At 35.9% G+C, this 72,089-nt stretch overlaps 1 non-coding gene across 1 annotated transcript; it reads left to right on the top strand.

Moving 5' to 3' along the window:
* Nucleotides 1–52,272: 52,272 nt before the first annotated feature.
* LOC143678587 (U2 spliceosomal RNA) lies at nt 52,273–52,463 on the top strand. Its single transcript, XR_013173367.1, has one exon. It is a non-coding gene; the product is annotated as a U2 spliceosomal RNA (small nuclear RNA).
* Nucleotides 52,464–72,089: the final 19,626 nt, after the last annotated feature.

Genomic DNA, 72,089 nt, shown 5'->3' with positions numbered 1-72,089 from the left:
CACACCCTGACTTACCTGGGCTACAAATGCGGGTCCATTATCTGACCCTATTACCTTTGGTAGACCGAACTGGGGAAAAATTTCTTCCATAATCTTCTTGACTATGACCTGGGCCATTTCTCTCTTAGTTGGGTAGGCTTCAACCCAAAGGTGTCTATAAAAACTAGTAAGTATTTAAGTCCATATTTTGCAGGTTTAATTTCAGTAAAGTCGACTTCCCAGAACTGCCCAGGTCGAGTTCCCCTTAGTCTTTTTCCATTAGGAGCTTTGGTGCGGTAGGCGCTCACAATTTGACACGCCTGACATTCTCTAGCTACGCAATCTGCCAGTTCTCTTCTTTTTGAGGCTGCCAGAGGGTACAATTCCCTCTGGTCTTGCAGGAGCTGCTGTAGTTTCCCTGTCCCTAGGTGAATGAGCTGGTGGACCTGCTGTATGTAAGCTAGGGCTTCCGATTCTCCTTGGGGTGTAACCTCAGATAGTGTTTCAGGGGGTTGCTGGTTTTCTTTGGTTATTAGGACCAAGTTTACAGGGTCCCTTAATGCTGCCGCTTTTGCTTCTTCATCTGCTCGCTTATTACCCATGGTTATTGGGTCCGAGCCTCTTTGGTGGCTAGCACAGTGGACAATGGCTAGTTCTTTGGGAAACATGACTGCTGCCAGGAGTTTAAGAATTTCCTCTTTGTGTTTGATTTCTTTATCAGCTGAGGTTAATAGCCCTCTTTGTTGGTAAATTGCCCCATGTACATGGGCAGTAGCAAAGGCATAACGGCTATCTGTATAGATAGTCGCTCGTTTTTCTTTTGCTAATTTTAGAGCTTTTGTGAGGGCAATTAGTTCAGCTTTTGGGGCAGATGTTCCCTCCGGGAGGCTAGAAGACCAAATAACTTTTGTCCCACTGACTACCGCTGCTCCCGCTCGCCTTTTACTGTGTTGGAGAAAACTGCTTCCGTCCGAAAACCAGGTTACCTACGAGTTAGGTAATAGTTGGTCTTTTAAGTCTCTGCGGATTCTGGTCTCTTCAGCTAATATCTCTTGGCAAGTGTGCAGCACAGGTCCTGCAGTCTCGTCCGGGAGCAGGATAGCCGGGTTTAAAGCTGACATGGCCCCGAAAGTCACCCTGTCTTTGTCTAGGAGGTTGCTCTGATAGTGGGTAATTCTGGCATTTGACATCCATCTATCTGGAGGCTGGCAGATTATGCTCTCCAGGGCGTGAGGGGCTATTATGGTCAGCTTCTGTCCTAGAGTGAGTTTGTCTGCGTCTTTTGCCAGGAGGGCAGCTGCCGCGATGGCCTCAAGACAGCGTGGCCATCCGCTGGCAACTGAATCTAAGCGCTTAGACAGATAGGCCACCGGTCTCCTCCAGGGGCCTAAAGCCTGTGTTAGGACCCCTCTAGCCATGCCTCTCCTTTCTTCTATGTAGAGCGTGAAAGGTTTATTCACGTCTGGGAGGGTTAAAGCTGGAGCTGACAGGAGCGATTTCTTAATGCTGTCGAAGGCTTCCTGCTGTTCTATTCCCCACTGGAAATCAGCGCTCCCTTTGAGCAAGGGGAATAATGGGGCAGCAAGGGCTGCAAACCCTGGGATCCACAACCGGCAGAATCCCACTGTCCCTAAGAACTCTCATAGCTGCTTTCGGGTCGTGGGCGGGGGTATCTGTGTTACAGTTTTCTTTCTAGCCTCAGTGAGCCATCGCTTTCCATTCTTAAGAGTATATCCCAGGAAAATTACTTCCCTTTTACAGATTTGGGCCTTTTTGGCTGAGGCTCGGTACCCCAGTGCGGCTAGCTCACTTAACAGTTTTCGGGTTCCATACTCACAGTCCTCCTTAGTGTCTGCTGCCAACAGTAAGTCGTCCACATATTGTAGCAAGGTGACTCTGGGATGCTGAATTCTGAAGGAGCTTAAGTCTTTATGAAGAGCTTCGTCAAAAATGGTGGGGGAGTTTTTGAACCCCTGGGGCAAGCGTGTCCAAGTCAGTTGGTTTGAGGATCCCGTCTCTGGATCGATCCACTTGAAAGCGAACAAGGGTTGACTGTCCTTATGCAAGGGCAGGCAGAAGAAAGCATCTTTTAGATCAAGCACAGTATACCAAGTCTTTTCAGGATGGAGAGTGCTGAGCAGGTTATAGGGATTTGGCACCGTAGGATGTATATCCTGCACTCTGCTATTTACTTCCCGTAAGTCTTGCACCGGTCTATAGTCTCTAGTCCCTGGCTTTTTGACCGGCAATAAGGGAGTGTTCCAGGCTGACTGACAGGGCTTAAGTACTCCCAAGCCAAGGAATTTCTCTATATGGGGCTTGATTCCTTCCCGGGCTTCCTTGCTTAAGTAGTATTGTTTTACCTGAATTGGAGAGGCAGTGGGTTTTAGGGTCACTACTACTGGGGGCTGATTGACTGCCAACCCTAACCCGGCAACTTCTGCCCAGGAATTAGGGAATTCTTCAAGCCCGGCCTGAGGAATAGAACTGTGGAGCTGTTCTGGTTTTATGTACAGCTGATATTCTTCTTCAACTGGCAAGGTGAGGCCAGTTATTGCAGGTTGGCTTACTAGCGGGTTTAAAAATTCCACCTTTGGCCCCTTAGGATTGAAGGTGATTCTCGCCCTTAGTTTAGTTAACAAGTCTCTTCCCATAAGCGAGGCAGGGCACTCAGGGATAACTAGGAAGGAGTGTTGAGCCTTCCCCTTCCCCAGGTCCATGGTTCTTTTGGTAGTCCAGGCGCGGTAGCGACTGCCATTTGCTCCCCGCACCAAGGACCTTTTTGTAGAGAGCAGGCCTATAGGTTCTTGGAGGGCCGACACTACTGCTCCTGTGTCGACTTCAAAATTAATTGGTACCCCCTCCACATTAAATTTTACCCTGAGCTCGGGGAGGGGTGCTGAGCCCTGACTCCCCTAGTCTTCACTTTCTAGAGCCAACATGGCCGGTTGTTGCCAATTTGGGGGTCTAGTACCCCTCCGTTTTTTCGGACAGTTTTTGGCCCAGTGCCCAGTTTCTTTGCAGTAGGCGCATTGGTCTGGACTAAGAGGGGTACGATAACGCCGACCTGAGGGATTTTCTCCAGCTCGTCCTCTACCTTCAGTGTTTCTTTCAACTACTGTGGCCAGGATCTTTTTAATTCTTTCATTCTCCTTTTCTCTCTTACCAACTCTTTTTCCTCTCTCTTTCTCTCTCTCCTTTGTTCTTTTTCCTCCTCTGTTTTTCTCTTATAAAACACTTTTTCAGCTTCTTTGACTAAATCTCGCAAGGCTAGGTCCTGCAACCCGTCTAAGCGCTGCAGCTTGCGTCTAATGTCTGGAGCTGATTGGCCGATAAAGGCCATGGCCACTGAGGCTCTTTGATCCTCTGATTTAGGGTCAAAGGGAGTATACCTATGGTATGCTTCCATTAGTTTTTCTAGAAAGACTGAGGGCGATTCGTCCGCTCCCTGAATAACCCCTCTGACCTTGGCCAAATTGGTGGGCCGGCGTGCGGCTGCTCGGAGACCCGCTATTAGAGTCTGGTGATAGATGGACAGATGCTCCCTACCTTCAGAGGTGTTCGGGTCCCAATTAGGGTGGCGCAGTGGGAACCGATCATCGATGACATGCTGGAGTTGGGTGGGTTTCCCGTCTTGTCTGGGAACTTGCTTCCTGGCTTCCAGTAGGATCCGATCTTGCTCCTCCGTGGTGAAGAGAGTCCCCAGGAGTTGTTGACAATCATCCCAAGTGGGTTGGTGAGAGAACATAAGGGACTCCACCAATCCAGTCAGCCTAGTGGGAGCCTCGGAAAAAGGAGGGTTATTATTTTTCCAGTTATATAAGTCAGAGGAGGAAAAGGGCCAGTATTGTAGAGCGGGCATTTCTCCCCCATGTCCATCATCCACTGGAGGCCCGTACGGTCTGAGGGGGAGAGTGACCGCCACATCAGATGGGCTTAGTGCTCGTCTGCTTCGTGTACTATGTGCCGGTCCTGGTTCATCTGGGATCGTCTCTTGGTGAACCTGCAGAGAGGAAATGGAAGAGGGCGGGGAGAGAGAACTAGAGGAGGGAGAAGGTGAGCTAAGCGAAGGGGGGTCCTGTACCGGAGCTGAAGGGTAGGGAGGAAGGGAAGAAGGACCTGCATCGAAGAGGAGTAGATCGGATTGGGATTCTGGTAAGACTGCAGGAGGCAAAGAAGGATAGAGTTTCGGAGCTTGAGAAGGACCCGGCACCTTGATTGGGAGTACAGAGGGAGAGTCATGTTGACCAAGAGGAGTAAGAAACGGCTTTACCCATGGAGGTGGGTTTTTACACAGGTCCTGCCAAACCATGATGTACGGCTGCTGGTCCGGGTGGCCATACGGGTCAGGGCGGAAGATGACTGACTTGATGGCCTGAATCAAGGGTAGATGAAAAGCTCCTTCACGAGGCCATTCCACGTTAAAGGAGGGCCACTCAGCCGAGCAGAAGGTCTGCCATTTGCCTTTCTTTACAATAAAAGATAGATTCTGACCTCTTTCCCTGACCTCCAACCAGTGTCTTAAGGTCAGAGAAAGTGGAGTCGACATTCCCTGACCCATCTTTGGTAAAACAAAAACAATTCCCAACACACAAATACAGATAGACACACACAGAGCCGGCACACCACGTTTACACAGTTTCAGAGACACAGCTCAGACTGGCCTGATGACTGTGATCGAGTCTCCCCCGTCAGAAGGGAAACAGAATCAGAGTCGGCCCTGTAGGAAGCCTCCAGGCATCCCCGGAGGTCCCCCAACCCCGAGGCGTCCCTCGGGAGAGTGACCTGCAACCCCTGGACACATCTGTCGGTTGCGGTCGGGGAGTGCTCACACGACTCTTCGACAGTCACTGCCAGTCTGACAGACTAAGCGATCGCACCTAAGAGAAAAAGGCCTCACTTACCCCAAAAGAGAAGGCTGTTGGAGCCTCCCCTTACGAAGAGCCGATCTCGGTGGGACCTCCAAATGTAAGAATTCGAGAGTTTTTCCACACAAAGGAGGACTCCAAGAGACGTTCTCTCATGCAACACACAAGGGGTTTATTTACCACACATGCGTGGGGCTCACTGAACACGCAGGAACAGAGAGCCCCTAGGCTGGGTTTGGGGAACCTTTTTAAGGGGGAGGAGGAGGGGGGTGGGAGTCGAGCATGGGTCACAGGTGTTGCTTCATGCAAGAAGCAGGTAACGATCATTTTCACAACAAGCATTTCTGGTGCAAGGAGTCATGGGGGTTGGGAGAGGCAGATAACCACCCCGGAAGGTCCCGAGTTGTTTTTCTTAGCCTGATGGGGCCCATAACTCTTTCCTTTACAATCCTTAACTCACACCAAATGCATAGTAGTGAATATAAAATGACACAAATCCTTTTGCTAGATATTTCTATCATTCAGAAGCTAAAATACATGTAAATAGCTAAATTAGGCAAGAAAAGTTAGCTACTGCTAAGTTTTATAAAATCCTTCTTTACATAAGAAAAGTTAGCTACTGTTAAGTTTTATAAAATCCTTCTTTACCTAAGAAAAGTTAGCTACTGTTAAGCTTTATAAAATCCTTCTTTACAGTCTTTTTCTACTGTTCTTCCTCCTCCCCCCTCATTTGTGTAATTGAATAATTTAATATTAAATTTTAATTTCTTTTCAGTCTTCTTAGTAACCATCTTTACACTTTTATCTTTGCGTGTGCTCTAAAGATATTATGATATCATACTTTAAGTACACTTAAAGTTAGTTTTGAGGATACTTTATGTAACATGAAATATCCTTGAAACTGTAACTACTACTTTCTTCAACCTTTTGAGCTTTTATTGTCACAAATTTTTCCTCTAAATATGCAATAAACACCCCAAAATTGTTATTTTTTTTTATGAATTCAGGTGTCTTTCAATGAAATTAAGAGAAGAAAAAAGATCCTAATATTTATTTCTACCTGCTTATGTACTATTTTCAGTGCCTTTAATTGCTTCTTTGGGTCTTAATTTCCATGTGGCATTGTAAAAGCCAAGAGTTTAAAGCAAGACCTACAGAATTTGTTGCAAGCTGCTGGCCTAGGGATGGCAGTGGTAAACTGTGGCGATTGTTATGTAGAACAGTCTGGGAGGAAGAGGATGTTTACCCAAAACAGTTATGTTAAGTATTGAACACTGTGAGATAAGAATCTTGCTTCCTCATGAAATGCCTGCATATCTATTGACATCCTGTGGTATATAACTAAGATCTGGTTGAGAATAAAGTTGTCTGATGTCTGATATAGATTTAAGCTTCAGACCCCCTGAACCCATTTGTGTCTGTCTTTCTTTTCTTCCTTTCTCTCTCTCTCCTTCTCATCATTCCTTAATATCCTTCGAGCTCTGTTTCTACAGAAAGCAACATGGCATCATTTCTTTTATTGTGAAGAAATTTCTTTAGCAAATGTTATACTATAGCTGTGATGGCAATGAGTTATATCAAGTTTACTTTTTAATCTGAAAAAGTCTTTATTTCCTCTAATTTTGAAGATAATTTCACTGGATAAACAATATATTTTTTAGAGTGTTTTTTTCTTTCAGCACTCTAAATATGTCTCTTGGCATCCAATGTTCTTTAAGAGACATCATCCATTATGTGAGGCATTTTTCTTATTATGTAATGTGTGATTACATTTAGCTATTTATAAGATTCTTTATCTTTTGTTTTCAATACTAAGCAAAACATTCTCAAAGTGTTGAGAATGATATGCGTAGTTTTTTTTTCCTTTCTGGATTTATACTGCTTAGAATTAGTTAATCTCAGTTTTGTATATTAACTTTTTAAGTCTAATTTATATATATCCACCTATTATTCAACTTTTTCTGACATTCTCCTTCTTCTTCCCTCTGGATCTCTAATTATACATGTTGAAGTTTTTGTCCCGAAGGTTTTGAGGCTTTGTGTTTTTCCTCAAACATTTTTTCCTCTGGTCTGCATATTGGATTAACTGTATTCATCTGCATCCAAATTCACTAACAATTTATTCAGCAAGAGCCATATGCTGTTGAAGTCATCCTTTGAACTTTCCATTTTATATACTGTATGTGTAATTCTAGAATTACTATTTGGTTCCTTTCTACAGTTTTCATTTATATGCTGTGAGTGTCCATTATCATGAAAAGAGAAGACATTTGTAAAGTAAGTTGATGGAAAAGGCCTATAAATTTGCTTCATTTTCTGCAGAGCAAAAGCATTATATATTTCCCCAGTGGCACTGTCCAAAAACATAGTGTGATTAATTATGGATATTTATCTATAAATAATTAGAATTAGTAAAATGCAATATTAATATGGCCTGAACCTAGTATTCCTTATTGAAGTCTAGTTGTGAGTTTTCCAACTTTAAGCCATTTTAAAAGCATTCATATAAATTACATCTACTAGAGTCTTTACATTTTCTTCCATATCTTCACTTAAAATATATGTTCACATCTTTTAAATCCTACAAGATATCCCCTCTGTGGTAGTATTTTATGCACAATTCAATCATTTATTTCTAATTTTTGCTCCTCATCCTATATTTTATTCTTCCCTCTACACTTGAGGTGTCAGTTGGAATAAGGGAGCATTCAAAAAAAGAATTCATTCTCATTTACACAATCATGTTTTATAAAAGTGAAAATAATAAAGCACAAAGGGAAGAGGTTTTTTACATCTGCATTAAAAAATATGAATTACAATATCAATGATATTTCAAGAAAAATGTATAGTCACATGCCCCTCATTGATTTCAATGATTACAGAGGACATCAATTGCCAAATAGCCTTCTGTTATAATCACTTGTTTTGCAAGTCTTGCACCAGCAATTTATCTTTGGAATTTATATACTTCTGGACTGAAACTTACTGTTCCATAATTATTAACTTGTCATGTTTCCTTACTATAGAGTAAATGCTTCCAGAATAGTAAATTGTATTAGTAATCTTTTAATTTCCAAAATAGTACAAAGCTTATAACATGATAAATGTACCCTAAATTTTGTTAAATGAATGAACCCCATATGGAATTAATTGGGAAAGACTATAGAAAATTTACCTTGTATAAATTTTCATCAGTTTAATTTCAAAGAGAAGGTGATCATTTAAATACTTTTAGAAATTCATTTTCACTATAAAAGTATTACATATTTTGTGGAAAATTAATACAGAGAAAATTGAAAAATACTAAAGGGTTTAAAAACATGAAACAGAAATTATAAACAGTCATAACAAATATAATCTAAAAAGTTAACAGGGACTATTCACAATCAACTTTATTTTCTATGCCTTGATTATATTTATCTATATGTTTTTAATTTTGATATGTGCTCAAAGGAAAAATAAGTTCTAATTTTTTTCAAGAAAATATGATTTTCTGTACCAATTACTGAGTAAACCATACTTAATAAATTAGTTCATAAGGATTCCTTTGCCATTTACTAAATCTTTGTATATCCCAGCATTGATTTTAGATATGTCTGTGCAGTAATTTACCTATAAAATTATGCCCCAGGAATATGCATTTCTTATATTCCTTCCTCATGGTATTTTTTATTTTGGAAACAATTTTATACTTAAAAATAATGCTAAAATCATGTAAAATTTCATGACACTTATCCAAATGTTAATATCTCACAGAAACTTAGTAAAATAGCAAAACCATGTAAAATCATGTGTTCAGTTACATTAACAAATCTACATACGTTATACAAATCATGCTCATTGGAACAATGGTTCAGTTTTTGACTTCCATAACTTTCTCTTTTGAAAAGTACGGAAAATATTTTGTAGAATGTCCTGCATCTTGAGTCTGTATGATGCTTCTTAATGATTATTTTTTAATTATGCGTTTTTGCAACACCACAGAAGTGGTTTGTGCCTTTCTTGGTACTTCATATCAAGAAACACATGATGTTGATATGTCTCATTTCTGATTCTTACTTTGATTACTTGGTCAAGCTAGATTCTGCACAATTTTCCCACTGGAAAGTTATCATTTGTTTTTTCTAATTATAGGTATTCTGTGAGAAGATACATTATAATCATGAAAATTTCTTCTTTGTCATCATATTTTCCCCCATTAACTTTAGCAGTCTTCAGTATTTTTGTCTACACAATTATTACTGTGGTGTTTGCAAAAAAAAAAAAATCTTACCATTTCTTATGTTTCATACACTTATTCTTTCAAGCATTAAAAAAAGTCATTATTTTTGTGAGCTTACTATGTAACTGACAGTGCAGTAAGCAATAGAGATAATGAGTGAGACTAAATTATAGTCCCCGTCCTCAGAAAATTGATGGGCTAGTTGTGTGTTTATTCTTCTAGTTATACTTGAGAATTATATTGTCAAGTTTCCAAAACAATCATATTGAAATTTGAGTTGTTTTGTATTGTGGCGATCCATTGATTTGAAAGTAAGATATAATGTAGTGCTCCTTTTGAAACTTGGTCATGTTCTTTGAGGGTGCGCTGTATTTTCTACTTACTTGGACTTTTTATGTTTGTCTTTTTTTTTTTTTTTTTTGGCATGGGCAGTCACCAGGAATTGAACCCGGTTCTCTGACATGGCAGGTGAGATTTTCTGCCACCGAGCCACTGTGCATTGCCCTATTTTTTGTGTAATTGCCACACCTTCTCATTTAAAGTATTTCTTCATTTTTATTTAATCATTTATTTGCTTTTTCACAAGCCTCTTCTCTCTTTCCAGTTTTAAATGGTAATTGTTCAACTACAAAAGTGTTTTTTACTTTTTTGTGTGTTTTGTGTTTAGCAAAATAACTGAAATTGTTAATAACTCTAAGAGGTTTTCCATCTATTTCTATAGTGTACTTCAATTTATTAATCAGATTTTCTGAAAATAATTATAATTTCTTCTCACTTTTGTCATAAAAATATCCATTTTTCTGCTTTTTGACATATCACACAGGTAATACTTCTGGAACAAAGTTAAATGATAAGATATATTTTTATTGTTCATTATTTAAAAAAATTTCTAAGTATTTCAGTATCAAGTATGAACTTGACTGCTAAGCCATATCAACTCTTAAAAATCATGTTTAGGCAGCATATTTCTATAGATGGCATGACATTTGATGACTATTCAACTTCCAACCCATGTCTTTTCGGTTTGGGGGTGCCTCAGTTTGTGAGTCATAGTGGGAGGGAGAGCCCCACTTCCCATCATGGAGAATAAGCAGAGATGTCCCCCTCACTTGCTGCCAGGGAACAGGACCCATGAACTAGGCTTGATACTGAATCTTGGATGAGTGGTGCCAAGGTGAAGGGCAGAGAGCCAAAGTTCCTGGTGGTGACCATCCAACAGCAGTGGTCCATTGGTGTCAGAAGATTTCAGAAGCAGGTGGAATATGGAGATGATATTGGGACATGAGGAAAACAAATCATTGCACCACTAGTTGTCACACAAGGCAGTAAGTTATCCACGGCACAAAAAGTTACTACAGTAGCTAAGCTTAGAGAATTAATCATTAATTCCAGTGGAATACGTGAAAGAAAACTTCACAGAGGAAGTGGCACTTAAACTGAGCGCTAGAGAAAGAAAATAATTTTCATGGAGAAGAGAGAAAAACATTTGCATAAGCTATTTCTTTAACATATCTTCCTTTTTTTTCCTGTTAAGAAAAGTTGTTTGGACAGTACAATTAGCACAGCTGGCTGACTATGAAATTTGATCATTTAAATATATAAACTGTTAATACAGAAAACTAAACATCATATCTCCATATTTCTTAACATATTCATTAAAGATCTTCTATAATAGTCTCCCCATTATTAACAGAGGAAACAAAATGTAAATACCATGATCACAGATAGTTCTTCAGAAGATCATTTTCTATTAATTTCAGAGACTTCAACGCCATATTAAACACATTCATTTGTTTTGCCCACCAGTTTTGTTTTCTGTAAATGTGTGACTGTTTCATTGGATTATCATTTTCTAATGGCACATATGCTTTATTCATTCTTGTTTCTCCCCTCGAATCATTATTGCACCTCTCCCAGAGTAAGTACCAATAAGCATAGTGATGACACGTGGGCTATGAAACCTGTCTCCCACTGGAGGGAATCAGATAAGGGCATAAATTCCAAAATACCATTGATTCTCCCAGTTCCTAACTATTTAAACTATGCTCAGAGAACTAAGAGAAACTGCTGCTCTTGAATTTTAATCATGGTCCTTTGTTTTAGATATTAGGTTCTTGTTGTTAACAGCAACTGCTGAGTCATATCATCTGTTTATTTTGTATTGAGGTAGTGATCCTGATTTAAAATGTACTGTTTCCAAGTTCTTTATGCATTGCTACAAGCCATCCATCCAAAATAATTTATCAAAATCACTATTATTTATCACTTATTACCAAGTATTTCATCACTCACTATACTGAAGAGCTATTCCAGATGAATAATTCAAACTATATAACCCACATTTTCCATAGCTTAAAACTGACTACAGTTTTATTTGCTCTTGTATAGCATTCATCTTGGTGCTGGCATGTTCACCCTCGGACATCTGTAATATCAGAGAGGTCCCAAGAATACGATTTTCTGTGAGAAACCACAAAGTCTGTTAGGATTGATGAAGAATTGAACATTAGAGCTGAGAGTTCTTCCGAGGATATCAAATAGGAAAGGGAGTCACTAAAGATGCTCTAGCATCCAATGACCATACACACCAATCCACACATTTACAGATACTGTGTTATATTTTATTATATTGCACCTTTATAGTGCAGAGAGCCAGAAGGCAGAGGGGAGCGGAAGATTAATCAGAGGAGTCAGAGCAAATGAGCAAGGCGAGGAGGGAGGGAGGGAAGAAGGGAGGAAGAAAGGAAGACACAAGAAGGATAAGACGGGTAAGGAAGGAACCCAATGGAAGCAGTAAACCAGAATATGGCACCAAGACTTCCCAGGGAATATTTCATATTCTTTAGAACTGACAAGAATTTCAGTATTTCAGGGTTAACTTCTAATAACCATTCCCAATGTCATGTTCAGGAAGAAAACAGGGTGGATTTGGTTGTTTCGATGATAGTGAATCAGGACAGGAAGGTGATCAGTAAGTATGAAATATCTTAATTCTACCCTGATTCCCAGAAATATCAAATTTTAGTCCAATATTTCTTATAATGCCTGTGCAATTTTTATTAAATAATGAAAATAAGATCTATCTTATCCTAAGTCTTATCATCACAAATCACCTAACAATTTAATAAAACTCAAGGAAGTCACAATCAATGATGAATTAACTATGCATTTTAACATTACTAATGAATCATCCCTGCCCACCTTGACAGGTAAGTATTTGTCTTCATATTTTGCTTAACATCTCCATTCACCACAATAGTTGAGATTTAGCTTTGTTTGCCTGTACCTATATTCAGAAACAATTACCCTCCTCTTGTAAAAACTACATCTCCTCCAATCAAACCTGGTGGTTGCATCAGCAAAGGAGACCATATTCACACAGGGTCTCAAAGCCTAGGGTGTGATGGAATGGTCTAGAAACCAGCATCTGAACCTCCCATGCACTGTCAGAGTATTTCTCCAAGATTTTCCTAACTGGAACCAAGGAAGAAAGTCAATTGCCCTCCAGGGGTGGAAGCCATGAGATAAGAGCTTCAGAAACTTCCAGGGTGCCTGCTGAATGCCTTGTGCAAAAAAACTGTTATTATTTTTGTCTTTGTGGGCAACAGTGAAGTTGATAGGCAAAGAGAAGGACAGATGAGAAAGGAAGGAACACTGATGGTAATCCTATTCTTGCTTCCAGCCCTACCAGAGGTCCTTCTGTAACTTTTCACTTGCCTATGGTTTAGTTGATCAATGGTTTTCTGTTTTTGTTTTTGGATTGTGAGTAAATAAATTCTTCTTTCCCTAAGTCTCTGTCTCCTGTAAACAATAGCCTTAGTACAGACATTCTTCAACACCTCTCACCTTAACCAGCACTATTAATTTAGGCCCATAGCACTTCTCTCCTAGGCAATGACAAGAGCCTTGTAACTCATGCCACTGCCTCCAGTAAACCCCCACCTCCAATTCATTATCTATAATACAGGTAGTGAGAATTATCAAAATGTAAATTATATCATTTTTATATGCATACATATATATATATACACACATGTGTGCTTTTAGTGGCTTCCAGATAAGACATTTGTCATCACTTTCCCTTTCATCAGAACCTTTCTCTTTGGGAAAAATCTCCCAATATGCAGGACTCCTAAAGACAAAAGACACAACCTTTCTCTAAGGAAGACAAAGGGGAGCAGAAGCAGACACTTTTTTTCCCTAGGCCCCCTGGTAGCCAAGGCATGGTTTAACTGATTGAATATCAGACCCAGGAATATCAAATACGTGACTCACGATGGGGTGGATAATTAGAATGCATCAGTACCAGGTTCATCGGCTGTGCTAACAAACAGAAGTAGTAACGCTGGTAGAGGCATTCTAACCAGGCCATTCCTGTGGCTTCCCTTTGCTATGGTCTGACTGCTATTCTTCCCTTGGTATCTAATCACGTACTGTAGCTGGTTCTCCAGCACTTCCCATCACTTATGTGAGCTACCTGAGCAAGCTGACATTTCTTCTTCCGCTGGTACTACACAATTGCACGCAGTTTAATTCAGTCATTCATTGTGACCTGGAAATTTCATTTCTCATCCACATTGGCAGAGCAAAGGAAATGAAGAGGCACTGTGAAAACTCACATCTGATCACATCTTCTTCTGCAAGGTAGGAATCTATAAAAAGTCCAGAAGAACATACTTTGAAAATCACAATGTTTTACTTAAATATCACCCATCTAATTGCATAAAAAGGAGTGAATTATTTGTGAAACGAGAAAATAGAGTGTTAAAGTTCTTATAGGCCAAGTCTCCCTTTCTTTTCAAAATCCCATTGATAGGAATAAGACCAAAAGTTATTTCTCTTGTACCATTATCTAAAACATCCCTGCCAGACTTTGCTCTATTGCCTAACAGCTTAATTCCTCCACTGAATTTTTAACTCTTCCAAAATGTTAAAGCTTTCATAAATTTGTCTCGTCTCCTAAATTTGTCTTATCTCCTAACCTGGTACTTTTTCCGCCTTTCTCCATCAATAGAAATTCATTGTTAAGAATCTTTATATATTTTTCAGTTGCATAAATCAATAAAAAGTTGAGCCTTTTTTCCAGAAGTATTGATTCTATATATCCACTTTTATCCTTAATAACTTGTTTCCTCTAAAACTCACCTAAGAAATCAAGACATTTCACTCTTGTTTTGTCATTCCTTACTTATACACTTATAATTAGCAGTGAAAATGTATTATATGTTCCATCACTTTAAAAAATTAAGATAGGGTTATCACAGAAATATATTTTATTGCACATCCATTATTTTTACACTGTTTAAATTGGAAAATCTTTCTGTTAATATCCATAAAAGGAAAGTAAGCAACATTTCATATGAAAATGTGTTAAACTAAAAACCAGTTAATGTAAGGATTGTTAAAAACAAAAGGATTAGTATTGGTATTAAATGTATTATTTCTATCAAGGCATATTAATGAAATACGTTTTAAGGATACTTTGATATGTAAATATTATTAAAAATCTAGATAGGAGACAAATTAGAGAATATCATTTAAATATATCCAGTGGTCCAACAACTCTTCCTATGCTTTATTGACAGATAACCTTACACTAAGATAAGACGCCACATCCCATCTCTCCCACTTCCTCTCTCTCTCTTCTTTTTCTTTCAGGTGGCCAATGTTTCCTTAAAAATTCTATATCTCCCATGGATTTCTCTAGCAGATTCTGATTGGGTGCTCTTCTCACAATTCAAAAGTACTTGTTTTCTAGGAATTTGGTTCTAGGAAGCACCCCCTTGAAGCTTCCTGTATCTAAGTAGAACAAAACATCAGGCAGACTTCTCATTCCTTGGCAATGGATAATACTTTTACTATTTCGGTCTTTGAAACATCCAACACATAGTACTGCCTACCAGATTTCTGAGTGGGTCATCTTTTCCCCAGGCTTGCTGATAAGAAATCCCCTTTGTATATAGTCCTCTCTTCAGTCTCCGTGTAGCGTTACATGTTTAGGAATTGTTGCAATCAAACCTCTCATATTTACCTCAGAGGACAACCTGTCCCATTAAAGAAAACTAGAGCCAGTGTCATAGCATTTTCTTTTTAAACCATAGGGCTACAGAAAACCTAAAATAGAATCAGTATTATTTTCACTTATCCTAAAACATCTTCAAATACTTTGTAGTTCTCATCTTTTCCTCGAGGTCTCTCCATAGTACTCCAGAATTTATTTATTCTTGTGCTAAATGTAGCATCTAGTGCCTTCTTCTAAAAGTAGCTTTGGTTAATTCATCAGTTCTTATCACAAGCTGAATTGCATTGTTTAGTTATTTCCATATGTTCTAGTTTGCTAGCTGCCAGAATGGAATATACCAGAAACGGAGTGACTTTTAAAAACGGGAATTTAATGAGTTGCTAGTTTACAGTTCTAAAGCCAAGAAAAATGTCCCAATTAAAACAAGGCTATAGAAATGTCCAATCAAAGGCATCCATCCAGGAAAAGATACCTTGGTACAAGAAGGCCGATGAAGTTCAGGGTTTCTCTCTCAAGTAAGAAGGTGCATGGCAAACACATTCAGGACTTCTCTCTCAGCTGGAAGGGCACATGGCAAACACAGTGTCATCTGCTAGCTCTCTCTCCTGGCTTCCTGTTTCATGAAGCAACACTGGAGGCATTTTCTTTTTTCATCTCCAAAGGTCTCTGGCTCGTGGACTCTCTGCTTCATAGTGCTGCAGCATTCTCTGTTCTCTCCGAATATCCTTCATTCTCCAAAATGTTTCCTCTTTTATAGGATGCCAGAAACTTATCAAAACCTGCCCAAATGGGTGGAGACATACCTACAACTAATCCAGTTAACAACCACTCTTGATTAAATCACATCTCCAAGGAGATGATCTAATTACAATTTCAGGCATACAATACTGAATAGGGACTAGAAGAAACGGCTGCCTTTACAAAATGGGATTAGGATTAAAACATGGCTTTTCTAGGGTACACACAACATTTCAAACCAACACACCATACGTGTGTTCACTAACTGAAACATCCCTGGGGAAGTTTGTGTAGAACTTTGTCCAGCATCTAATCCCAAAATAAGCTTTTATTAAATACCTACTAATTGAATATTATTTTTACTACTTTGCATATTGAAGAAGGCAGATTTTTCAGAGATTATGGAGAGACATGTTGCATTAAAATGTAGCAGATGAAATATTACTTATAATAAAAGGCAGCTGTTTTCATAAAAAAAAATACTAGGAAGTTAATATTAGCCATGACTACATCCCTAAAATCATTGTAAATAACAAAAAATCCTACCTTCTGGGAAAATGTCATATGGTATATTTACATAGAAATATCCTTTTGATATTGGGATTCAGAGTCCATTTCTTCTCTAGTAAAGCCAAATTTCTTGTTCTGCCAAGAAAATGCCAGTGGACTTTTCCATAGTTCCATCAGTTAGAGAACTTGCCTATTATTATACAATTAAAAGAGGGTGCTCCTGAAACTAGGAAACATAACAAAATATCTAAAAACTTTACCCAAAATTCACAAAACAAGATCAGTAAATTTTAAAATATTGAATTCATATAAGGTATCTTGTCTCACCACAATGGAATGAAATGGGAAATAATAATAGAGGGAAAATTAGAAAATTTTTAAAAATATGGAAATTAGAGAATATTCTTTTAAACAACCAATAAATCAAATAATAAATTACAAGCAAAAATAGATAATGTCTTCAGACAAATAAAAATGAAAACACAATATACTGAAAGTCATGTGATGTAGAAAAGGTAGGGCTCAGAGGGACATATACAGCTGTAAACACTTCCATTAAAAAAAGAAGATCTGAAATTAGTAACCTAACTTCACACCTGGAGGATCTAGAAGAAGATCAAACTAACTGCAAACTGAGAAGAAAGGAAATAATAAAGATTAGAATGGACATAAATAAAATAGATAATAGAATGAAACCAAAACTCAGTTCTCTGAAAAGATCAATAAAATCAACAATTTTTTTACTACACTGTCAAAAAAAAAAAAAAAAAGAAAGGATGCAAATAAATAAAATCAGAAATGAAAGAAGGACATTACTACCAACCTTAGAAAAATATAAAGAGGACTATACAAAGATATTATGGACAATTGTATGTCAATAAATTATATAACCTAGATAAAATGGGCAAATTCCTAGAAACACACAAATCACCTAAACTGACTCAAGAAAAAATAGAGAATCTGAATAGACCAATGACAAGTAAATAGATTAAATCACTAATTAAAAAGTTCTCGACAAAGATAACTCCAGGACTAAATGTCTTCATTGGTGAATTTTACCAAATATTAAAAGAAGACAACACCAATCCTCCTCAAACTCTTCCAAAACAATGAACAGGAGGGTACACTTCATGGATCATTATATGAGGCCAGCATCACCCTAATGTCAAAAGCAGATAAAGAAAAATACCACAAGAAGCAAAATCTCAAAATAATTCAAAATAAGTAATATCCCTTATGAAAATATATGCAAAAATCCTAAACAAAATACAAGCAAATCAAATCCAATGGCACATTAAAAGATCCTATCCCATGAACAAGTGGAAATTATCCCAGGAAGGTAAGAGTAGTTTAACATAAGAATATCATTCCATGTAATATACTATATTCATAGAAAGATGGGAAAAAGATGCAATTATCTAATTGATGCAGAAAAGGCATTTACCTTTTTATTCCAACACACCAGAAAGCAATAAGGAATATGATTCAGTAATCAAAACCATCCCTTTAATCCTAATTTATCAGTTACATCCTTTGATGCAGAAAAGTTTTTAATTTGGATGAAGTCTAATACCTTTTCTTGATGAAAATATAAAAAAAAAAACTAGAAATAGAAAGGAACTTCCTTACCAGAATAAAGGACAAATATGAAAATCCCCAAAGCTAACATAATACTTGATGGCAAAACATTGAAAACTTTCTCCCAAAATCAGGAAGATGACAAGGATGGCCACTTTCACCATTGCTATTCAACATTGAACTGGAAGAACTAGTCACAGCAATTAGGCAAGAAAAGAAATGAAAGGTATCCAAATTGGACAGACAGAAGTAAAACTGTCAATTTTTTGGCAGATGAAATCATCCTATACATAGAAAATTCTGAAGAACCTACAAGAATGTAACTAAAGCTAATAAACAAATTTATAAAAGTAGCAGAGTACAATATTGAAATGCAAAACTTAGTGCTGTTTCTAGATACCAGAAACAAATAGCCTGAAGAGGACATCAAAAAACAAACAAGCAAAAAAAAAAAAAAAAAAACCAGAAAGAAAGAAAAAAAAATTCCATTTACAATAGCAACTAAAAGATAAAGTATCTATGCATAAATTTAACCAAGTATGTAAGAGAATTGTACATGGAAAACTACAAAACACTGCCTAAAAAAACTTAAAGAAAACCTAAATAAATGAAAAGATTTTTCATGCTCATGGAACAGAAGATTTAACAACACTAAGATGTCATTATTAACTAAAACAATTTATAGATTCAAGACCATACTAATCAAACTTTAAGAAGTCTTCTTTGCAGAATGAGAGAAGCTACTCATAAAGTTCATATAGAAGGGCAAGATGCCCTGCAAAATTTGTTATGCAGCTATAGTAACCAAAAAAGTATTTACTGGCACATGGACAGACTTATGGATCAATGGAACAGAACTGAGAGTTCAGAAGTAAGCCTACAACTGATTTTTCACAGTGGTGTCAGTTCTACTCAAAGGGGAAAGTATAGTCTCTTCAACAAAAGGTTCTGGGAAAACTGGATTTCCATAGGCAAAAAAAAAAGGTGGACCCCCACTTTACCCCACATAAAAATAACTAAAAATGAATCAAAATGTAAGTTACACCTAAAAGACTTTTAGAATAAAATATAGGCAACCAACTTTAGGACTTTACATTAGACAATAGATTCTTAGTCCTTACCCCCAAAGCATGAGCAAACAAGATAAAAAATAGCCAAATTAAAAACTTTTATGCATCAAAGGATGTAACTGATAAATTAGGATTCAAGGAATGGTTTTGATTACTGAATCATATTTCTTATTGATTTCTGGTGTGTTGGAATAAACAGAGGGAAATATCTGAAATCCCTAAATTATAATTCAGCTGCCCTGATATCTGAAATTATTGTAAAAGCTCTTATCTTGTGGCTTTGTGACTGTGAGTGTTATTACTCCCTTTATCTGGTCATTTTCTTGTAAGGCAAATGGCCTAAGATAAATGAAGAATTTGAAGTCAACCAATACCCAGTTTCAGCCCCTTACATGTATAAATATTGGCTAGACTCTATAATCGAAAGATAGCTTGTCCCCCTTTTTTCTGCTTACACCTTTATACCGAAATGATAGCTCTCCCTCCTCTCCTTTCCAATTAAGTTCTCCTATTTAAATTATAATGATAATATATGTTATATTATACAATAAAAAAGTTTAAAAAACATATTCAATGGTATGCAAAAAAATTATAATGATAACACTTTCTCCTTTTCTTTTAAGAACTTGCTGCTTGAAATTATAATGAACCCATCTCCCCTTGCTAAAATCCTAAAAACCTTGAACCCCCTGTTCTAGTTTGTTAGCTGCTGAAATACAACACACCAGAGATGGACTGGCTTTTAATAAAAGGGGACTTATTTCATTAGTTCTTCATAGGAAAGGCAGCTAACTTTCAACTGAGGTTCTTTCTTATGGGAAGGCACAGGGTGGTCTCTGCTGGCCTTCTCTCCAGGCCTCTGGGCTCCAACAACTTTCCCCATGGTGATTTCTTTCTGCATCTACAAAGGCCTGGGCTGAGCTGCGAGTGCTGAGCTTCGAGTGCTGAGCTTCAAGTGCTGAGATGAAGTATGCTGAGCTGCTTGGGCTGTGCTACATTGAATCTCTCATTTAAGCATCAGCCAATTAAGTCAAACATCATTCACTTCAGCAGGCACACCTCCTAACCAACTGCAGATGTAATCAGCAACACATGATGTTTACATGCCATTGGCTCATGTCCACAGCAATATAATTAGGCACCTTCACCTGGCCAAGTTGACAACTGAATCTAACTACCACACACCCTAAACTCAAGGAGACAGATTTTGTACTGATAGGCCATCTGCTCTCCTACTATGTGCTTAGTAATAAACTCTTTCAAATTTTTGTTTGCTTATTTGTTTTTGTTTTTGTTTTTGCATGGGCAGGCACGAGGAACTGAACCTGGGCCTCTGGCATGACAGGTGAGAACTCTGTCTGCCGAGGCACTGTGGCCTGCCCTCTTTCTCTTTTTGAAACTCCAATCTCACGAATTGGTTATTGAGTGCATCAGGCAAAAGAATCCTTTATATATTCCAGTAACAAGGACATTATCAAAAAAATTAAAAGGTAACCTACAAAATGGAAGAAAATATTTGGAAATCCTATATCTGATAAGGGTTTAATATTCAGAATATATAAAGAACTCTTATAATTCAACAATAGGAGACAACAGAATTTTTAAAATGGACAAAGAACTTGAATAGATATTTCTCCAAAGAAGACATACAAATGGTCAATTAGCCCATGAAAAGTTGCTTGACATCATTAGCAACTAGGGAAATGAAATAAAAACCACAATGAGATACCACCTCATACTCATTACAATGGCTATTATTGGGGGGAAAAAGGAAAATAACAAGTGCTTGTGGAGATACAGAGAAATAGGAACACTTGTTCATTGTTATTGGGAATGTAAAATGGTGCAGTCAACAGTCTGACGACTCCTTATTATGGTAAATGTGGAACTACCATATGAACTAGTAATTCCACTTCTAGGTGCATACCCAAAAGAACTGAAAGCAAGAATTCAAAAAGATACTTGCTCACTATTGTTCATAGAAGCATTATTCACAATAGTCTAATGGTAAAGGCAACCCAAGTAGCCTTTGGCAGATGAATGGAAAAACACAATGTAAAATTTGCATACAATGGAATGTTTCCTAGCTGTAAAAGGAAATGAAGTTACTACACAGACTACAACTTAGAAAAACTTTGAAGACATCATGCTGAGTAATATAGCCAGATACAAAAGGACAGATAGCGAATGATTTAGTGTATGATTTCACTTATATTAAATAGCTACAGTATAGAAATTCATATGACAGAAGGTAGAGTATCAGTTACCAGGGACAGGAGTGACAGAGAATGGGAACTTAGTGCATAAATGGTACAGAGTTTCTGTTTGGAGTCACGTAAAAGTTTCATTGAAGGATGGTGGTGATGATAGCACAACACTGTGAATTGGATTAATGCCACTAAATTGAATGCTTGGGAATGGGGAAGATGGAAATCTTACATTGTATATAAGTTATCACAATTAAAAAAAAGAGAAACAAACTAAAATGATTATGATGATTAAATGCAATACATGACCCTGGGCTGCATCTAATAATGGAGGAAAACTGCCTAAAGGATATTATTGGGACAATTGAAAAACTTGGAATTTAAATTGTATGCTTTATGTCAATGTTAAATTTCTTGTACATGATAATATTACTTAAAGCAGTACATTATTGAATATTCTTGCTGTTAGGAAATATTCATGGAGGTACTAGGTGGTAAAGGAGTATAATGTATACAGCTTACTTATTTTTTTTCACATGTTTAGAAAAAGTAGATAATAGTTTAGACAATTAATAGGGAATGAAAGCATGCCACAAAATGTTAAAAGTTGATAAACCTGGGTATCTGGGTAGGATATATCTTGGAGATGTCTGAATTATACCTGTATTATTTTTGCAAATTTCCTGTATATTTGAAATTATTTCAAAATAAAAATTGAAATAAAAAAGAATTAGAGGGTAAGCATCATCTAACTGAGATAACAGGGGGGACTGTCAGCAAAGACAGATGGTAAGTACTATAAATTTAATTCAGATCTGAAAGTAAATTAAAGGTGGGATTAATAGTGGAAAATAGTATATAAATATTTCATAGTCTGACAAAGTATAAATAACAAACTAAAATGGTAGCAGGAAGGAAAAAATTAACTAAGCTCAATTGTCATACAACTAATCATCTTAAATCTGACAAACCACCTAGTAACTAAGGTAGGAATAAAATGATTAAGTCCATTAAAAAAAATTATTATAAAGGTAACCACTAGAATACAAATGTACAACTTCCTAAATATAAGTAATACAAATTAATAAGATCTCAGAGAAAAAAACCACTATAACTATAGCAAAAAAACATACAAATATTCTAACATAAAATACAAGATATATAATAAAGGTAAAAGATCATAAGCCAATTATTCAATGTTTTCTCAGATTAGTGTACATGCAAAAGCCTAAATCTTCACTATAGAGAAGAGACTGACCTAAAAGCAAAGAGATCTGAGAAGATCAAAACTAAAGGGATAGAGATGCCTTTACAGGCCAAATGCATACACTAAGATATCATGGTTACAAACAAGGTAGAATTCAGGCTAAAATGTCTTTAAATGATAAAAAAAAAAAAAGGGCAGTTCATAATGCTAAAGGAATTCCCCAACTCACTAAGGAGATACAATGTTGATAAAAATCTATGCACTTAATAATGCATAAACCATCATCATAAAGCAGAGATAGGAAATGCAATCAGAAACAGGTAGAAAAACACTAATTACAGGAGACTAACATACAATTCTCAGGTCAAGGGAGCTAAAAATATGTAAGAATATAGGAAGCATGAATTACCTACTGGATTCGGTAGATTTTATGATATAAGCCTAAATTTATACTCAGATAATAGAGAACGTTTCCTTCTTCTCAAATACACATAAACATCTTCCAAGAAAATGACCATATACTAGGACAAAACAAAAACCTCCATAAATTGCATAAAGCTGAGGAGTAAATTAAATTTCTAGGCCATTTATGCCAGGCTATTTTATGCAGCACATACTACGGGCAATGGAGAATGTAGAGACATCAGGCACAAGCCCTATACATCGCATGACTATGCTTGGCAACATGGTCCTTAAATCCTTGGTGCATGGACAGAAAATAACATTCCTTTAGTCTTCCAGGTAAATTCAGTTTTCTATTAAATCTAATTGGCATTTTGTCCACTGTTCATAGTAGTTTCTATAGCTCTACTATTACTCTAAAATTCCTAGGCAACATTTCAAACCTTCCCTGCAATGCTGAAATCATATTTGGAACTTTACTTCATTCCATTATGGCCAGACATTGGCCTAGAAATTTCCAGATCTAGTAATATCTCAGAGGCTTTAAACTCCTGCAAAATATCCATTGTCTGTGAAAATTGCAGGTTTCAAAAATGGTTATTTCTACTTCTTTGGAATACAGTTGCCTAAAGTAAATATTGACATGTTCTCCTGGGCATTATATCTCCCTAATTCAAATTCTATGTATTTAATTTTCATAATTCCCTTAGAAAATCCCCTTCAGCAAAACACAAAATGCTCTAAAGTTTAGCTTTTCGTATACTAATCAGCTAATTGATTCCAATAGTATTCCAAGTCGGAACTCATTTATCCAAAGATGTCTTATGGAAGCTCAATTATGGTCAATTGAAAAGACAGATGGTAATTCATTATAGAGTTATTAAAAGGCGTTTTAAGTAAATGCATGGAGATTTTTGTTTGTTTCTAAATTGCACCACCTCCCCACATAAAATGGCAGGAAGAAAATGGAAAGCAAGTTTCCCATTCAAAGTTATTCTTGGATTAAAATATTTTTAAGCAATAATGGGACTTCTATTGGCTGGATGATAATTTCAATTCCATTCTCATTAGTAGCCTCAATTTCCTTTCTCTTTTGAGCTCCTGCTACATCTATTCTGCCTGCCCTCACTCCAGATAATGCCAACTACTTTTTTCCAACTATTATCCTTGGGCAGTCAAGCATTAGAGAGTAGTCACATTAACCTTCATAGTTACTTCCCTACACATTTCAGTGTTTGTTTTTTTTAAATGTTTACTGAGTTGAATTTTCAGTATTATTCCACAAACCCTTAATTGGCTATTTTCCAATCCATGAGGCAGCTCTTTCTAATGTTTACCAGTGTTCTTCGGAAACCAATTTTCCCTTAGTTCTAGTCAGTTATCGTCAGTCACTGAGCCTCAGACTTCTAAAAGAACACCAGGGCTAAATGATATCTCACACGCTCCTCCCTTCCACCTCCAAACACCTCTGTGTCTTTATCCACCAAAACAGGGTTCTATTCCCATCTCAGAACAAACCCTCGTTGTCCTCTTTCCACCTCTTAAAAGGTTTTCAGAACCTTATTTTATGTAGTTAAAAATTGGCAAATATACTCTGCTTTATAACCAGCCCTCAGTTTAGTGCTGGGAATACAAAGATAAGTATATATTCCATAGCCCCTTAAAAGATGACCTGACAGTTAGGGGAGATAGAAAGAAAACATAATTTTACTCTGCAATGTGAGTCTTGCTATGAGGGAGAAATAGATAATGTTCGGCTATTTAAGCCTAAAGAGTGCTCCTTGTCAAGAAAATTGTCCCAAATAAAGAGGTACCTGAAAAAAGTCTGGAGATTCAAATAGGGGAGATATGGCTGAAGCTGTTGAGAAGGATTTGGGAGGGCAAAAAAAGGAAAAACAAAACATGGAGATGTATCCAGATAGTTCAGTTCCAGTCTGTTCTTGTTTCTATTGTGATATGTCACTCTCACAGCATCTGAGAAGATTCAGTAAAACATTAGCTACAGTTTTCATTGCCATAGCTACTGTGAATCCCCACCCAACCCACTTCAGCCCTCATGCCCCCCAGACACTGAGAGTGTCAGCTTAGTCTATCTCTGCGGCTTGCCTGGGACTGCAGAGAGTTCCCTGTTAGCTTGTGCACAGGCCTTCCTTTCCTCTGTGTGATAGTTTAGCTTCTCCTCTTTATGCGATCTGTTTTAGATATTGACTCACATGGCAGTGGGGACAGGCAAGTCCAAATTCCATAGCACAGGATGCAAGCTGGGCAGTCCAATGAGGGTTTTGATGAATTCCCCAGGAGAAACTGGCTGGCTGAAGTCAAGATGGGAATTCTTCCTTTTAATCACTGAAATCAGTTCTCCCTTTAAAACCTTCGATTGACTGGGCTAGACTTCTCTCACTGCTGAAAGCAATCTCCTTTGTTGATTATGGATGTAATTAGCCACAGATGCAATCAACTGACTTATGATTTAAATCCTCACACACTCTTGCCGTAACCATGAGGTTTGAATAAATAACTGGATTCTGTAACTTCGCCAAGTTGACTCTCGAAATTCACCATTTCATCTTGTTTTTATTGATTTCAATTTAAGTCCATGAGGTCAGAGAAGTTATTTTGTGTGATTTCAAATCTTTGAAATGTAATGAAATTTGTTTAACTGCCAAGCATATTGGTCTTTCTTGGTGAATGTGGGCATATAAAAAGAATGTCTGTACTGATTCAGGTTTTACAGTTTGATTCAAATCTACAGAATTATTGATTTTTTTAAATCTTCATGTTCAAGCAATTACTGAGAAAGGAATATTAAAGTCATCAACTTTTTTATTGGGTTTTTCTCTCTCTTAACTTGTAAAGTTTTATTGGGTTTTTCTCTCTAACTTGTAAAGTTGTTATTTATTTTTGCTTGCATGACATACGTATATAATCGTCATTATAATGTTATATTGTTTTCTATTTCCTGGTGGTTTGTGTACATGACATTGTTAGCTGCTCAGTGCTTATTCTATTCATCTTCTTGATTCACAATTTAATTTATTTATTGATCAATATTTCTGTATGCATATATATAAGGTATTTTGGAAACTACTACGCTGCCCTTTTGTTTACATTTCCCTCTCGGACTTTAACTCTCAACGTTGAATTTATTTCCCTACTGTTGTGAAGAACAAATTATAAACATGAAGGCCCTGGAGATGAAAGCTTGAATTATCAAATGATAAATCAGTTGAAGCCTTCTGTGTAGAACAGAACCAGTATATCATTGAGGCCCAAGGCTTATGGAAAGCCAAGTTTCTGTCTCCAACACAGACCACCTGCTAATAGGTCAATATCAGACTTAAAGACTACGGAAGAGAAGAGTATCGAGGCACAGGTAATGAGAAATAGAAATACTGTGTAGAAAAGATTGGAGAGTGTTAACAAGAATTTTAGAGATACAGAAAAAAGTCGTCAATAGGAGATAAGTTAATGGTGCAATAGGAATCTTTGAAGGAGAAATGTTACACAAACACACACACAATGCATATATATCTGATCTAAAGATCTAGTCATGCAATAAGTTTGAATTAAAGTTGAGGATGTCAAAGTCACTTTTTAAAGTCAATATTTAGCTAAATAATTATGTCATGATCTTTTACTTATTTTAACTTTTTCCCCATTCATTCTATATTCTAAGTTAAATTAACTAAACTCTGATTATGGATTTTGTATTTTCTGTAAGGGACATTTTCAATAGCCTTTAGAAGGTAAAATGGATTATCATTTACCTTTGAAAGATACTTCATAGATTTTATCTATTTTAGTAGTTAACACAGCATTATAGATGCAGTTGTTTCTCTATTCAGCAATTGTGGAGCATTTTTAACATTTTAAAGGCTCTCTCACAACTTTCATACACAAAACCTTTCTCAAAGAGATAAGGCATATTCACAAATTACATAAAAAATGATATGCTTGATGAGAATGATAAATACTAGGGAAATTTAAAGACGTGAGCATTGTCATCTGCCTAAACCATCAGGGGATTTTCAAGACAGCAGAGCCATGCAAAGTGATCCATAAAGGAAACAGATTGGAGATTTTATTCAAGGAAGGGTGAGGCAGGGTGGTGGTGGTGGAAGGGAGCTGTTGAAAGTTATGTAATTAGAAAGAAAGAAGCAGAGGTAAGTTCTGTTGACCTGGAACATAAAGACAATGTTAAGGTCAAAGTAAAGTTGAAACAAAACAAATAAGGTCTTGAAAAATGGGCTAAGAAATCTAGACTATTATAAAAAGAAATGGAGTTTTGAGCAAGAGCCCTGACTCAGAAAGATTAATCTGGTGAATGCTGCAAAATTCTTCATAGAATCAAATAGATTAAATATCCCAATGTGGCTGCAAAATAATGATAGTCTTATCTCTGACTATAAGTGCCATTCAGAGTTGTACTAGTCAGTTTTTGCTAAGTTGTATTGCATTAACAAATGGTCCCCCAAGCCCTGTGCTTTAGAATAAAATAATTTTATTTCTCCTTAAATTGCAATTCCTGCACTGATTTGTGGCAATTCTGCTTCACATCTCTTCACTCTAGGCTTAAAGTGCAGCTCCTGTCTGAATGATGCTAGTCTTATGGAGGAGGAAATAGAGCAAATGGCTTGCATAACTTCTGCTTGGTCATAGTATACATCTCTTCTAATTACAAATCAAGGATTGAGATTAAATCCAGAGTTGAGAGTAATGGGACCATAAACACACTCCTTCTAGAAAGAAAGGATCCTATAGACCAGCTAATGAGGGGGAAAGTAAATACTTTAAATGACTAATATAATCTATCATACTTCTAGGACTAACAATAGGAGATATTATAATGCAGTGGCTCTGTTTTTTCCACCAAGTCATATGACAGAAGACATTCATATGTTCATTTCACATTTCCATGAGAGTAAAGATAAATGTTCTAGGTATATATAGCATCACTATATGTTCTTCCCATCCAAATAAAACATGTCTGAATAGAAATTAGACTTTATAAGAAAGAAACTCCTAACTTACAAAAGCATTAAAATACCAATACTTTATTAGTAGTGATAATTTTTCAATTTGCATCACAAATGGACATGATACAACCATATATGCATGATGACAACATGACAGAGAATCATTAATATTCTGAAAGATTACCATGTGCCAGAAAGTGATATACATAGTTCATGCATATTTAGGTAAACCTTAATTTTGTAACTGAGATGTTAGGATTGAAGGGATGATTATGATTACTGAATCATTATATAGATATTCTGTTTGTCTGTGCCTTCTGGTATATTAGAATAGACAGAGGGGAATACCTGAAATCTCTGAACTGTTATCCAGCTACCTTGATTTCTGATAATAATTGCATAGCCTTTATCTTGCACCCCTGTGATTGCAAAAACCTTGTGCCTGATCCTCACTGGTACCTATTTTATCCAGTTTTTTGACTTTGAGTTTTATGATCACTAAAGACAGCCTCTATGTTTATTAATGAAGGGCCTTGGGACAGCCCGGAAACAACCCACCACATTTCCAAAGTTATCTTGATGATTGAAGCTTGATAGAACCAAAATGGCCCTACCTGACATGCGCAGTAGCTGAGAGTTTAACCCATAAGTGACCTATACCTCATTATAATACTAAAACTCATGCTCATCATCATATTAAGGCCGCCATTTTTTTAGTTCTGTGACTAAACATGTAATCACTGTGTGCATGCTAAATAATTAGATCAGCCCTAATTGCATTATCTGGAGTCATTTTGCTCTGATTATCCTAAAACCTGCCTATTTTCTGATACAATAAAACTATCAGAATTACTTCAGTTTGGGAGATAGATTTTTAGATTGATAGGCCATCTGATCTATTGCTTTACACCGAGCATTAAACTCTTTCTGTCTTTGAAACCCTGGTGTCTCAGGAGTTGGTCATTTGAACACATTGGGCAGAAAACTCACTGCTTTGTATAGGTAAAAGTGTTCCAATGCATAATATTTATAGATTATATTCATGTTGTAGTCATTAGGACTTTTCAGTGATGCTCCAGCTCACTTCCTTTTAAACATGATAAGGTTATACCTTCTACCAGTTGAGGTTAGACATGGCAATATGATTTACTTTGGCAAAAATATTGAGCTGAAGTGAATTGTGTGGCTTCTGGACCTCAGCATTCAATTGTCATTGCAGAATGATGCAATGCTCCCTTTTCTCTGATATGGTTTCTTATAAATCCATGCTGGACATTTAACATAAGTGAAAAAGGAATTTTTGTTCTTGCAAGCTGTGGATTTGTTAATAGGCATAGCCTAGCTGGCCAAATGGAAAGAGAATAGATAGAATAATTATTGTTGAGAGCTAAAGACTGAAGAGGCTTATTCTAATTATTTCAAATCCATGAGATCATACAATATTTGTCCTTTGTGTCTAGTTTACTTCACGCAACATTAGATTAAGCAAACTCTTTGAGTCAATCTAGAATATAGGTTACCAGGAGTAGGGTGGGGATAGGGAATTGTAAGTTAAACCTTAAAATGTGCAAAATTCCTATTTGGAATGATGGAAATGTTCTAGTAATGGATGGTGGTGATGGTAACACAACATTGTGAATGTAATTAACAGCACTGAAATATATATCTGAATGTGATTAAAATAATAAATGCTGGATTGTATGTATGGTAACAGAACAAAAGACTTTGAAAGATCCATGGAACTGCACTACACTAACAGTGAATCCCTAAGTTAAAACATAGACTACAGTTAGTAATACTGTTATAAAAAGATGCTATCATCAATTTTAACAAATGTTCCACACCAATATAAGGTGAATACTATTATGGTGGTAATGCCAATCCTATATTTTATTCATGATTGTTCTATAAACCCACAGCTTCTATAATGAAGAAAAAAGTTTATCGCCAACAAACAAACAAAAAAAAAATAGAGGCTGAATAGTGAAATGTTCTATAAAAAGAATTGATAGGAGTCACTAGTCAGAAACGCTTTGGACAAGTAAAAGAACCAAGACTTGAAAAGGAGAGAGAGACAGAGCACAAAGTTTTTGAGCTGTAGAGACAAAAAGACCTAAAAATGCTATAAATTCAGCTTGTAGTCAGGTACTGATTATGGAGCAATTTTCACTATGATGGTATAAGAAGGGAGAAACTGTTGATATTCATCCTGGCCTTAAGAAATCAAGGCATTTTAGAAAAATGCACAAATATTATAAAATAATACATGATTAGAAGTAAATATAAAAGAAAATCAGAAAAAAGGTAAGATCACAAAATGGAGCCAAGAATAGTTAAAATATATCAATGTATGCAATCTCATGTATTTCAATCTGCTATAAGCAAACCACACACTGAGTTCTATGCCTTTTAGGGAAAAAAGGGTAACTTTCGTAAGATAACTTACAAGAAAGATAAATCATTCACTTAGAATCAACATAACTATTGCTGATTTAAATGAAAACAATTCCTCTGGATCTTCTTTTCAAAAAATACTGTGTGTTATGACAAACATCCTCAACAACATGCTTAGAAAAGATTCTTTTTCATAGCACTGGGTCACATATTACCCCTCAATTTAAGCATATAGCATCTGCTGAAAAAATAAAACAGAGAAAAAATATTTAAGTGGGTACCTGGAAATCAATTTATTTCTCTTTTTTCTTCATTTATTTTGTTTTGTCAGTTTATTAGTGTATGAAGCTAAGAGAGAGATCTCAGAGAAAAGGAAGCAAGAGAGAAGGCTAATTGCTGGCCCAGACCAGGTGTCCTGGAAGAAGCATCAGTGACTAATATGCAAATAGAGGTTGATATTAGAAAAAGAGGATTACTCATTCTTTTACATTGAAAGAGAAATGATTACATAGTCAAGTATACAGTGACATTTTGCTCCACATTGAAGTGGAACAAATCAAATTACTTGAATTTCTCAATAAACTGTTTACCCCAAAAAGTGCAGGTACCTATTAAGTACTTATTACATTAAATGTCCTTCTATTCCTTAAACCCAACTAATCTTATCCTGACAAATGACATTTAAAGTAAAATTATGACTACAGTATTCAAATACTTTTGGGAGGTGTTGTTATATGAGTTGCCACTTTTACGCAGCCAATAAGATATGTTTTCTTGGCCCAGAAACTGAGCACCTGTTTTCTTCACATAATTTGCTCCTAGAGTTTCTCCCCTGGTATCATGGTATCTCAGAACAGAATATTTAAAATAGATTCCAAAATAAGTGGGGAAATAATTCAGACAATCTCCCAACAGCCTCAGAAGTTGGCATTTCTTTCTGCACAGTAAGCACAATGAACCATGTAATTTGGGGGGTGGGGGAGAAAGCGGATTTACAATTGTGATTACTACAACATCTGAAAGCCTAGATTCCCAAAATAGGCCATGTTCTGTTCAGAGCAGATGCTACCTTTAACCTAGCAAGCCCCTGCTCCTGAGCTGATAGTGTGACTAAAATTTAATAGCGTCAAGTTGCCTTCGGTGTGTCCTTTTAATGTGTTTTGGAGAGGCAAAAGTGATCTCACGCAGAAAGATTAGAGGAGGCCCTTGGAAACTGCTCAAAGCTACTTATTAAAGGAAGCAGCAGAGATAATTAAAAGTAATTCTGCCAAACTCCAAAAGGGCACGGAACAAAACATGAAGGTGTAAGAGCAAATCAAATTCTATGGTTAGCAGAAACCCAACCACGCAACTATTTCCAAAGAATAAGTTAGTTCTCCAAATAGGTTTAGAACATAAAGTCAGGTAGAGCTACAGCTATTTTTAATATAAAAAATAATATTGCTAAAAGGTCTCCACAAAAGTAGGAGAATAGCAAAGTATTCTAAGTGAGAATGGGAAAGAAAGAAAATTCAATGGAGAATATCTGATTGATGTTAAAATATTTTTGTTAATTGTCAAATTTTTACATGTAGAAAGCAGAATGTGATACTTAATGTGCATATCAAAATGTGTGGAAGGATGGAAGGCATAAACAGATAGCTAATTATAAGATTTATGACATCACTAAAATTAACACATTTGCTTAAATAAGACTTTTGCCCCTCTAAATCATATCCAATTATTCAATGTTCATTCATTCATATGCTCTAACATCCACTGAAGACTTACTTTTTGTTAGGAAACAGAAAAGTCTCTGATTGGCTGGTGGATGGGTTATGGTTGGAAGAAATGAGAAAACACAAAGCCATTGAACAGGGTTCATGCATTAAATTTGAAATGGTGTTGAATTTTCCTTCACACTAACCATAGTTCAATTTCCCATTTCCTTTCCCCACTATAGTGACTCCTCAAAGAATTTTATGCCATATGCATGTGTGAACACATTAACAGTGATTTTCCTTTTGGTCTTTTTCTAAAATGTCTTCCAGCTCCTGAGTTCTATGGAAATCACACTACCGAAACCAAACTCCCTCCTAAATATCCAAAGAACACCTGTCTATATCTTTGTATCTAAATTACTACCTCAGTACCTTTTCTTAGCTATGTGTTTTTTTATTTGGTTTGTTTTTAATTCAGGTTCATCCTTAAGACATAAAACATACCAGCTGTTTGAATTGAGAGGGTTTATTACAAAATAAATTGATAAATAGTTATAATATTGTTAAATAGTTGACTGAGAGAGTAAAAGCAGAACTTCAATATATGCCAGGGGTAGCCACCTCTATGCGTGGGATTTTGCCATTCTTTTGACTTTATTTCCCTGAGGTGCACCAAGCCTAGGGAAAGAACGATCAAAGAGAGATGAGAGGCACATGAGAAAAGAGCTGTTTCTGGTGTCATACTTAAGATCATATGTTTTCCAAAACAGATATCTGAGTTGTTGCTTTTTCTTCCAAAGGGTTGACATTTACTTCGCTTTTTCTCCCATAGGAGAGGCAAAATCAGGCATCAAAGCATGTAATCTGAGATAAATAAAACTGCAGAATGTTAAAACAGCTGAAAGGATATTGGGCAGCCTTAATGCAATGCTATATCATTTAAAATCCAGGTAGTTGAGACCCAGAAAAGTTATATTATGCTTCTTGAGTTCACATTCCTAAATATTAGCAAAATGATAACCAAAGATTAGTTCTTTGTATATTACTTGTTTCTCCCATGACATGTGGCAGAAAACCCAAACCCATGCCACTATCCATCAATTTCTGTTCCCCAAAGAACAGGGTAACGGTAAATTCATGTCAATTTATTTAGGTTATTGTGTCCAGTTGTTTGGTCAAGCAAGCCCAGTCTTTATGGTTAGTTTGAGAATATCTGATGGATTGAAATCATCAGTAAATTGATTGCATATATGTCTGATTATACCTACAACCAGTTAAGGAAATTACCTTCAACAATGAAAGAAATCTCACCCAATTAGGTGAAGGCCTTAAAAGAACTGAAAATTCCAGTAGTCAGAAGGAAAAATTTCCATCTCTACTTCAGCCAGACATATTCTCCTGGGGGATTCTTGAAGACCTTTGTTGAAGTTCTCAGCTTGTAGCTTACACTGTGGAATTCAGAATTACCAATCCACATAGTCCCATGGGCCAATTCCTACAATAAACTTCATAATATTTACATATTATTTACATAATATTCATATATTATATAATATTTACATATATATTTACATTATATATAATGTTGATTCTGTTTTTCTGAAGAATCCTATCTAACACAAACAGAGAGGACCCTTCTCAAATTTGCAGCAGGATGGACACATGAAAAGACAAGAAAAACAGTTTGACTTCCTTGCAAATTAATGCTCATTGAAATTCTATAAACACTACCAAATAAATGCATTCACCTCTTTTACCCATTACTTTTCAATCTTACTTTAAATAATAATGTTGAGGTTTTAGTGTCTTTGTAGTAGCATTCGTTCTTTCATAGGTTCATATGGTATTCATCAATTTCAAACATGTATTCTCTCCTACCTGATCTCAAGATAAGTAAGTCAGGACATAAGACCAATTTAGAAAAACAGTGTGCACATGTGGCCAAATACAGTGATGGGGAGTTGTCGCCAAAGGAAGAAAAAAGTCCTCTTTCTGTGCATTCAGAGTGTATTTATTAGTACAGGATATGACCTTAAATGTTGAGAGAGATGGGAGAGATGAATCTTTTTTAAACTTTCCAAATGGATAGTTTTTAATACAAATTTCACAGTAAAAAGCATCCATGTCTAATGTATAGACACATTAAGGGGTTAAAGTACTTATACCTGAGTTACTAGAATATTTTTCTTATAGGTAGATTTTGGGAGATCAAATGATTCACCCTCTTTCCTCTGACCTTCATAAAAGGAGTCTGCTTCTCCGCCCCACTGCTGTGCAGCTCAGCCGTGTGATTCATTTTTACCAATGGGATGTAAGTAGACGTGACACAAAGAACTTAAAATGTGCTTCAGCATTCAGTTTTCTCTTTTGTGCTTCCGAGAAGAGCTTTCACTGTGTGCAGCATCTTCAGCTGAGTCCATGAATGAGTTTTGCAGAGCTGATTTGAGTCCAACCCACAGGAAGAATAGGACTAGCTAGAACTGCAAATGGGAGCAGAGACACCCAGCTAAGCACAGCCTAAAACAGTCAGTCCACAACTGATCCTAAGTATGAGAATAAGAATATACTTTGTCAGAAGCCATTGAGTTTGGGGGTGATTTGTTACATAATATTGAATTGGCATCAACTGATTGATCCACAGACTTACCAGCAGGAAATCAAATCACTATTAGAATTGTATTTGATACACATGGAATCAGAGAAGGCAGGAGAAATTAATAAACTACATATTTAATGACTTTAGAAAAAGCCTTCCTGGTGTACCCATCTAACAGTAGAGCTGGTCTTATATGTGAGACCAGAATATTTGAGTTCTCTGACTTATATCCTGTGCCTCATACAGTGCTCAAAGGGATTGCCAAGGTCTTACATCAGTAGCGTTTTCTTTTTCCTTTGGTTCCATGGCACATTAACTCCTTATTTAGTGAATGATTATTTCTTCAAACATGTTCATATGAAAAGAGATTTGTGAATGGGAACTGCAGATGCCAAAACCATTCTATTTCTTTGAGGTGAATATTTTTGGAGGTCAAATCTTATTTTTAAATTCTTAGGTGATGATTTATTGCAAACCCAAAATACTGACAGCTGCCTTTACCCCTTTAGATTGATGAAGAGCCGATTTAAAAAGTTAATTATTCCATAGTTTACAATAATTAACTGATATTCAAATTCATAGTAGAGTGAATCTAATCCTTCTAAATCAGTACTAATTCCAATATGAACTGACTGCCTTCAAGTTGAATTTTTCTTAGAAGTTCCAACAATTATTTGTATAATGTTCAACCATCTTGAAACCAGGAAAAAGCAATATTGTTTATTTTAAAGCAAAACATATTCTTCAAGGGAAAGGACACTTTGGAAGGAGATAATAATGGAATGTAGAAAGACTTCTACATGCATTGAACATATATGGATCCTGAAACCCTTCCTTTCCCCCAGAAATAATAATGCTGCTATCAGCAATGAGCCCAAAGTACACAAATAATTATACTTCATGAAACAGGAGTTGTCTAGATTTAGCAGTGAATTGTCATCAGATCAACAAATTAAATTTTCAAAAATAATTAAGTTGCTTAATGCTTTGAAAGGTCAATTTGCAATTGGCATTTAGATAGATGCCCAGGATAAATGCAAACACAGATTTAGTTTGGAATAAGCCCTGGTTATGTAGGGTCACTGATGGTGGAATGAAAAAAATGCAGCTCTAAAAATCTGAAGTCATGGGATTTAACTTCTCTTCTGTCACTAGTTTGTTTTGTGATCTTTGGCAAATTACTCCTCTTCTTAGAGCCTGAGTCTTCTTATCTGTGAAACTAGTTTGGTGATTCTTACCTCCCTCATTTAAGGAAAAAGATTCAGCAAATATCCATTCTATAGGCTTTCTTAAGCTAAGCACTATTATTCATCCCTGCCCATGGGTTATATGAATTAATACCGCTATTCACCATGTGAAGGGGTTATATTCATTTTACAGAGGAAGAAACCACAGTTCAACCAAGATAATTTTAGGGTCAAAACTAGAAGTGATAAAACTAGAATTCAAACAAAATAACCGGTGCACTTTCCACTAACCAGAGCTACTGAGAAAAGAACAGTATTTTAGAAGGTAAAAATGTAGGAGAAAAACCATGAAGAAGAAGTTTGAGTAGAATGCAGATGTCAATTTTAGACATTTGACATTTTTAACCAGAATATTTTCCCCATATATGAACAGAAATTATTCTTTACTCACTATGCTTCATGTGTCATATATAAGCATATTACCTAAAATTAGAAAAGCAAAATTACTAAAAAAATTATTTTGATGAAAATATAGATTTCTTATTAAACAACAAGCCATATGCTTTGTCCTCTAAAAATGAATAGGATTTCAAATTTTTTAAAAAAACAGCATTTAAGAATAATTCCTCCCCCAAAAAAATCTAGGAAAGAGATAAAATCTATTTATTTTAGTGTTTGGTTTTAAAAGACTGGCTTAAGACTCAATTTAAGATGTTTTACTGCATCCTTTCAAAGTAACTCCCAGGGCTATATACATAATCCAAATCCTAAATAAATATAAAAGTTTAAAGACATCATGAGAAAATATATCAGAATTAAAATATATTGATGTATATAAAGTGAACATATATTACAATAATTTATCTCATCAAATTTCTACTTTTCAATACAAATGAGTCTCCCATAAATTTTTTTAAGGGAGATGTTAGAACATATAAAATGCTTCAGACATAGGAAAAGAGTCGAGAGAAAGAGTTAAAGGGGGAGAGAAAAGCTTCTTTGGCTTCCACTGCTTCCTTTCAGGAGCCACCAGAGGCCTTTTCCTCATATTATATATCAAAGTTCTCACTTCAAAATTAGTGTGGCTATTAAATTGAACACTGCAGTGAAACATAGATTTAAGATGTTATAAATAAAACACCATGTTTATGTTGTATAAAGGTATATTTTATATAGTTTTAGACTTTGGGGAAAATAGCTTTCACAAGACATATATATTCACACAAAACACATTTTTCCTTAATGTTGAATAGAATATAATCCCCCCAAATAAAAATTGAGCTTTCCTACTAGAAAGATAATCCCCTCCAGAATATACCCATAAGTATACAAAATAGGAAGTGAATACATGATGACTACCCCATGAAAGCATATTTTATAAGTTTATTTTATTTGCTTTATCATGAGTAGCTATATGCATTAATTCAAATTAGTTATTGCCATAAGATGGTGGTGGTTTCCATTTCTCAGATGCAAGAATGAATTATGTCAAGGACTCAAGTGTGGTGGAAGGATGGGGAAACAGAAATTCATGAGATTGATATTGCACATCTCTCTGGAGCATCAGCTTTACTAAAATTAAATTTGTAGAATAGTTTTTGCTACATGTACCTGTATGCCCTAACTCACTGCCAAAAGAATATTTTATCATCTCACATAACTAGAGTTCATTTGTCAGGTATCCCAAGGTTGGTTAATATGCAGAGACTCAGTGGTTTCATAAATAACCAAATAACCAGTTTCTTTCTATTTTTTGCTCTGCCATTTTATCCATATCATCTTTCCTTTGGCTCCCCAGTATTTACATAATGCCTACCAAAGCTCTGAGTAGCACATCCAGAAGTAGGAATATCCGGAAGAGAAGACTAATACATCACCATTACTTAGAACATTTCTTAAATAAATGATAAATGACTGACAATAATGATAGGATTACCAGGATTGGTTTAGAATAATCAGTATTGAGCATCATCTTACATGTGAATGGCTGTGGTGAGAAGGGCAGACGTAGTAACAAAACTGTGATTTTACAAGATAAGTAGGAGGGAATGGATATTGGGTAAACAACCTCTTGTCCCTCTAATTCAAATTAAATATACACACACACGGGGAAGAAAATGGCAAAATTCATGTAAGTTTTAACCAGAAGGCTTAAGGAGTTTTCATGTGTGATTTGTGTTATGTTCCAGGCTCCCAGGAAATAATAAAACATACAGAGAGAGAGAGAGAGAGAGACAGAGACAGAGAGAGGGAGAGAAAAATTGGCTCATATGACCATGGGGGCAGGGCAGTCTGAACTCTATGGGGCAAGACATCAAGCTGGAATCTTTGATAATGGTGATGGTGAAACCCTTAGTCTAAGTTACCTAAAAGAAGCTGGCCAGCTGACTGGAAATTCCAGCAAAAATGAATGGTTCAGTTGATTCAAAATTCCTCTTCTGACTTCTGAAATCCTCAATTCTGGCTTTTAAGACCTCCAACTGATTGGAAGAGGAGGCTCCCCACATTGCTGAAGGCAATCAATTTTATTGATCTTAGATACAATCAACTGATTAGAGAGGGAAATCTGATTTCCAAATACCCTTATAGTAAGACACAGGTCAGTGCTTGACCAAACTGGACGCTATAACCTAGCCAGACTGACATATGCAATTAAACATCAGTAAAGTCTTTTCTGCTGTCAGAAATACTTCATTAGAAAAGTTTAAGAAACATTTGTAGGCTGATCTTTCAGATTTGGAGCTGGCCTGATTACAGTTTGCTCTTTAACAGTGGAATAAAAACACTGGAGTGGGAGGGTGTGAGGATGGGAAAAACAACCAATTCAAAATGATAATGGCAAGTAAACATCTGATATGTGTTGAACAGAGTCTCCCCAAAAGATATGTTGATCTTCTATGAATGTGACCTTATTTGGAAAGATGGTCTTTGTAGATATATTCCTATCAAGATGAGGTCTTAATGAATTAAAATGGGCCTTTTACTCCAATATAATTGGTGTCCTTATAAGAAGGGAAGAAATGAATACCGATAGACAGTGAAAAGGCCATGTGAAGATGGGGGAACAGAATGCCATATCTACAAGTCATAGAAAACCAAAGATTGCCAGCAAACACTAGAAGCTAGGAGGAGACAAGAAAGGATTCTCCCCTACAGATTTCTAAGGAACCATAGCCTTGCCTACATCTTGATTTCAGACTTCTAGCCTACAGACAACAAATTTCTGTTGTTTTAATCCACTCAGTTTATAGTACTTTCTTATTGCAGCTCTAGGAAATTAAGACAATGTACTTCCCCTAAAACCATCTCACTGATCTATCTTAATGCTCCCTGAAGCACAAAAATTAACACTGTGAAAATGCAAGTTTATCTCCAAAACATAATCTACCTTTCCAGGCTCAAAATCAGCTCTGTTTGTCAAGCCCATTGTACTCTAGTCATGCACACATTTCCCACCCACCCCCAACAATTGTAACAGGACTTTTTGTGCCGGTGACTTTCTACATTCTTGTCTCTCCCCTTGGAAAGCAATGTTGTTTTTCCTCCACTTGGGGAGCTCTTATTTATTTTGTTTCAGAACAATGGTGGACATTTGTCTTGCTGCTGCCTGATATCCACTCCCATCCATAAGCACCCAATTTCCCATTAAAGAATTATGTCCTCCCCATTCCATACAGTCTCCTCCATGGGATCAAGTATAAGCAACCCATTCCACATTGCAGAACTCCTCAGAGCCAGAGCCTGCTTCTCTCCGAGTCCCAGCATAGTAGGAATGGGCTCATTGCATCAGTTTAGAAATCAGACCTTCTCTCAGAAGGTTTAAGACATTAGGGGGTTATACAGAAAAAGCAGAAACTGTTAAAGGTAATTTTTCACCATAGCTCTGCCAACAGTAACATTAATGTCAACCTTTTGAATGGGCAATTTCGGTTATAAGTGCTTCCTGCAATTGACTGTTCAGAGAACTCATAGGTCTGCCCCTTCCCAAGCCCTTGGCCCCATCTCCATGTCAGAGCTGCTTCTACTGCTTGAACTAAGAGTCCTGACTACAGTGAAGAACTAGGCAAGCTCTTAAATCTTCTGTAAAGACTGCATCGAAAGCAGAATCGCTCACTCCCTCCTTGATTTCTTAACACACTGTATATATTCTGATAACAGGATTATCAACTTTCTCTTTGGGAAAATGTGAGACACTAGAAGGGAGAAATGTATATTGTTAATCTTCCCAAGAAAAACAGTCTTACAGTGGAAAAAGGTAAATCTTTTGAGGTCAAAAAACGGAATTCTAATGTGGGCTTTTTCATTTACCAGTAGTGTAGTCTTCATATGATTTGATGATACTCAGTATCAGCATCTTAAAAATGGGAGAATAACATAAGCCAGGATTAATTTATGGAGATTAAATTAAAGGATATGTAAAGCACTAGCAAATATATAGAACCCAAAAAGCAGTTTAGGAATGAATGAATAAACAAAAAGAACTCAACTTTAAGATGGGAAAGTGGCTAATGTGTTTAAGGTCTAGGAATAAACAGCCATATTATTGTCATTATAACATTACAATACCTTCTGGAAATGTGTATTCACCTACATTGCTTCATTTAATTCCAAAGTATATAAGAAACAAGTCCTTTCACAGAGTAGGAGGTGAGATTTAGAGAGGTAGAAAGTCTTATTGAAGGAACAAATTGCTAAATGGTATTCCAATAAAAAAGAACTGTACCTAACATTTCACAGTCTTACACAGGTATTTAAAAATGGCCATGTGCAGAAGGTTGTTTCACAACTAGAATATAAGATCTTTGAAAGTGTTAATAAATGAAATTTTAAAAATGAAATAAAATTCAGTGTCATCGGTAAACGGCCTACCCTGGAACCAGAGCGTCTGCAGTAGAATTCCATCTATAGCTTCTCCTAGGCATTCAAGCTTGAGCAATTTAGCCTAACGTCTGCTTCATTTTGTCATCTGGAAAGTAGAAACAATAGCCAAATAGAGTTTCTGGAAAAAAAAATGCTAATATATATTCAGTCCTTAAAATAAGGTCTGGGACATAATAAACACTCAACAGGAGATAGATATCATTATAATTCTATTACTAATGCTAATAATAATAATTGTTGCTGTTATCTTCACATCATAAGCAATTTTATAATTGGGTTACATAGCAATAGGTAACCAAGAAAAGCCAAGGCTAGAATTTCCAGCTACCCAGGAGAGACCTGACAGATAGTCAGCATCAGCTGGACGAGAAGCCAAACCCGGGGAAAGTCCTCTAGAGCAAGGAGGGGTCAATTTGGTCATGTAGTCTGAAGTCTAAGAAGTCAAAATATTTAGCAGAGGTATCTCAAGCTAGGAAAACTAACAAATGCTGACTGTACAACTCCCCAACCTTTACACATATCTTATTATATCCATTGTATAGGAACCCCTGGACCCAAATATACTACTCATGGTTTGAGGGCAGTCAGAGATCCACAGATGAAGCAGGAATTATCTCATCGTTTCTTCTTTTGATATGCCAGCTTCCCTTTCAGGCCAACAGATGACCTTAATACCTTCAAGGAAAGACTGGATCCATTTGGCAAGAGGTTACCTCCTCTCCTCTGCCAGTTTCTTCCTGTTCGTCAGGCTATTGTCCCATCCTCCTCTATCTTCCAGCCTCAGGGCATGACAAAGCTTGTGATTATTCCAAACCTGACCACAGATCCTCTTTGAGGTTCACTACAAAAAAAGCAAAGATCTTCACAGTTGAGTCGGGACAAGAGTTTGTCATAGTCCTAGATTATTATAGCAAAAAAAAAATGTCCTCTAACTGACAGGCAGACCAAGATGATTTTCTTTTGCTGGCACTATAATCCAAAGAGAATACCTTGAGGCAATCTTCAAAGATACTCCAAAATTTCTAGCAAATGATCAAAGACACAGATTATTGGTTTAGGATGGGTGCTGATGCTGATAAAAGACTATACTGCCAGCCACAAGAAGCAGTAATGTGCCCAGCTGGGACAAGCAAAGTGTCTTTCAAAATAATTTCAAACAAATAAAATTTGTTTTAATTTTAAACAAGAATTTTAAACAAAAATTATTTTATTGTTTGCTGTCTTGACTTAGCTTACACAGGATAGTTTTGTGATAATAGTTTTGATGAATAGCACTTTTTAAGTATGTTGGAGTAAGATAAGAATCAACCCTGTTAAGTTAAAATAGAACTCAAGATGAAAAAGAATTGAACATCAAAAAAATATCATAAGGGAATAAAGATATTATGGCCTGACCATGGAGGAAAATAAGAAATCTCTGAAGTTTTCCCATGATATTCTCAAAGCAAAACTATTAAATTTAATTTTCTAAAATGGAATAATCAAGTTATCTGTTCACTGGGAGCCCATAGCACGATTTAACTTCTAGATATCTTGGTTTTAAGGGAATAGCCCTAGCATATATGTATTGTGTTTTTCTAGGTTGGTTTTATTTTGCTCATAATCTTAAACTAGGATCTTCAGCCCACACATGAAGCTGAAAATCAAAATGCAGGTTTAAGTACAAATTCTGAGTGCAATTTTCCATTATACTTAATGGGTTTTCTTTTTTAAAAAAATGTTACAAAAAACTGTCTTAACTTTTGGTATTTGCTGTATCTTTCATATATGTAAGGCTAAATAGTATCCAAATGAAATAAACATATTTCTGTATACATTAGAAGCAATCAAGAAACAATGGTTAACACACACAGAAAAGAATGATGTGCGATTTAAAAGAGTCTAAATCTCACCATTTTTTGAGATCAATAAATATCAAATCATTTAAACATCTGTTGCATTCTTAAAATGACATTAAAATATCCAGAAAAGTTAGAAATCATAATATGAGTAGAATAAGAGGTAGAGATTTAGGAGCTCTATATATGTACATTGATAGGCATAAAAGGAATATAGAAAGGGAGACCTCAGAAAAATGAAGGATTGACAATGCTGACTCCAGTAGGAGAAAACACTTGGAAGAACAGAGTGGTCATGGCATATGCTGAGTGGTCATTCTTAATCAATGAATTGGTGTAAGTTCTTACTCATGGACCACACAGAAAAGCAGGGGACTGCACTGCCAATCATGAAACAATGTTCCAGTTAATTACATCCATCTTTTTTGTTTCATTTATATCAGTGTCTCTGGTCGTGGAAAAATGCATTACAGGAAACAATTCTCTTCCATTCATTCTTCTATCAATCAAGAAACATTGTGCATCTTGATAGAGTACTTACTTGATGACATTAATCAATAGATATGGAAAATTCACAGAAAATAATATGTATAGGTATATAATAGTTGAATGACTTAGGGGTTATTGGTAACAGAAATAGTGGTCATTTGAAACAAAAGTAAACCAACAATGACAATGCAATATAAGCACTGTTAGAAGAAAGGACAATAGTGCTAGAAGAACAAACTATTGGTAGATTGAATTATTGGTTCCAATTATTCATTCTCCCAAAAGAATTATTCATTCACACTCTTGCTTCATGTTAAGAGGCATTTACCTTCCAACCTTTGACTTTGGGTTTGGCTTTGACTTTGTTACTTGGTATGGCCAATGAGATATTAGGTCATATGATGTCAACAGAGGTTTGAATTGTGTTTGTGAAGTTGGGCTGCCCCTTGTACACTTCTCCCACCATCCTAAAAATAACAAGACCTCAGGAAGCTGTTGTCTTTTCAGGTTGGGCCCATGAATAAAACCGGGAACACACAGGCCTGGAGCTTGACTTGGACCTGGGGCTTGAAGCAGAACTGCTCCACCCATCCCACAGAGACACTGCCTGAAGTAAAGCCACCACAGTGGGCATGCAGATCTGCTTATTGTTTTGCACCTCATGGAAATTTCTGATTATTTGTTATACACTAATAACTGATTGATAAAAGTTGGTACAAGAAGTGAGGCATTAATAGAATCAAAGCTTAAAATACATGGCATGAGCTCTGGGTTTAACAAATGGGAAATGAGGGAACTGAAAAAGGGGCTGGAAAATGGTCACCTATATTATGCGGTGGAAAAATATTTGATCAAACTGTGAACTATAGTAATTAGAAGATGAAGAATGAATATGTGCCATTCTATTAATAAAAAATATTAAAATGACAGCTGATTTGTACTAACTACATTTGATGTTATATCAAAACGAGGTGTGCTCAGAAAAGAGTGCCAGCTTCCTTTTCTATTTAGAAGGAAATAGAGAACCCATGAATTCCAGGACTTTCAAGGTTGGAATACAAAATTAGTCCTTACCATATCAAGGTAAGCTTCTAAAGCTACTAAAATGTAGCTTCAGAATAAAGAAGAGAAAACCAAGGTCACAACCATCACACTGCATTGTTTACATATCTGAAAGAATTCGATATACTCTAGTAAATACTTTCAATACAAAAAGGGGTTCCTAAAAAGATCGTGGATTCATCCCACAGACTTAATGCTATAAGTTTAGAGAAAAAGCATATCTTTCTTTCTTGACTATTCTCTGTGTTTATTCTCACAACCATATTCTCTCTCTCTCTCCTATGTATATATAATACGTGTTTATATTTGTATAAACCCCTATTTTACCTTATATTATGATATTGTTGGGGAAATATACAATACCCATCACTACAATTTATAGCTCTTTTATAGGTATTAAAATGTGCACTTTATACTTGGTATTCTTTACACCAAATATTTTATAATGGATATTTTACAATGGAAATCATCTGGCATAATTCTCTATGAAAGTAATTCGCTATAATTTAATAATTTGCATGTAATTATATTTATGTCATTGAAACAAACTAGTAATAGAACTATTTATTTAATTTCTTGAATTGAGAACCATAAAATTCTTTGTCAGTTACCTTGCTAAATCTTTTTTTGTAGTGAGTATTTGCATATTGTAAAATTACTAACTACTCAATTACTTGGAAGAATGAACAGAAATTTAGAACCTCTCATTAACTATAAATGGACCAGAGGAATATAAAATTCTGGGGACCAGACTGTAGATACCAAGTTCACTGTTCTTGAAAGAGAATAATAGAGAACATCAGTACTGTTACCTCATAGAGACAACTTTCCTATCCACAAGTCTTTAAAGACCCATTTCATACAAAATTAAATATGATTAAGGATCAAACTATTATAATGACTTCTTGCTCTGGAGAAAGGAAAAAGGAAAAACAATATAGGCAAATGTGGATCCCCTTGAAAAATCATTATCCCTTCTAAACAAGAACTCACCAATTTATTTGTATTTTGGAAGCAGATAACTTGTTCTGAGTTTCAGAGTTCCACAGCCAGAGGAGAATTTTTGCCTTAGGATAGACCATGCCTATAACTGACTTTGTTGAGATTTTGTACTTTTTCTGACTTTGTATTGTATTTGTAGTGTTATTGGAATGGTTTAAGCCTTTTGTAATATTGTGATGGCATGAATTATATTTTGTATACAGAAAGAACATGTCCTTTTGGGGTTCAAAGGGTGGAAAGTACTGGTTTGAAACTGTTATATACCCCCAAGAAAAGCCATGCTCTTTTAACCTAATGTTATGGATGCAGACTTATTGAAGGTGGGGTCTTTTGATTAGGTTGTTTTCATGGAGATATGATCCCATCCAGTTGTGGGTGGGATGTTTGATTAGATTATTTCCAGGGAAACATGAGCCCACCCATTCAAGGTGGGTCTTAATTAGTTACTGAAGTCTTGAAGGAGCCAACACAGAGAGCAGAGATGGAACCAAGTGACATATATTTGGAGATTCTTGGAGACAGACAGAGGCTCCAAGAGAGGGCCACTGGAACCAGTGCTGAAAACAGTGAAACCCAGGAGCATGTTGCAATGTGCCTTCCCATTTGGCAGAGAAACCCCAACATGATCAGCCTTTCTTGATTGAAGATATCCTCTTGTAGATGTTTTCATTTGGACATTTTCATGGCCTTAGAACTATAAATTTGTAACTAATAAATCCCCCCTTGTAAAAGTCAACCCATTTCTGTTATATTGCATTTCAGCATCATTAGTAAACCAAAACACCTAGTAACCTGTATTCTAGATTCTGACTCCATGAATTTGCTTATTTTAATTATTTCAAATTAGTGAGATTATACAATATTTTTCCTTTTGTGTTTGGTTTATTTCATTCAACATGACATCTTCAAGTTTCATGTCTATTGTCAGATATATCAGGGCTTCATTCTTTTTTATGGATGGACAGTATTCAATTGTATGCATATATAACATCATATTTATCCATTCATTGATTGATGGACATTTGTGTTGCTTCCATCTTTAGTAGTTGTGAATAATGTGGCTATGAACATTGGTGTGCAAATAAATCTGTTTGAGTCTCTGCTTTCAGTTTTCTGTTTGTTTGTTTGTTTATGCCTAGTGGTGGGATTACCAGATCATATGGTGGTTCTATATTTGGTTTACTGAGGAACTGCCAAACTGTATTCCACAGTAACTGCACCATTTTACATTGCCACCAGCAATAAATTAATGTCCCTATTTCTCTAAATCCTCTCTAATACTTGTTCTTATCAATTTTCTTAATAGTAGACATTGTAAAGGTTGTGAAATGTATGTCATTGTAGTTTTGATTTGCATTTCCCTTATAGCTGATGATGTTGAGCATCTTTTCATGTGCTTTCTTTGCATTTGCATATTTCCTTTGGAGAGATATCTATTCAAATCTTTTCCCCATTTTTAATTGAGTTGTTTATCAATTGGTTAAATTGTAGGATTTCCTCATATATTATGGATAGTAAACCTTTAATGGATATGTGATTTCCAAATATTTTCTCCATCATGTAGCTCGCAATTTTACTTACATGAAAAAGTACTTTGAGACACAAAAGTTTCACATTTTGATAAGAGTCCATTTATCAATTTTTCTCTTGGTGGCAGTGCTTTGGGTAAAAAGTGTAAGAAACCATTGCCTAATACTAGATAAGAAGATGTTTGCCTATATTTTTTCTAGGAATTTGGTAGTTCTGGTTCTTATAGGTCTTTGCTCTATTTTGAGTTGAGGTTTGTATGAGATGTGAGGTATGGTCCTCTGATTTTTTTTTTCAAATAAAAATCCAGTTTACTAGAGCCATTTTTGTAAGAAACCATTTGTGCTGGATTGAATCCATTGTGAACCTCAGAAAAGCCAAATTCTTTAATCCTCATTCAGTATTGCTGGGTGGGAGCTTTTTTATTATTTCCATGGAGAGCTGAGCCACCCAATTGTGGGTGATAACTTTTGATTAGATAGTTTTCATTCAAGGTGGGGTTGCTTACTGGAGCCCTTTAAGATGAAACCATTTGGAAAACACTTTAGAACCCATGCAACCAAAGCCCTTTGGAAATAAGGAAAGAAAATACCCCTGGGGCTGCTTCATGAAACCAGAAGCTGGGAGAGAAAGCTAACAGACTTCACTGTATGCCCTACAAGCTGAGAGATAAACCCTGAACATCACTGGCCTTTCTTGAGTAAAGGTAACCTCTTGTTGGTGCTGTAATTTGGACATTTTCATGGCCTTAGAACTGTAAACTTGAAACTTAACTATTCCCCTTTTTAAAAACCATTCTGTTTCTGGTATATTGCCTTCTGGTAATTTACAAACTAGAACACTATTTTTCCCAGTTAAGTGCTCTTTTGCCCCCTTGTCAGAAATCAGTTGGTCATAAATGTGAAGGTTGATTTCTGGTCTCTCAGTTTGATTCTATTGGTCTAAATGTATGGCCTTGTGCCAGTTTCATGCTGCTTTGATTACTGTGGTTTTGAAATAAGTTTTAAGACCAGGAAGTACGAGACCTCAAACTTCAGTCTTCCTTTCAAGATGGCTTTAGCTATTTGATGGTTGGCTTTTCTCTTTCTGCAAGGAAAGTTGCTGGAATTTTTATCGATTCCATTGAATGTGTAAATTGCTTTGGGTAGAACAGATATCTTGATGATATTTAGTCTTCTAATCCATGAACACAGAATGTCCTATTTATTTAGGTCTTCTTTGATTTAATTTAGCAATATGTGTAGTTTTCTATATATAAGTACTTTACATCCTTGGTTAAATGTATTCCTAGATATTTGATTCTTTTAGTTGCTACTATGATGGGAAGTTTGTTTTTTATGTCTTCTGATTGTTATTGTTTATGTATACAAGTACTATTGATTCTGGGGTATATATTTTGTATCCTGCCACTTGGATAAATTCATCTATTAGCTCTAAGAGCTTTATTATGGACTTTTTAGGATTTTTTCAATATAGGATAATGCCATCTGGAAATAGGGAAAGTTTTACTTCTCCAATTTGGATGCCTTTTATTTTTTTCTTATCTAATTACTGTGGCAAGAACTTCTAGTACAATGATGAATTGCGGTGGTGACAGCAGTATCTTTGCCTTGCCCCTGATCTTAAAAGGAAAGCTTTAAATAGAATGTTAGTTGTGGGCTTTTGATACATATTCTTTAACATGTTGAGCATGTATCCTTCTATTCCTCAACACTTAGTGTTCTAAGTATTTTTGTATCAAGATGTCATACTGTTTTTAGTCAAGTGCCTTTTCTGAAGCAATTGAGATGATCATGTCTTTTCTTTCATTCATTGCATTACATTAATGTGATGTATTACATTAACTGCTTTTCTTTTGTTGAACCAACTTGCATAATAGAGATAAATTCCACTTGACCATGGTGTAAAATTATTTTAATATGCTGTTGGATTAGTTTTGCTAGTATTTTGTTCAGGATATTTGCATCTATATTCATAAGAGATATTGGTCTGTAGTTTTCTTTTCTTGTGGTATTTTTATCTGGCTTTGACATGAGGGTGATGATGACCTGACAGAATTAATTACAGAGTGCTACCTCCTCTCCAATTTTTTTGAAGAGTTTGACCAAAATTGGAGTTAAATCTTCTTGGAATGTTTGATAGAATTCCCCTTTGAAGCCATCTGGTCCTGAGCTTTTCTATGTTTGCTGCTTTTTATTACTAATCCAATCTCTTTTTGAGTAATTGGTATTTTTTTAGATCATCCATTTATTTTGAGTCAATATATCTAGTTTGTCTCTAAGAATTTGTCATTTCATCTAGGTTGTTCAGTTTATTGTTATGCAGTTGTTAACAGTATCCTCTTATGGTTGTTTTTATGTCAGGGAGATCAGCAGTAATGTCATCCATTTCATTTCTGATTTTCATTATTTGTATCCTCTTGCTTTTTTCTTTGTCAGTCTAACTAAAGGTCCATTAATTTTATTGCTCTTTTCAAAGAACCAATTTATGATTTAGTTGGTTCTCTCTACTGTTTTTTCATCTATTTTTCCTCTATTCTTTCTTTCCTTCCTTCTGCTTTGTTTTAGTTTAGTTTGCTCTTCATTTTCTAGTTTTTGCAATTTTGAGGTTAGGTCTCTGATTCGAAGTCTTTCTTCCATTTAAAGTGAGCATTTAGAGCTTTAAATTTCCATCTTAGCACTTTCTTCACTGCTTCCCATAAGTTTTGGAGTGTTGTATTTTCATTTTTTTTTTTTTTTTACTTCAAGATATTTTCTAATTTTGCTTATGATTTGCTCCTTAAATCATTGGCTGTTTAAAAATATGTTGTTTAATTTGCACATATTTGTGAATTTCCTATTTTTCCCTTTGTTATTGATTTCTAGCTTCATCCCATTGCATTTTGAGAACATACATTTTATGATCTTAATATTGTTTTAACTTATTGAGACTTGTTTTGTAACCCAAAATAGGTCTATCCTGGAGAATGATCCATGTGCACATGAGAAGAATGTGTATTCTGTTTCTTCTAGGTGAAAGGTTTTATATATGTCTGTTACATCTAGTTGGTTTAGAGTATTGTTCATGTCTTGTATTTCCTTATTGATCTTCTAACTAGATGTTCTATTCATTAATGAAAGTGGTATATTAATGTCTCCTATTATTAATGTAGAACCATCAATTTCTCCCCCATATGTCAGTATTTGCATCATATAATTTGGGCCTATGCTGTTAGGTGCATATATATTAATAATTGTTACATTTTCTTGTTGAATTGTCTACATTATTAACATAAAATGGCAGCCTTTGCAACTCATAACTGCTTTTGACCTAAAGTTTCTTTTATCTGATATTAATAGTTATCCCAGCTCTTTTGGTTATTACCTTCATGGTATATTTTTTCCATCCTTCCACAGTCAGCCTACCTATATCTTTGAATTTAGGGTGAGCCTCTTGCAGACAGCATATAGTTGGATCATGCTTTAAATCCATTCTGCTAATCTTTTTCTTTTAACTGTTGAGTTTATTCCATTTACATTTAAAGCCTTTACTGAGATCACCATTTTGTTATTTAGTCTTTTTGCATCTTATAACATTTTTCCCTTAATTCATCCATTAATGCTTGTTTTTATATTTATTTGATTTTTTTTGTTCTGTACCATATTGAGTGACTTAAATTTTCTATCTGGATATATTTTTCATCTATTTTTCTTGTGGTTACCATGGGGTTAAAATTTAACATCCTAAATATGTAAAAGTCATATTGACTTGATATCAACTTAATATCAATAGCATGTACATATACTCCTCCTATAAACTTTTGTCCTTCCATCTTTTTTTTATTTGTTACCACTTATATCTTTATACATTGTATGTCCAAAACCATAGATGTGTTGATACTTTATATAATTTGAATTTTGGTACATGTAGGAAGTAAGAAGTGGAATTATATACCAAATAAAGCTGCATTTAAAATTACCAAAATTGTTCATTGTACTTCTGGTCTTTATTACTTTATACTGCTTTGAATGGCTATCTAGAGTCCTGTCCTTTTAATCTGAAGAACTCCCTTTAGCATTGCATGCAGGACAGGTCTAGTGGTAATGGACTCCTTTAGTTGTATTTTTATCTACAAGTGTCTTAATTTTGCACTCATTTTTAAAAGTCTCAGCAGATATAGTACTCTTGGTTGTCAGGGTTTTGTCCTGAACTTTAATTATCTCAACCCACTGCTTTCTTGTCTCCATGGTTTCTGATAAGAAATGCCACTCAATATCATTGGGGTTCCCTTGTATGTAGCATGTTGCTTTTATTTTGCAACTTGCAGAACGTTTTTACTTGTCCTTTCCATTCAATAATTTGATCAATATATGATGAGGTGTACTTTTTCATCATATTTATCCTATTTGATGTTCTCTGAGATTCTTGAATGTGCTTAGATTGGGAAGTTCTCAGTCATAATTTCTTCGAATATTCATTCTGTCCCTCTCTCTCTTTCTTCTCCCTCTGGAACTCTCATGATGCTTATTTTGGTAAGATTAATTGTATTACAGAGGAGTGTGAGGCTATTTTTGCCTTTTATTTCAGTGAAATTTTATTCAGAGATATTCATTAACCATACAAACCAACCAAAAAAAAAAAAATCATTGTATCACAATATCATCACATAGTTGTGTGTACGTCCTCATGATCAATTTTAGAATATTTTCACTACTCCAGAAAATAAATACAAAGGAAAAAGAAAATGAAAATCTTCCATTACCTCTTATCACCACCACCACCCATTATTGACCCATAGTATCAGTGTGGTGCTTTTGTTATTGTTAATAAAAGAATATTAAGATATGTTTGTTTGCAATAGTTGCATTTTTCCCATATACCACTATGTGCTGGTTTGAAATTATTATATATCCCAGAAAAGCCTGATCCAGTTTTAATCCTGATCCAATTTTTTAGGTCCAGACCTATTGTTTAGGGTGGAAACTTTGATTAGATTGTTTCTAGGGAGATTGACCCACTCAATTGTGCATTTGACCTTTTGGTTAGATTACTTCCATGGAGATATGACACACCCAATTTTCCATGTGGCCTTTTGATTAGATGGAGATCTGACTCTACCCTTTCAAGGTGGGTGTTGATTTGTTGATGCATACACTTGGAGAACACCTGCTTCAGAGGTGACAGAGATGCAGATAATTGGAGATGCTTGGAGTGCCAATAGTGAGCAGATGCCTAGATGAGGATTTTGAAGCCCAGAAGATATCACCACCTTCCCAAGAGATGCTAAGCAAGCCAGAACCCAGATTTGTGTCCCAGGGGAACTGAGTGATGGCCCAGGGATGCTTGGAGAGGAAACCACTGGCATCAGAAGCTGAAGACAATAGAACCAGAAACAAGCACTAGGAGACACCAGTCATGTGTCATCCCATGTGACAGACATTGGCTTTTCTTGAGTCGAGATATCTATTTCTGCATGCCTTAGTTTGGTCATTGTTATGTTCTATTCCCTATTTGTTTGGCTCATTCTATATCCTGATAACCTATATTCTATATTTATGTCTATAAGTTTACATATTATAAAGTTCATATCAATGAGATCATGCAAAATTTGTCCTTTTGTGTCTGGCTTATTTCACTCAACATAATATTCTCAAGGTTCCTCCATATTGTCATGCACTTCAGGACTTAATTCCTTCTTACTGCTGAGTTTTATTCCTTAATATGCATATACCATGTTTTGTTTGTCCATTCATTGGTTGGTGGACACTTGATTTGTTTCCATCATTTGGAAATTGTGAACAATGCAGCTACAAACACCAGTGAATAAATGTCTGTGTCATCGCTTCTCGGCCTTTTGGCTAAGATCAAGTGTAGTATCTGTTCTTATCAGTTTAATATCTGATACGTCCTCTATCCGAGGACAATATATTAAATGGATTTTTGGAGCAGGGAGATGGAATAGGAGCTTGCTCCGTCCACTCCACGCATCGACCTGGTATTGCAGTACTTCCAGAAACGGTGCACCCCTTCCTCAATTGCGGTTTGAATTGACAGACTTGTCTTTTTTTTTTTTTTTTTTTCTTTTTCCACTCTTGTTTTTCTCGGCTTCTCTTCTTTAGCTGACCGGGATGTCTATAATTCTCTCTGTGGTTTCCAACCCCCCCTGAGCTGCTTGTACGGTCCTTTCTTCTTCGTCTCTTTTTTTCCTTTCTTTCCTACTGACAAAAAAAAAGAAAAATGTCTGTGTCACTGCTGACAGATAACCTAGGGATATCCCAAGTAGCTGGATTGCCAAGTCAAGACAACTCCATATTTAGTTTCCTGAGGAACAACTAAATTGTCCTCCACAGTGGCTGTACTATTTTAAATTTCTACCAGCAGACAATAAGTGTTTCAAATTTTTCACATCCTCTCCATAATTTGTAGTTTCCTGTTTGTTTAATAGCATCTATTCTAGTAGGTGTGAGCTTATATCTTAATGTGGTTTGATTTACATTTCCCTAAAAGCTAACAAAGCTGAGCGTATTTTCGTGTGTTTTTTAGTCATCTGTATTTCCTCTTTGGAAAAATGTCTTTTCATAACTTTTGCCCATTTTTTAATTGGGTTGCTTGTTTACTGTTGTGTTGCAGGATTTCTTTATATGTCAAAACTTTACTAGATATGCGGTTTTCTAATATTTTCTTCCATTGAGTAGTTTGCCTTATTACCATTTTGAAAAAGTCCTTTAAAGAACTGAAATATTCAATTTTGAGAAGTTCCTATTTATCAATTTTTCTTTTGCTGCTTGTGCTTGTTGGTGTAAAATCTATGAAACTACTGCCTGTCACTAGATATTTAAGATATTTCCCCCACATTTTATTTTAGGAGTTTTATGGCATTGGCTCTTAAATTTAAGTGTTTGACCCATTTTAAGTTAATTTTTGTATAAGGTATAAAATAGGGGCCCTTTTTCATTCTTTTTGACATGGATATCTAGTCCTCCTAGCATCAATTATTAAAGAGACTATTTTGTGGTAGTTGAGTGGACTTTGGGGCCTTGTCAAAAATCAATTGGCCATAGGGTCTATTTTTGAACTCTCAATTCAATTTCGTTGATCAGTATGCTTATCTTTATGTCAGTATCATGCTATTTTTACCACTGTGGCTTTATAATATGCTTTAAAGTCAGGAAGCATGACACCTCCCTCTTCATTCTCCTTTTACAAGACGTTTTTGGCTCTTCAATTTTCCTTACCCCTCCAGATAAAATTGATAATTAGCATCTCCATTTCTGCAAAGTAGTCTGTTGGAATTTTGATTGGTAATGCATTGAATATGTAGATCAATTTGTCTAGAATTGACTTCTTAATGACATTTAGCTGTCCAATCCATGAAAACTTAATGTCTTTCATTTATTTAGTTCTTTTTAATTATTTTAGCAATATTCTGTAGTCTTCTGTATACTAGTCCTTTGCATCATTGGTAAGGCTTATTTCTAGATATTTGATTCTTTTAGTAGCTATTGTAAATGGAATTTTTTTTCTTTATTATCTCCACAGATAGCTCATTACTAGTGTATAGAAACAGCATTGATTTTTGCAGGTTGATCTTGTATCCTGCCACTTTGCTGAATTTTTTGATTAATTCAAGTAGCTTTGTTGTCATTCTTTCAGGATTTTCTAAATATAGGATCATTTATCTGCAAATAGTGATAGTTTTACTCCATCCTTTCCAAACTGGGTGCCTTTATTTCTTTTTCTTGTATACTTGCTCAAACTAGAACTTCTAGAACAATACTGAATAACACCTGATCTTAGAGGGAAAGCTTTCAGTCCCTCCCCATTGAGTATGATGTTAGCTGTGGGTTTTTCGTATATGCATTTCATTCTGTTTAGGAAGCTTCCTTCGATTCTAATTTTGAAGGGCTTTTATCATGGAAGGATGCTGAATTTTGTCAAATGCCTTTTCTGTGTCAATCAAGATGATCATGTAGTTTTTCTCTCTTGGTTTGTTAATGTGGTGTATTACATCATTGTTTTTCTTGTGTTAAACCACCCTTGCATTCTTGGATGGACACCCAGGATGCATAATTCTTTTAATATGCTGTTGGATTCAATTTGGAAATATTTTGTTGATTTTTGCATCTATATTCATTAGAGACATTGTCCTGATATTTTCTTTTCTTGTAGTATCTTCTTCCAGCTGTGGTATCTCTGAAGGATGAGTTAGGTCATGTTCCCTCTTATTCAATTGTTTGAAGAGTTTGAGCAGGAATGGTATTAATTCCTCTTGGAATGCCTGGCAAAATTCCCCTGTGAAGCCATCCAGTCCTGGGTTTTTCTTTGTTGGCAGGTTTTTGATTACTGAGTCAATCTCTTTGTGATTGATTTGTTGAGGTCTTCTATTTCTTCTCAAGTCAGTGTTGGTTGTTCATGTATTTCTAGGAAGTTGTCCATTTTTCCTAAGTTGTCTAGTTTGTTGGGATATGATTGTTCATAGTAAACTCTTATGATCATTTTTATTTCTTCAGAGTTTATGGTAGTCCCCCCTACCTCGTTTCTGATTTTATTTATTTGCAGCTTTTTTTTGTCTTTGTCAGTCTAGCTAAGGGTTTGATAATTTTATTGATCTTCTCAAATATCTAAATTTTAGTTTTATTGATTCTTTCTATTGTTTTTAATTTTCAATTTCATTAATTTCTGCTCTCATTTTTGTTATTTCTTTCCTTCTACTTACTTCGGGATTAATTTGCTGTTTTTTTCCTCCAGTTCCTCCAGGTGCTAGTTAGATCTTCGGTTTTAACTCTTTCTTCCTTTTTAATGTAGAAATTTAGTGCTATAAATTCCTTCTCAGAACTGTCTTCACTGCATCCCATAAATTTTGATACATTGTATTCTTATTTTCCTTCATTTCATATTTACTGATTTCTCTAGCAATTGCTTCTTCGATCCACTCATAGTTTAAGAGCATGTTGTTTAACCTCCAAATATTTGTGTGTTTCCCAGTTTTCTGTTACTGATTTCCAGCTTTATTCCATTATGATCAGAGAAAATTCTTGGTATAGTTTCTCTTTTTACATATGTTAAGAGCTATTTATCCCACAGCATATGGTCTATGCCAGAGATTTTTCCATGAGCACCTGAGAAGAATGTATATTCTGCCATTTGGGGTGGAATGTTCTATATATGTCAGTAAGGTCTAGTTCATTTATCATATTATTTAAGTTCTCTTTTTATTTATTTATCCTCTGATTTTGTTGTTGTTACTGATTGCATGGAATATCTTCTTCCGTACTTTCTCTTTCAACATATTTGTATCTTTAGGTCTAAAATTAATCTCTTGTAAACAGCACATAAATAGATCATATTTTAAAATCCATTCTGCCCATCTGTGGCTTTGGAATAGGGAGTTTAATCCTTTTATATTCAAAGTTATTATTGTAAAGGCAGCCCTTACTTTAGCCATTATCCTTTGGTTTTTATTTATCAGGTCTATTTTCTTCTCTTTTTATCCTTTCAGTTACCTTTACTAATATTCTTAAATTCTGTACCCTCCTCCAAACTCTCTCTCCTGTCTTTCCTTTTCAACCAGCAGAGCTCCCTTTATTAGTTCTTGTAGTGCAGATCCCTTATTAACTAATTCTCTCAGCTTCTGTTTATTTATGAAAATTTTAAAATCTCAGTTTTAAGGAAAGCTTTGCCTATAGAGAATTTTGGGCTGGCACTTTTTCTCTTTCAATATATTAAATATATCATACCACTGTCTTGTCTCCATAGTATCTGATGAGAAGTTAGTGCTTAGTCTTATTTGTCTCCCCTTGTACATGTTGAATTGCTTTTCTCTTGCTGCTTTCAGAATTTTCTCCTTTTTGGCATTTGACAGTCAGATTATTATGTGTCTTGGAATGAATCTATTCATATTTCTTCTGTTTTGAACATATTGGGGCTTCCTGGACTTGTGTATTTATGTCTTTTAAAAGAGTTTGGAAATAGTCAACCATTATTTCTTTGAATATTCTCCTGGCCCTTTTCCCTTCATTTCTCCTTCTGGGACACCATCATGCATGTGCTTGTGTGCTTTGCATTATCAATCATATCCCTGAGACCCTGCTCAAATTTTTTCCTTTTTTTATCCATTTTTTCTTTTGTTTGTTTAAATTAAGTTGCTCTGTCTCCCAGCTTGTTGATTCTTCTGCCTCTTCAAATCTGCTGTTATGTGTTTCCATTATAGCTTTAATTTCCTCTACAGTGTCTTTTATTTCCATAATGTCTATTATTTCTCTATGTATTCTTTTAAATTCTTTTTTTTTTTTTTGCTCTTCTAATGTCTTCTTACTGCCCTTTATCTCCTTATACACATTTTCCTTCACTTCTTTGAATTGATCCAGGAGACACTTTTATCTTTTTTATCTTTAATTACTTGTTCCAGATTCTGTGTCTCCTCTGAGTTTTTTATTTGTTCCTTTGACTGGGGCATTCTTTTTGAGTATTAGTGTGTCTTGTGATTTTTTCTGATATTTGGTCATTGGATTATCTTGATGGGTCCATCCTGAAGGTCAGCTTCTCCCTCTTGTCTAAGATTTAGCTGCTGCTTGGGTTTGTATTATGGCAATGCTTTGATAGTTGGGTCATCAATAATGTTTTAGCCAAAACAGGACAGTGTATATGTACATGGGGTGTAGACCAGCTCCAGTGTGCCTGGTATAGGATTTGGGAAGGCTCTGATCAGGCCTGCAGTTTTCTCATGCACATTCTTGCCTGCCACACAGATGGTACTCTTCAGTTAATTGTTCTCAGAGGCTGTTTAAATTCTGGAACCACACAGACTCTGACCAGGTGGAGCTGAAACTATGGGGTTCCTATGCCCTCACTTTCCTGGCCAAAACTTGACTCAGTGTGGGACTCTGCTTCCCTCTGCACTTGTAGAAGAGGACCCCACAGCTGCCCTATTCTGCAGCTGTCCCCCAGCAGGCTGCCCACTGCTTTTCCCTTAAGGGTGGGGTATAGGCACCAGGATACATCACTGTAATGACAATTTATGTCCACATTTTTATCAAACTCTTCATTCCTCACTAACCTGGGCCTTGAGATGGCCTTCCCCTGTCCCCTGGGTCCTCAGTTGATTTGAACATCTTCTACCTGGCTACTTGGCTGCTTTTGAGGAAGATTTTGTGGTTCCCTCCCTAATCCTCCATTCGGAAGCTCTTCCTTGCTGCTCTTTTGTATTTCACCCTCCCCAGTGACTTGAGTCTTGTTGTGGGTCCTTGTGGCTTGGGTCTCTGTATCTGGACATAGGTGGGGATCTGTCTCACTGCTATTTAAAATCTCACTGAGAGAGATTTCATAGTCTGTGTCCCTGGTGGGAGGTTAGAAGAACCTGGCTTCTGCCTCTGGGCAACTTCTGAGCTGCATTAGACCAAGTGAGGGGAAAGAGGTGAAGACTGTATGGTCCAGGATGGACATTTCCTACCTGAAATTTTCCCCTTTCTTTGGTTCAGTGTTTGTGGGATCCTTCTCCAGTCTTCAACTTACTCAAGAGATCTGAACAAGTGAGGATTGTCCTTTAATTCACTGACTCTCTAGGGAGAGGCCTTCCATAGTTGTTTTATGTGGCCAAGTTGATGATGTCCAAACCTGGCTATTTTTGCTTTTAATAATTCTTTTTTCTTTCTGCTACTCAGTCTGACTGACTTCAAGGGTCCTCTATTTCACTGCTTCTTTCTTTGACCAGCTCCAATCTGCTTTTGAAACTCTCCTGTAAATCTTTTCATTTCAGTTATTGTGGTCTTCCACTCCACTAGCTCTGTTTGCTTCCTTTTCAGAATTTCTCTTTCCTAAGATTTTCAAATTGCTCACTCATTGTTTTCCTGACATCCTTCAGTTCTTTTTATGTATTCTCCTTTATCTCCTTGAACATTTTTAAGACAATTTTTTAAAGGTTTTGTCTGGTATGACTACGTTCTGGTCTTCTTCATTGGTGTTTTCTGGATTTTTATCCTCTTCCTTTGGATGGTACACCTTTTCCTGTTTGTTTGTTTGTCTTGTACTCTTTTGTTGCACACTGTATTTTTTTTTTTTTAACATGGGCAGGCACCGGGAATCAAACCCGGGTCCTCAGGCATGGCAGGCAAGCACTCTTACCTGCTGAGCCACCGTGGCCCGCCCACAAACTGTATGTTTTGCTACTGTAAGAGGTTAACTCCAGAATTTACTCCCTGAGATATCTGATTCTTAATTTTGTAATCAGCTCATGATGAGTCTGAGATTTTGTGGGGCACCAGCTTCCCTGGAGGAAGATCTCCCCAAAGTGAAAGCAGAACAAGGTCTTCCTTGTATTTCTGGGCCTGTGTCTTGTCCCGGGCTTTTGCTTGTTCCTTATCTTGGAGTTCTTCTATCTTCAGGGTTAGTTGTCCCATCTGCTTCCCAGGAGACACACTTCCCTCTGCCATGTGTGTGAAGCCAGGATTAAAATCAAAATTGGAGCTTGGCTGAACTACCTCCCCTTGATCCGGTAGAGAATACTTAAAGATAGACCTTTTAGGAAATTATCTCCTTTTCTGGCTTCTTTGCCTCTCAGGCGTACCTTAATTCTGCCCTTGCTGGGGCAGTGTGGAGGCCTGAGAATGCCTGCCACCCTATCTAATGGACTGTTAAGAAATAAAAAGAAAAAACAAGAGAGAACAAAATCCTTTTAAGAGCCAGTTTCCAGTCCCCAGGCTGGCCAATCAAGAGCCGGAGTTGGTACCCAGTTCTGTGTGCCCTTTTTCTTGGGGACCAACCCTTTTCCACTATTTTGAGCTTTTCCAAATCCAGAAGCCTCTGTCATTTTTTATTTATTTATTTTTTTCATCAGCCTGGCCTCCTCTTTGCTGGGGCAATGTAGGAGCCAAGGGTTAATAGAAAACCTGCAGAATTTATTGGGAGTGACTGGCTTCAGAGTGGCCTTGGCAGTAAACTGTGGAAACTGTTATCTACTTACCTGGAGGACAGTCTGAGAGGGACAGAATGTTTGTTTTTTCTTAACCCCCAAGGTCTTTTTTAGCTATCTCTTGTATGTAGGGAGTAATATACTAAAAAGCAGGCTTGGTCAGCAAAAGAGCTGTGAGAAAGGATGTAAAATAAAGCAGCTGAAGCTCTTCGGGTCTGCAGTTATCTTGTATGTCTTGTGTGTCTATGTGTTTCATTCCGCAGGAGTTGCTGAAAGATTGCAACAAGTGTCCGTGTCTGCCACAGGCAAAACCTCCTAGTTCCTTTTGTGCTTGCTCCAGATTTATCTGTGATCACAACTTGCATTCAGCATAATAAATTTGTGAATTAATTCCATAATTGGAATTTGGTTGATTTACCTTCTTGTTCCTAGTAGAGGGGCTTCTTTTACCCTTGGGGCACCAACTCTAAGACACCCTGCCATGCCAGTCGGGAAGGGACACCAGTCAGCACAGCTTGGGAGACTTACAGTTCTTCTGGGATTTCAACTGTTCCACCATTCCAGACTGGTGCACAATGTGTATCCAGTCACAGAAGCCTCCAGATTGTTGTTCCATATAGTCCCCGGCTATTTACTAGCTGCCTTAGAGTACTAACTGAATTCCACACCTCACTACACCACCATCTTTTTCCACCACTCTATGCCTATATTTATCTGTATCTGAAGATTGGGATTTAATCTTAGATATGTTCCAAAAGTTATGACTTTGAATTTTAGCTCTCCAATTTACAAATGAAGGACTTTGGATAATTACTTGACGTTTAATGCATATTTGTTGAATAAATGGATGAGTTTGTTCCAATTCTACAATTCCTGTTTTCACTGAAGAGTTTTTTTACTGCCCCATTGATTGTTCCAGCATTTCAGAGGCATTGCAAAAAAAGAAAATTAAGAAAGAATGAAGAAAGTTCAAATAAAAAATATTATGTTATTTTATTGATGGCAAAACAACTTTTTTATGTTCTTTGAACATGATTTTTTAAATCTGTTTAGCCCTTTATAAGATAATAATTGGAGATGGGCCATGGTAGCTGAGCAGGCAGAGTTCTCACCCGCATGCCAGAGACCCAGGTTCGATTCCTGGTGTCTGCCCATGCAAAAAAAAAAAAAAAGAGAGAGAGAGAGAGAATAATTGGAACATCTAAGTTCAGTTGTTTTAATATTAGCTTACATGGCTATAAGAACCAGAAAAAAATCTTTTACTTCTAAAATGAAAGAAGGGAGTAATTGGCTATCACTGGAAAATATCATCTTCCCTCATATATATCAGTTGACCTCACAAATTATTTGAAAGTTATTGCATTTTATATTTCTGATAAATGTTTTCAAAACACAATGTGCACTCATTCAGATGCTCAAGGTCAATATCAACAGTGATAAGTCATATTGATAATCTGAATCCTTGATATGATGTGATGAAAATGACACTTTATGCTTCTGATCTACCTCACAACAACACATAACCTCACACTAATAATGAGAAAACATAAGACAAATCCAAATTGAGAGGCATTCTACAAAATAGCTAACCAGTATTCCCAAGCAGTACTCATCAGAAATGTCAAGGTCATCAAAAAACAAGGAAGGTCTGAGAAGCTATCAGAGTTATGATGAGTTTAAGGAGACAAGACAACTAAATATTATGTTGTATCCTGGATGCGATTCTAGAACAGAGAAAGGACATTAAATAAAAACTAAGGAAATCTAAATAAAGTATGAACTTTAGTTAATAATGCTGTATCAATATTGCTTCATTAGTTATAACAAATGTACAATACTAATGTAAGATATTAAAAATAGGAGAAATCTAGGTATAAGGTATATAGTTACCCTCTGTACTATCTTTGCAATTGTTCTGCAAATCTAACATTGTTCTCAAGTATGAAGTTTATTTAAGAAAAGACTCCTTTTGTGAAAAACTCTGAAAATCTACTTCCAATGTTTTACATTTCAGTCAGTGTGTTGATATGAAAGGCATTTAGAAGAAATACACATTTCATTTTCTGAAACATAAATCATGAAAAAGTGGACACATTTTCAAACTAATCCTCTCTCCAGAGCATGAACTTCCCCTTCTAAAAACAGCATTTACTTTAGAACGCATTATTAGAGCCTTACCTATCTTTAAGGCTAAATTACATCTGCAGCTTATGATGAATACTTGCTATTTCCTTGCTATTCATTTGTGCTTACCTCATTCATATTATTTTTGTTCCATAGATTTTTAAGGGGATATTTTTAAGTTGCTCTTTTTTTTTTTTCATTTTGCAAGGGTTGATTTGTTTCAAATTGGATAATTTATAAATCCACTTATCAGAAAAAGATAAATAAAAATATGCCTTAATACTTAAAATAAACCCAATTTATTTTAAGGTGCGGTATCATGATCAACTTCCTATTATTGTGACTCTCACTCTTCCCTCAAGTACCTCATTCCTACCTAGGAGACACGTCTGTCCAACATATGACCACATGGTAGGACCAATGGCCTTACATTAAAAAGTTGTAAAAAATGTTTCACTTAAAACATAGAGAAAATAACATAATATTTTCTTCCTGCATCCAGTGGATAGTATTGTGCACTATATTTCGGGGATCATTCTCCATGGCTCCCATTCTCATTTTGCATTACAATGCCTAATAAAATTCAAATGCTTCTTTATTAGACCAGGCTTGGCAGGATTTCTAGTTTCCATTCTGAGTCTTAAGGTAAATTGTTTCCCAACATCCCTGTCCCCAAGATGCATTAGACACATTTTAGACTTTAGAATAATTTTAAGTATAGCTATATAATGATATCTCTGCTGAACATAAACTATCTGTGGGCAGTGTGTATGTTTGCCCATACAAGCACTTGTCCAAATGCATTCAAAAGGGAAAGCAGAAACAGAGATTTGTATGGGTAGTCATTAAACCAAGAACTTATTTAAAAAGTGATGCAAAAACTACATGTAGTTCTACCTGTACAGGTAAGCAAGCCTAATATATAATTTATCTTGAGAATTTCACTATTTTGGATTAAAAACATTTTAATTGCTTCCAAGTAATGCAGAATAAATATCTAGTATTATTGGACCTTTATGAGTGTCATTTCACAATCATCCAAACTCAAAGAATTCTAGGTCTAACTCTCAGTAAACAACCTAATGGAATATTGTACTTGAGATACAGAGAGAAACTCTTGTGTATAGTTCAATTGTTTTTTTTATAAACAGAAAGATGGAAGTTACATTTAATATTATTCTCCTGGGATGCCCAACACACTTTGTCATGTAAGTCTCTCTTGACAAAATGTAAAGTGATCATTAAATATCCAGGCAGAATTTAATTAATTGTTTTGTAGGAACAATTAATTAAATGCTGGAATTCATAAGGGTTTATCTCATAAAGGGAGATATGAGTAAAACAATGATAATTTAAATGTGTTAATCTAAGAATTTAAGATACAGTATGGCTACTGTTTCTCTTCATTTTCTTTTATTAAATATATCCCCTTTTCTTCTCCTTTTATAAGCCAATAGGATCAAATTTCTAGAGGTATAGTCCTCATGACTGTTTTTGAAAATAGTGTATGGCAATACTATTTGGTAAATTATATTTTAGATGCAAAGGGGAGTATAGGGTTTAAATAATGCTTTAAGTTTATCTCTGTAAGATGAATAAGGTTGCTTCCTTGTTTGTCATTTTTTAATATGCAGATTTTTTTTATAACCTAGAGTTTCCCCAAAGTGCAAATGCCATGGTGGCATGGCATAAAGAAAGAAACTTAATTTTGTTAAAACTATTTTTTAAAATCTGCTATTGATGCTACTATTTTCAATATTTGTTGAGTGTATATTTGAGGTAGTTGGCCTTGATTAGAGCTGTTAGGACTCCCTTGTGAGAAAAACAAGATTGTGAAATGTAAACAAACATACTAGTGGAAATGCAAACATTTTTATCTACTAATTGCTGTAATCAAGGGAGATGCTCATAAACCATTAACTTTGAAAAAGTATAAACAAAAATAATAAATTGATTAATCATCTTCTGCAAAGACATTTGACTTCATTCACCACTTAAGCATTTTAGAACTGCACTGTGGCCTTAAGTCAGTTAGTCAATAGCTATTTTTCTATTTTATTCTTTTGTTTATAAAGAAGAGGGGATTTTAGAGGTTGGCAAAGCATGTGAAGAAACATTGAAGGTAACTCCTGGTATGTAAGACATGGAAAGGATTAATAGGACTCAACGACACTTGCAATCTAAATATGTGAGCAAATGAAGGAAACGTGGTGAATGTCTTCAAGACCTCTGTAGGTAACAGTGAGATGTCCTGATTGAAGAGAGTGTAAATTTGCAATTCTCAAATGATGGTAGAATTCTATGTATAATCTAATAGGATTGATGGATAGCTTTAGACTAGTGTTAGCTAAAAAGAGAAATAAAAATCCCAATGCCGTCTTGGAATTAACAATTTAGGAGAGAAGATAGTCCCGTGCTCAGCTCACCATCAACTAAATCAGTCCTTGAAACATATTTAAACGAAGTGCACAGGGAATCTAGAAGTAGGAAAGCTTAACTCTGATTTAGGGTATCTGGCAATGTGAAATTCAATGAAATCCTGTAGAATAAGTAGGTAAGGAGAATGGCCATAAGGCTAAAGACCAAGGAAAAGAAATTTGGGTTAATTTAATTACTGAGTTTTTTGAGAATGCACTTTCAAAGTTTTTCTTTAGTTCTAATTTGCTTCTTTGTTTAAATTGCAAGCATAATCAAAAAGTCAGCAAGACAAATAAGTGATAAGAGACAAAAAGTATAACATAAAAGCTGAGAGGAATGTTTCTGTTTGGGTAATTAAGGAGATTTCAGATAAAAATAAATAGAATTGAAACCCTAAATATTTCTAAACCGTGCACATATTTATTCAGATCACTTAATAACCATTTACCATTGCATTAATCAGGATTCTCTGGGGAAACAGAACCAACAGGAGATATCTGTAACTTTTATGAGATTTTATAAGAATTGTCTCACACAACTGTGGAAATGGGCAAGTCCCATTTCCATAGGGCAGACTGCAAACTTGGAACTCCAATGAATGTTTTCAGTGAATTCCCCGGGAGAAGCTGCATGACAGATAGAAAAGGAAATTCTCTCTTATGATTGCTGAAATCATCACTTTTCCTTTTAAAGCCTTCAAGTGATTGGATGAGACTTCTCTCATTGCTGAAGACAATCTCCTCAGTTGAGTGTAGATGTAATCAGCCATAGAAGCAATCAACTTGCTAATGATTAAAATCCACAAAATGCCCTCACAGAAACAATCAGGCCAGTGTTTGCTTGACCAAACACTGGACACAATAACCTGGCTAAAATGACACATGAACTCAACCATCACAACCATTTTAACATGATAAATTAGAGTTTACAGTGTCTTTGCACATTATCCTTTTATATACCACACAAATGGGCTATCACAAATACCACACAATGGGCCAGCTTATGAAAAAGTATTTATTGGATCATGATTTCAGGAGCTGTAAATCCAACATGAAGATATGGGCAAGGTTTGCTTTTTCCCCAAACACTGTAGCATTCTGGTGCTGGGGTCCCTTGGTTTTCCTATTACTTGTGATATCCTCTCCTTTCTTCTGCCCTTCCTTTTTTTTTTTTTTTTCTGTCTCACAGCTTTTGGTTGTTTATAAAGGCTCTTGCAATCCAGATTAAAACATACCCTAATCCAGTTGGTCACACTTTAACCAAAATAACACCTTTATAAGGTCCTATTTACAATAGGTACCCACTCAAAGGAATGTGGATTAAGATTAAGAACTAAATGGGAGTACACAATTTAATCTAGTATACCTATACTTAATAATAATCATTGACAAATTTGAGTGCTTACTATATGCCACATATACTGCTAAGCACTTTATATGCATTAATTCATTTAATTATAAAGTCCCATGAATTAGGCTTAAAAAAAAAAAACATAAACTTTCCAGATAACCACACTGGGTCAGAGAAACAAATTAACTGGTGAATGTCACACACCTGGTAAGTGGCCAATTTGGGCCTTGGAATATAAGGCTGTTGAGTTCAAATCTCATTCTTTAATCTCTATGTTAGATGTTAGTGTTTTCAAACATTTTAATCTCTCCTATTTTCTTTTGTTCTGTAATGTTTTTAAATGCTGGATGTGATCTCATGCTCCACTAATTTGATCCATTTTTTATAAAATCCTCCCCAAGGAATTTGCTTCATTAAAGAGATATTCAGAGTTTACAAAATATTTTCATATATTATGCCATTATATTCTTACGACACTGCTTGAAGGAAATAAAATAGATCGTATCCTTATTTTACAAATAAGACAACTAATGGTTAAAGGTCTTGCCTAGAATTTTATAGACAGTATATTGTAGAAGAAGGACTGTTTTGGCTCCAAATTTTCCACTTCTTCTCAGCACCTCCACCCTTCCCATGCTGATCTGAGCTATGATCTTCTCTTGCCTGCGTTATTGCAATGGCCCCCACCGTTCTCTCTGCTCATATTCTTCCCTCGAAGGGCCCATTCTCAACAAAACAGCCAAAACAATCTTTTTAATCCCTAAGTCATTTCGTGCCATTCCTCTGCCCAAAACCTGGCCCATATCTGACTCTGTGGTTAGTCTACTACAAGTGTCTTGTTCCTTCAGCTTGGTGACCTCACATGTGCAAACTCATATCTGTCTTAAAACCTCTGTGCACACTCTTCTCGGTCTGAAATGCTCTTCCTGGATATCAACACAGTTCTTCATTCAACTCTTTCAGGTCTCTATTCAAATGTCACATCATCAAGGTCTTCTCTGACTACTACCACCCACTTTGCATTGCTCTCTCCTGCTTAATTTTCCTCTATATAGCACATAGTATGCAATTGACATACTATGCATCTTAGGTCTTTATTTCTGTTTCTTCTCACTTAGAAGGTACCATGCTTTACCCAGTGCCCAGAAGAGTTTCCAGCTTATAATGGCTTTCAACAGTATTTTTTAAAAGAATGTATGAATTTTCATTTTATGTCTCTTGGTAAAATTGGTAAAAATCAATAATAAAATTTAATTTCTATTTACCCTACCTTTGCTTAGTGTCATTTTTTTTAAATCTTTCCCTACAGCTTAATTAAGAAGCTTAATATAAATTAAGAATAAATTTTTAAGATAAAAAATATTTTGTGGGCCTTATTCAAATTTTAGTGTTTAGCTGTCATTACATCTTGAACACTCTCAATCCAGATCAACATATTTCTTATAAAAAAACAGGTAATTTTAAAACAGAGTTTGCTTTCCACAACTGCCTTTCTTTCTCCAAATGTTTACTTGCAAACTCCTCTTTTGCTCTACATTCTGCTTTTCCTCTTTAGTTTCCGAATCACTCACCACCAGGATGCTTATTTTACTGTTTTCTCCAGAAGCAAGAGCAATTCACCTTTCATGTTTAGTGGAATAGAAATTCTCCTGATCGATGAAGAAACTTTAAGAATTAACCGCCCGCGTTAGAATTTCAGTGCTTAAGAGGAAACACACTATTGCAATAACAAACAGGAATTGACGATTTCAAATCCTGCTCATTCATTATTCATTCATTGGCTTGTTCAAACATGCCCAACCTGGCAAGCTCTGGGGCTATTAAAGTGAATGATGCATAGTTCCTGTCATTAAGAGTGCCATAATCTAGTCAACTAGTCTCCATCAAAGCCCAAATATTTGCTATAAGAATGTGTGAAAAATCATTGAAATACCTCATTAATGTTAGCAGTTTGCATTAAGGACCTGCTACATAACCTTATATGTTAAAAGGTAAATATTTCTGCCAGTTGGTTACCAATGGAGATTCCTCAGGAATTTCCTCATTATAACAATATTCAAGTGACTGATTCTTTTTCTTTTGTAGGGAAAGTTATAACCTACCACCTTAGAAAATAGCCCAGGGCTAGTAAGTAAGATCATTGAAAGAATCCAGCAAGAGGAAAGTAGTTCCAATGTCAGGGACCCCTAGTAAGGGGGTAGGGAGGAGATCAGAGTGAACACCAGTCAGCCAGGTCACAAAGCCTTAGTGGTGAGAAAAAGACCGGAATTTAGAAAGCTAAAGGAAATAGGCAAATGCCAGGGGTGGGGGAGGGAAATAGTGATATAAAATTCGGTGAACATTTGTATTTGCTCACTTCAAATGCTAGCATTTATCTTTCTTTGTACTAGTCTGCCATAAATCACTTTGTCTTTCACATATGCTTTTCCAAAGATAACAGAATTCAATAAATGCAGACTTTTTCCTTGAGATGTCAAGTGTATTCACAAATGTTTGAGGATTATAGTTAATTCTCTACCATGGATCTCAGTAAACTTCCATAAATATAAGTCTATTAGTATTACTTCTATTTTCTTATGACAGTCTGGCTTGGCTATCAACATCATTTATATATGTATATCCATGATATATATTTCAGTGTATACATACATGCATGAATAGTATTATTAATAACATTATATGGTGCTTAATAGAAAAAGATTTAAAATAATATAAAATATAACATATAATAAAATAAATATATAAATATAATATAACCATTCTTCTTAGAAATATGTATTCCTTACATACTCACGGAAACTTTAAATTTACTCAAAACAATAGTTTTCAGAGAATTCAGTGTTTATACTGTACATATCATTCAGGTTTTTTATTAAATGCTACATCCTCAAAGATATCTTTCTGCTCCCCACAATGTAATTTGGTTTCCTCATTGTATTCTCTCATAATACCCTGTATTTTTCTTTCATAGAGCTTATTGCAATTTATGAGCACTGTAAAATAAAGATATACCCTTAATCTCTTAAGGGAAATTATTCCACCCCTGAGGAGCAAATCTTACTCTATCTCCAACTAATACCTCTGTCTCTAGTGACTTTGACATAATATTCCTGTAAAGGTTTTCTACAGATTCTATATTAATCATCTCATTCACTACTTAATAACTTCTCGACCCTCTGTGATCCTTTTCCTGGATCTCAGTGACTTTCAAAGAGTACTATTGCTGTCTTCCCCTAGTACTTTACATTTTCAACTTTGTCCCTCAAAAATTTCACACTTTTTAAGGGACACCTATTGGTCCTGTAACTCAATATTAGCGTGTGACATCTATTCTACTGGGAACATTTCTCCCTTCCCTCTTCCAAATGTATGTTCTTTACTTTCAAAATATAAAGCAAAGCTAAACTCTATCAAAATTTGTGTGTAATATAATAATGTAATTGAACTACATCATAATAACTTTGCCCTTGTCCATCAGTGCTATTTGAATAACATTCTTTTATATTTACTTTTTGTTCAAAGAGTCTGAATAATGTTGATGGTAGTCCACCATCTTAGATAAGAGATATGAGTTCTGATCACAAGCCATTAAATATGTGATCTTGAGCAGTTCATTTGCTTCAGCCTTATTTCTAACACGGGTATAGTGCTGTCCGCTCTTAGGAATACTTTGGGGGAAAACATGAGCTGAAAAATCTTTACAAAAACTTGGTAAATAACTTTAAAACAATACTTAAAGGTAAATCACACCATTGTGGCATAATTTGGCAAACGGCAAACAAAGTAAGAAAGCTTTAGGTTCATTCTGCCTAGAGTGAGATTTTCTTTCTCAAATGTGCGCTCAATTTAAGCAAAGGAACAAAACTGTTAAGTCTAAAGAGTATATAGTTTTAGGTTCACCTAACAGAGAAGGGAAGTGTTATTTTGTATTTAAATATATTATTTAACTAACTCTATGTTTTGCCAGGTGTCATAAAGTAAGTGTGATTATGATTTCACTTTAATTTGTTTGTACTTGAAAGTTTTTTCTTATGGTTCATGTTTGACATGGACAAAAGTAGAGCCAATAGTATAATGAATCCCCATGTGCCCATTACCCAGTCCCAGAAACCTCCAACCCAGAGCTGATCCTGTGATCATCCCCATCCCCATCCACCACCTCCCAACTCATAGGATCTCTTTCAATTAATACTTTATTTTTAGAACAGTTTTACATATAAAGAAAAATTGAGCAGGTATTACAAAGTTCCCCATGTAACACTCTCATCCTGCACACAGATGGACAAACCTACTTCCAAGCATCTTAGGATCATACCCATAAACTATTAGGATCAGCTGTCCTGAAATTGAGTCAATTATCTTGAATTATTTGTTCCTATGCCAATAAATTCTCCCCTATCCAGCCTTACATGTTTGTCTAAATCCAGTACCTTCGACATCCATTGCCACACATGTTCCCTTGGTACATAATAGGCAGATATTGCAATTCATTCAGTGTGTAAGATGTTTCTTCCCACAAGAGGGAATATTTCTCTACTCAGGCTATGCTGACACCTGAGCTTGTTTACTAGCCTGGGATTAGGAAAGGAGAGAAAATCATGAGGACAAGTATCATTTCACAAGGTACCTGCTTCAGCTGAGATCCTTAAAGAGTCTTCAGGCAAGAAGTTGCTCTTCTTTAGCAATGTGGGAGGAGCCACATATGGCATTGTGGATGGTGCAGAGAAATCTGAGGGACCTAAATCGGCATTTCATACATCTATATGTTTCCATAAAGGGCCTAGGGTCTCACTCTTCACATTGGCACTGTGATATGACATCAAGTACCTCTGAAGGATGTGCATTCAGTCAACTTTGCAGATTTGCCACCCTTACAAATAATTCTTGAATGTGATATTCAGCAGGACATAAAATGTCCCTAAGTCTGGCATAGAAACACTGTAGCCTTTACAGCATATATGAGTGCAAATTGGCTGTCCTAGGCTTAAGATTCCTTGATTATTTTTTCATTCAAAACTTCCAAAGCAGTTAAATTTACCAGCCCATATGATCCTTGAACATGTCGTTTACCAAATTGTTCAACTAATCATATCTTCCTCATATTCCAATACATCTGTTTTCCAGATCTCATTATGTATAACCCTATCGTTAGAAGGTGAGATTCTCAGTAACTGGATGTCATTGCATGTCAGGGGCTAACACCACCACCACACATACCAATAGAAATCTAACTAGCATACTACCAGTGAATAATCTGACTCTAAAATCCCATCCTTGAGGACATGCTTTCTATAATCACTCCTGGTACCAGATGTCTTAGCTCAGATACCCTAGAAAGTAGACCATGGGGCCAGGAGATTGCATGCTATTACTTTATTAGGGAATAGAACCCCATGGAACAGGAGTGAGGAACAAGGGCATTTAAGCAAGGAAGAAGAGGGATGCAATATAAAGTTACATTTTCTAGCTGATCCCAATGAATACAACTCTGACTCAAAGTGTGGTATGCATCATTAAACCATTGAGAAGTTGAATAAATGCATGCTACAACCATAAAGTGAATGGGAAAAAGGAAGAAGAATTCATACACCAATGTCCACCTCCCATTGGTTAAATGTAGCCTTATTGAGTATTAATTCTATGACAGTCACATGAGTGAAGATGGGTACTGGTAAAGGTCAACAGGGAAATCATGAGGCAGGAGGAAAAGGCACTATTAAGTGCATGAAATCAGTCTGAACCCACAGAGAATTTGCTGCTGTAGCAACACCTGGAACAAGAAACAGGTAAGTCAGAGAGGATTTGAAGTGGTACAGAGATTCTGAAATATGCAGGAATGCATAAATTGCCAACATTATACTCTCTTTTAATTGTAGTTGAAAAAAAATGGTCTTCCCTTTAGTATTGCAATCTATTAGACAGATAAAAAATTAACAGTAATTTTTAAAAGATTTTTTGTTTAGAACAAGTCTCTCCATAAATTTATCATTGCACAATGTCTAATTCACACAGGACTTAGATTTTAGTCACAGTTGGGGCTACAGACAAATCTTGGTGAGAGTAAATACTGGGAACAGAAGAACTTCCTCATACTGTCTATGAAACTGTCACTGCACTAAACTTTACTGCCTGACTCAGAGAGTAATTTCTCTCTTCCCTCTTCTCAGGACATTGCTCTGTCCCTTACAGACATATACCCTAGGAGGCCTAAATTATAAATCTGAGATGTGGCAGCTATGGAGAACTGACCACTTGAGAACCACCTGCAATCCATTCTGTCCTCCCTTTTTCTCTCCATTACAGAGGAGAAAAAGGTAAAATGCTCTCATCTGCCAGTGGTCACGTAATATTCAATGAGATATTTTTTAAAAAGCTGCTGAGAACATTTCCCCTTCCTTAAAAAAAAAATTGAAGACTCACAAGAAGGCCTTGGATCCTTGATTCTTTTTCCTACCTGGAAGATAGCTTGTGGTCCTAAAAACAAAAGCTACTGAAAATGGCTAGAGCAAATGATAACTGAGAATGGTAGAGCAAAAGGATTCATAAGCCTGAGTCAATGGGACATTATTGAGCCACCATAGCTGTGGGCTCCTGACCCCCAAAATTAATGTTGCTTGCAAAGTAAAGCCTTTAGAGTTTAAACTGACCCATACCTGCATTCTAGTAATGGGCACAGCTCAAACTTTTACTGGGGTCTCCTGCTACACAAGTAGTGGCTTTTGAAATCAGAAAATACACAAGGCATTACTCAAAACTTGGCTGGATATTAAAATCACCTGGAGAGTTTAAAACCCTATTGATGTCTGGCTAGCACTCTAGATTAAGATCTCTGGATGAAGACCTGGCATTGGGAGAA

The sequence above is a fragment of the Tamandua tetradactyla genome, chromosome 3 (genome assembly GCF_023851605.1).
Source record: "Tamandua tetradactyla isolate mTamTet1 chromosome 3, mTamTet1.pri, whole genome shotgun sequence".
NCBI lineage: Eukaryota > Metazoa > Chordata > Mammalia > Pilosa > Myrmecophagidae > Tamandua > Tamandua tetradactyla.
Note: the sequence above shows the minus strand (reverse complement) of the source record. Positions and strands in the feature narration are given on the sequence as shown.